At 40.5% G+C, this 60,948-nt stretch overlaps 1 long non-coding RNA gene across 1 annotated transcript; it reads right to left on the bottom strand.

Annotated features, from left to right (window-relative positions):
- Window positions 1-210: 210 nt before the first annotated feature.
- On the bottom strand, window positions 211-46,668 carry LOC111975286 (uncharacterized). The gene is made up of 6 exons (XR_011481146.1): window positions 46,469-46,668; window positions 42,759-43,142; window positions 42,352-42,512; window positions 39,237-42,025; window positions 34,984-35,052; window positions 211-292 (listed from the first exon to the last, which is right to left on the bottom strand). It is a non-coding gene; the product is annotated as an uncharacterized lncRNA (long non-coding RNA).
- Between the last annotated feature and the right edge of the window lie 14,280 nt (window positions 46,669-60,948).

Below are 60,948 nucleotides of genomic sequence, written 5' to 3'. Positions count from 1 at the left end.
GAAATGAGAGAGAACGAAAAACAAAGAGATGGAAACAGACAGAGCATTACAGAGACATAGTTGAAAGAGTAACAAGCTGCTCCACTGACTTGGAGTTGTTGATGGTCTCCAGGCTCGTGGCAGCCACGCTGGCAAGGGCATTCCTGTAGAGGGCCTCCAGGTCCAGCAGCCTGCGGTGGTCCTGGGTGTGGGTGGAGTGGCGCCGAGACAGTGGGGGCAGCAGTATTGTCCCCGAGAAACGCCGCCGCACTGCATAGCTGAGGTTGGCCGTGGGTAGAGAGTCCCTCAGACTCTGTGGAGGAAACAAAATACTATCAGAGGACAGGTATTCTGATCAATTATATAATCGTTTTAGAAAGGATTTTTGACATATTTCTATTGACATTTCTGTACGCAAGGGATATTATTTAGCTAAGTTTCAGGAAAAGCAATCACTTAGATTTTTTATTTTATTGTTGAGTAAAATATCAAGGGAATTTGGGAACTCTATGAACATCTACATCTGGCGGGAAAACTTGAGACAGAATTAATACCTTGTCCAGGATATCACAATGTTGTTGCATTTATGAGAAGCTAAAACTCATGAAAAGCTAAAATGTAATTTCTTTGGACCACAAAGTAATACAATTCTCAATGTAAGATCCACTGCAGCTAGGTTACAGCGTCCTGACAAATAGCATGACAACACTCAGACACTAAACAATGGATTCTCACAACAGGGCAATAACTGCAAGTGTTAAATGTATCAACTCAACTGGAACCAGTGAATGTAACAGGCCTCTGTGTATACATGTGGGACAACAAGGCTCAGAGAATGAGTTGATGTGATGTGTCAGACCATTTCAAAAGTGTGACATAAGTTCAACACAAAAAGCCTCACACATGAACACATCTTCACCCAATGCCAAAAACACAATTACCAGAGTGACAAAGTGGACTCAGCTCAATACATACATTTCCTAATTATTGAGTGCACTAACCCAAACCATGATTGACTGGTCTCCTTGTGTTCTAAGGAGTGAGAATTCAGAGACCGGACGAGTATTGATTCCTGCCTTGTTGTTAACACCTGAGGCCTGTATGGTAAACTGCCTTAAGCCTGGCATTCATCTAGTTTCCCATCAATGAAGGGTTTTAAAGTGAAGTCAAGCCATCTGTGTGAGTTTGTGGTGTACCCATTTAGATTTTTTTTGGGGGGGGGGGTTGTCCAAAAAGTTACATATTGCAGCTTTAAAGCGGTAATTCATATTTAATATGTGTTTGATGAGTTCGATACAATTCCATTTATTCCGTTCCAGCCAATACTATGAGCCCCTCCTCCCCAATTAAGGTACCACCAACCTCCTGTGCTAAACAGTGCACGGGTTAAATTGGCTGGTGTGAAGTAGCCTGCCAGAATATACTATTCCATTTCTACTGCGCCATCTGGATATATTTGTACCTGGTGTTATTTTGAGCCTGTGGTTGCAAAATACGAACATAAGGAGGGGAAATACATAGATATGTCTAATTCAGTATATTCTTGCTTTGAGAAGTTGAGATTGGTTGCAATTAAAATGAATAGAAATGAAAAACAGCACTTTCTTCTGAAACTCGTCAGCCTATTCTTCTTCTGAGAAATGAAGGCTATTCCATGCGAGAAATTGCCAAGAAACTGAAGATCTCGTACAACGCTGTGTACTACTCCCTTCACAAAACAGCTCAAACTGGCTCTAACCAGACTAGAAATAGGAATGGGAGGCCCTGGTGCACAACTGAGCAAGAGGACAAGTACATTAGTGTCTAGTTTGAGAAACAGACGCCTCACAAGTCCTCAACTGGCAGCTTCATGAAATAGGACCCGCAAAACACCAGTCTGAACGTCAACAGTGAAGAGGCGACTCTGGGATGCTGGCCTTCTAGGCAGAGTTCCTCTGTCCAGTGTCTGTGTTTTTTTGCCCATCTTAATATTTTCTTTTTATTGGCCAGTCTAAGATATGGCTTTTTCTTTGCAACACTGCAAAACTCTAAAACAAGTTTTAATGACTCCAACCTAAGTGTATGTAAACTTCCGACTTCAACTGTATATTTTTGTCTGCCCTACCATCCCATCCTCTTCCTTTTCCTACACACAATCAAGATCAAATGTTGTATTTCAAATAATTAATTTGTATTGCCTGCATTTCAGAACATACATCACGTCAGACAATTGTCCACAACGTACAAGAATATATAAAAAAATGTAAATGGCACCCCGAAACAAATCCATATTGTTTGTGTTATTTCATAAGATAATAATCAATCCTATCTTATGAAATCTTAAAATGGATGTATATTATTTCATGAACCCAACAGTCCAAACATCAGACTAAAGCCTCAGCTGGACTTGATGTTCACACTCAGATTGCAATCTGATAAAAACAAAGCATGAGAGCGTGTGACACTGTCGTAAGTGGTATTAACACAGATACAGTTGAAGTCGGAAGTTTACATACACTTAGGTTGGAGTCATTAAAACTTGTTTTTCCACTCCACAAATTTCTTGTTAAAAAACTATAGTTTTGGCAAGTCGGTTAGGACATCTACTTTGTGCATGACACAAGTAATTTTGCCAACAATTGTTTACAGACAGATTATTTCACTTATAATTCACTGTATCACAATTCCAGTGGGTCAGAAGTTTACATACACTAAATTGACTGTGCCTTTAAACAGCTTGTAAAATTCCAGATAATGATGTCATGGCTTTAGAAGCTTCTGATAGGCTAATTGACATCATTTGAGTCAATTGGAGGTGTACCTGTGGATGCATTTCAAGGCCTACCTTCAAACTCAGTGCCTCTTCAATTGACATCAAGGGAAAATCAAAAGAAATCAGCCAAGACCTAAGAAAAAAAATAGTAGACCTCCACAAGTCTGGTTCATCCTTGGGAGCAATTTCCAAACGCCTGAAGGTACCACGTTCGTCTGTACAAACAATAGTACGCAAGAATAAACACCATGGGACCATGGAGCCGTCATACCTCTCAGGAAGGAGACGCGTCCTGTCTACTAGAGATGAACGTACTTTGGTGTGTAAAGTGTCAATCAATCCCAAAACAACAGCAAAGGACCTTGTGAAGATGCTGGAGGAAACAGATACAAAAGTATCTATATCCACAGTAAAACTAGTCCTATACCGACATAACCTGAAAGGCCCCTCAGCAAGGAAGAAGCCACTGCTTCAAAACCAGGATAAAAAAGCCATACTACGGTTTGCAACTGTACATGGGGACAAAAGACCGTACTTTTTGGAGAAATGTCCTCTGGTCTGATGAAACAAAAATAGAACTGTTTGGCCATAAAAGGGGGATGCTTGCAAGCTGAAGAACACCTTCTCAACCAGGAAGCACGGAGTGGCAGCATCATGTTGTGGGGGTGTTTTGCTGCAGGAGGGACTGGTGCACTTCACAAAATAGATGGCATCATGAGGAAGGACAATGATGTGGATATATTGAAGCAACATCTCAAGACATGAGTCAGGAAGTTAAAGCTTGGTCGCAAATGGGTGTTCCAAATGGACAATACTTCCAAAGTTGTGGCAAAATGGCTTAAGGACAACAAAGTCAAGGTATTGGAGTGGCCATCACAAAGCCCTGACCTCAATACTATAGAACATTTGTGGACAGAACTGAAAAAGAGTGTGAGAGCAAGGAGGCCAACAAAGCTGACTCAGTTACACCAGCTCTGTCTGGAGGAATGGGCCAAAATTCTACTTATTGTGGGAAGCTTGTGGAAGGCTACCCGAAAGGTTTGACCCAAGTTAAACAATTTAATGGCAATGCTACCAAATACTAATTGAGTGTATGTAAACTTCTGACCTACTGGGAATGTGATGAAAGAAATAAAAGCTGAAATAAGTCATTCTCTCCACTATTATTCTGACATTTCACACTCTTAAAATAAAGTGGTGATCCTAACTGAACTAAAACAGGGAATATTTACTAGGATTAAATGTTAAGAATTGTGAAACTGAGTTTAAATGTATTTGGCGAAGGTGTATGTAAACTTCCGACTTCAACTGTATGTCTCTCAGACAGTGCCAGAGCACTGAACAAAAATATAGATGCAACATGTAAAGTGTTGGTCCCATGTTTCATGAGTCTAAATAAAATCTCAGAAATGTTCCATAGGCAAAGAAAATCCAGTGCCCCAAGCAATGTCCCTTGCTCCAATGCCTGTCCACTAATGACCGTAAACACCTGTGAGCAGTCCCCAAGAGCCAACATAAATGGATAGGGTTTCGGTCACCGCCATGTTGGTCCCAACCTGTCAGATAGAAATCATTCGACTTTAGAATGAGGACTTTTACAAATCATGGAGGCACACGGACAATGCCATCACACAATTTATTTTGTCTACTATTTAACCATTTACACATCAATATAAACACCCAATCCTAATGTGATGCCTACATTTTCCATTCATTTGGGGCTGAGGCTCATTTACACAATGTCTTAGAGTGTGCAGTTCACCGATTTTGGTATGCTGTTCCTGTCATTCAAGGTTTACAAATGCTATCATCTAATTTCTCCAACAATCTCCATATGCCTATCCACGATTTAAAAAAGTACAGGCTGCAAGTCAATTAAGAACTTTCTGGACTTTTGGAAGCTGGGTCAGAATTCATCCTGCCAATCTTGTAGACTGGTGTTGGGAGGACCATTGTCAAAAGTCTTAAAGCGGTGTCACCTTGTGTATCTGGAGAGAAGAATGTTTAGTGAATATTGTTTCAGACTAAAAACTAATGAGCATATGAGGTTCCACCAGCAGGGCTATTTCAAACTATACCTGCAATTCAAAGAGAAAATCTTGGGCCTGCTTCTCTCAGCTGGCGAAGCAAAGTTTTTTTTGTCCTTTAAGACCGCAATCCAGTTCTCAGTGAGTTTCCCCGAGCAGTCTYGGTTTAAAACGGAGAAGTCCTGAGCAATCTGTAGTAAAGCAGACAAACAATTTATTTTCCATTGCAGTTAGTCATTAACTTGGCTAACACCTAACTCTCTAAGTCCTCCTGACCTCAGTCTGGAATGGCTCTTTGATGTTGTCGGCACTATGCGTCAATAATGAAGGGAGCTGTGCTTTTACTGATTGGCTCTCCACTGTGTCTTTCTCACACAAACACCAACAGCCACACTCAGCCCCCTTCTATAACAATGGTTGGATTTTCAAATCCAAAACAATGAGAGATCTGAGAGATCTCAACCCGAGGAAAAAAAAAACATTTGAGAGAACCAATCAAACCCTGTTGCACAATGAATTTAATTTAGAATTAATTGAATAGTTTGTGCTCAATACACTGTCAAATGTGAGGGCAGCCCAGATGACCGAGTGAAGAACAACATCCGGCCGAAAACCAAGCAGCGGAATACTACCATTCGGTCTGGTCCTCTGAGCCATCTGGATTGCGATCTATTTCACGTACTCCGCAAATTCGATTGCCGGCCAGATGTTGTTCTTCACCCACTCGGTGAGCTGGGCTGCACTCTCACATTTGACAATGTTTTGAGCACAAAGTATTAAATTAATTATAAATTCCTTTTTAACAATCAGTTTTCAAAATACACAACATGTACCTAGCAAGATCTGGCTACTGCTCAAGCTTGGTGTGTCGCTTTGTGTGTCTACAGTCCTATGTATTCACATGTGTGTCCCGAGGACCTCCCCTTGTGTGTAAAAAGGTGGCGTTTACAGAATACTCACTGCTTGTTAGTCTTTCGTGTTCTGATTTAACTTCAGGCTATAGTCGAGTCGTCCAAAAGCAAGAGCGTTTCCTGTTCTATCTACTCCGTTGCAGAAGAGAAAGGGGGTACCTAGTCAGTTGTAAAACTGAATTCATTCATCCAAAATGTGTCTAATGCAATTAACCCAACCCCTCTAAATCAAAGAAGTGAGGGTAGGCTGCTTTAATTTGACATCCACGTCTTCGATGCCCGACCTCTGCATTTAAGTACAGAAATAAAAACATGTTAGAAACATCGCTAGCTAGTTATACTAACTTGGCTACATGAAATTTAAGATCAATTCTAACGTTAGCTAGCTAAAATAATTTGCACAACTAAAGCTGCCACTGTTAGAAACCATTGAAAACCAGTACAGTAATGCTAGCTAACTCAATCAATCACCATGCAAGCATGAGAAACCTGCCAAATAGCTTGGTTAAATTAACCCAGACAGAGAACAAGTCAAATCTAACGTAAACTCGTACATCGCCTTGGTCCGTACAATTGCCATTATTTTAGCGCCCCAAAAATGTAATATTTCCAGATCAACTGTAATGTCAATACCATTGTAAAGCACAATTTCTCCCCTTTCCAACATTATCAATTACATGACCTAAACGCTGCCCGTGTCTGCATAATTCAAGCAGGCAATGAGCCCCGTCGGGTCTTTTTAATTATGGCGGGTGGGGAAGCGAAACTAATGCGTGATAGTGAGAAGGAGAGATGTTGTGTGGGAAAATTGCTTTTTTTCACTCGATCTGTCCAACTTATCACCTTATCTCCTCTAAAATGTAAATAAAACACTATAAAGAGTTTATATAATGTGTCATTACATACCTATTTGAAGGTTTGTGTCGAATTTCAATCGGGTTTTTAGGGCGGTGCTAAAGTGATCTTAGAAGTAAACAGCGGCTTTGAGAATGATGATCGCATGCAATGATGACGCAAAAAATGACTAGGTATCCCCCCCTTACCCCCGTCACTGTCCATTTCTTGTTTTTAAACGACGAGAGAAGTGCTACACCTGGTGGAGAGAGATTGTAAGACAGAAATAGTTGCTTTATGCGTGCTGTACGTTACGACATGACACGTCACGATGTAACGGAGGGTCCGTTTTTTCAACTTTTCTCCAATACTATAGAGCCATTACCATGTCGATCAACGCTTGAATAGAAACCTAGTTCACACCCCCGATTTTGAAGTCAACACAGTCGCTACAGTCCCATTAGTTTTCTTTGTAGCCTCGTTTGAATGTTGCGGTTGCGCACATTTGTACGGAATGGGGTGAGTTTACGTTAGCTATGGTAACTTAGCTAGCCAGCCAACTAAGTTAGTTAACGTTAGTGAGTGAAACAGTATACGACACAGTCCAGAAGAAGTGTCAGACTTAGATAGCTAGCTAAGCTACAATTACAGATACTGATATAGTTAACTAGCTAGCCAAACGTCAATAAAAAAAGTACATTTAGCTATATTCCGTGACAACACGCTAGCTAGCTAGTAAGCTAACATCGCGAGCATGGTCGCGAGGCTAACATTAGCTAGCTAGTAAATGTTACCACAGCCAGCAATATTAGCACAGAAATTGGCTAGCTAGCGCTCAATCTAACATTAGCTAGCTAAATAATTATGACACGACAACCTAATTAACCTGAATGACCATCAAATTCATAATTCGTAACGTTTGTTACTTACTGTTTTCAGTCTGCCAGAACACCCTTAGGTTAGTCTAAATAACGTTAGTCGTTTTCCAGTCAGTCATTAAGTCGCAATAGAAGCTGGTGCCACCGGGCTGGTGGCGGGAGAATTAAGCTATTAGTAGGGTCAAATATCCATCATGCATTGTTTAGTGTAGTGGCTTTGCTGGGATGCATGTAAAAAAACAAAAATTGGTTAAATTTGCTCCACCAAGATTTACATGCTAAAATCGAAACATCCATAACTCAACCTTAATAACCCAGCACCAACCTTGCTGTTTTTACAGAAAACAACCCAACTATTGACCCAATGTCTGCAACCCAGTAATTGGATCATATAAGCAACCCAGCATTTTTTTGAGTGTTACTTAAATCTCAAAGCAATGCATGCAAGAAGCCTTGACCTGTCTGGTACACACACATTTCTCTGTTCTCAGTTTGATTGAAGGCCTCAATCTGTATTTTTGCCTTGTAACTGATTGCTTCTAGAACGAGAGAACAAACAACATAACCCTGCTAGTACTAGCAATAAAAAGGTTGAATTGTTAAAGAATCAATGTATGGTTTACATTTGAGAATACATGCCCTTTCTTACCTTATCAATCTTGAAGACAATACGCTCATTTATCACTCCAAAAAAGTGTTATGAGTGCACCACAAACATACTTCCAGGGTGTTGATGCATCCTCCTCCCAGCCTCTTCCAACACCACAGGTAGGGGAAGGGCATCCATCTGCAAAAGTAAAGTTTTGCTTTGACCTCATATCAACTCATATTGTTGCTACCTTAGCTGTTGTGCTAGCTAACATTCTATTGAAACATGACACTAGCATATTGACATGGATATTGGTATTCAGACTGCAATGTATCCACATAGAAACATATTTGTGTTAGGCAAATCAGTTTGGTAGCTACCTATCACATTAATTGTGCAAAAATATGATAGCTAACATTAGCTAGCTAAGCGCTAGCCAGTAAGTGGTGCCGACAGATTGAAATTTAGCTAAAAGAAATGTTAAAGTTTATTAGGAAGTTTAATTAATAAGTTAGACACTCACCAGACAACATTTGTAGGTAGCTACTGTAGCTAGATAGCTTGGTTTCCATTTTACAATAGATATTTCTAATCCCCCGGATTTGTCATCAATGGTTACGGGTCTTGGAACTTGTTGCCACAGGTTTGCCACAGATTCAAATTGAATCTTGAAAGAATTGTCTGCCAGGTTTGCTGCATACTCACCACTAGCATCAAACATTTGCAAATTTACAGTATGGCAACATTTTGTGGCACACTATTTAGTTTGCAGGAAATTTGCCACAAACTAGCAGGAAGGAATCAGTTGGATGACTGGTATGATGTAGATGTTGAGTGGCTTCACTGAAAGTATATTGTATGTTTCAAATATTCAATAAATTAAAAAATATATAATTAAAAAAATAAGCTTCAAGCTGTAAACGATACTTGCAATTTGGTTCAGGTTATCAGTCAACCTACCAGGGTATTTACAAACAGAAAAGGAACTAAATCATCCACGTGCATTGATCACATCTTTACTAATGCTGCATAAATCTGCTCTAGAGCAGTATCCAAACCCATTGAATGTAGGGATCATAATTCGGAAAGTATTCAGACCCCTTGACTTTTTCCACATTTTGTTAGGTTACAGCCTTATTCTAAAATTGATTAAATAGTTTTTTCCCCCTCATCAATTTACACACAATACACCATAATGACAAAGCAAAAACTGATTTAGACATTTTTGCTAATTTATAAAAGAAATATCACATTTAGTTAAGTATTCAGACCATTTACTCAGTACTTTGTTGAAGCACCTTTGGCAGCGATTACAGCCTCAAGTCTTCTTGTGTATGATGCTACAAACTTGGCACACCTGTATTTGGGGAGTTTCTCCCATTCTTCTCTACAGATCCTCTCAAGCTCTGTCAGGTTGGATGGGGAGTGTTGCTAAACAGTTATTTTCAGGTCTCTCCAGAGATGTTTGATCGGGTTCATGTCCAGGCTCTGGCTGGGCCACTCAAGGACATTCAGAGACTTGTCCCAAAGCCACTCCTGCGTTGTCTTGGCTGTGTGCTTAGGGTCATTGTCCTGTTGGAAGGTGAAACCTTGCCCCAGTCTGAGGTCCTGAGCGCTTAGAAGCAAGTTTTCATTAAGGATCTCTATACTTTGCTCTGTTTATCTTTGCCTTGATCCTGACTAGTCTTCCAGTCCCTGCCGCTGAAAAACATCCCCACAGCATGATGCTGCCACCACCATGCTTCACCGTAGGGATGGTGCCAGGTTTCCTCCAGACGTGACGCTTGGCATTCAGGCCAAAGAGTTCAATCTTGGTTTCATCAGACCAAAGAATCTTGTTTCTCATGGTCTGAGTGAGAGTCTTTAGGTGCCTTTTTGCAAACTCCAAGCGGGTTGTCATGTTTCTTTTACTGAAGAGTGGCTTCTGTCTGGCCACTACCATAAAGGCCTAATTGGTGGAGTGATGCAGAGATGGTTGTCCTTCTGGAAGGTTCTAACGTCTCCACTGAGGAACTCTAGAGCTCTGTCAGAGTGAGCATCGGGTTCTTGGTCACCTCCCTGAGCAAGGCCCTTCTTCCCCGATTACTCAGTTTTGGCTCTAGGAAGAGTCTTGGTGGTTCCTCTTGGGGACCTTCAATGGTGCAGATATTTTTTGGTACCCTTCCCCAGATCTCTGCCTCGACACAATCCTGTCTCGGAGCTCTATGGACAATTCCTTCGACCTCATGGCTTGGTTTTTGCTCTGACATGCACTGTCAACTGTGAGACCATACATAGACAGGTGTGTGCTTTTCCAAATAATGTACAATCAATTGAAACATGAGCAATGTTTTTGCGACTGCGCTTGAAGAAACTTTCAAAGTTCTTGAAAGTTTCCAGATTGACTGACCTTCATCTCTTAAAGTAATGATGGACTGTTTCTCTTTGCTTATTTGAGCTGTTCTTGCCGTAATATGGACTTGGTTATTTACCAAATAGAGCTATCTTCTGTATTCCACCCGTAGCAAATATATATTTGATTTTGTTCAATACTTTTTGGTTACTATATGAATCCGTATGTGTTATTTCATAGTTTTGAGGTCTTCACTATTGTTCTACAATGTAGAAAATAGTAAAAATAAAGAAAAACCCTTGAATGAGTAGGTATGTCCAAACTTTTGACTAGTACTGTACATAAAGAATTAAAGTAAAAAGCTCTGGCGTACCTGAAATGAAATTCTAGGTAAAAAAAGCTAACTCGGCTCCATTCTTCATTAGGGCAAATGGCAAGTCAATAACAAAACCCTCTGATATTGCCAACCACTTTAATACGTTTTTTTGTTGACAAGATTAGCAAATGTATGCATGACAAGCAAACAAACACTGAGCCTTCATATTCATGCATAATGGACCAAAAGAATGAAACACAAGCTCTGTAGTTTTGAGTTCTGCAAAGTGGGTGTGGAAGAGGTGAACAAAATTATTGCTATCCATAAATGACATGCCATCTGGTACCGACAACCTGGATGGTAAATTGCTCAGGTTGGCAGCGGGAAATATTGTGAGTCCTGTTTGGCACATCTTCAATTTAAGCCTAGAAGACGGTGAGACCCTCCCGCCTGAAGAGGCAAAGGTCATTCCGCTGCCCAAGAATAGCAGAGCACCATTTAATGGTTCAAACAGCTGACCAATCAGCCTGTTACCGGTGCTTAGCAAACTGTTGGAATTTTTTTGGGACCAAATATAAAGTTATTTTACAGAAAACAATCAAAACAGACTTTCAGCATCCTTACAGTATAGGGAAGGGCACTCAACATGCTCAGCACTGACACAAACGACTGATGATTGGCTGAAAGATATAGATAGTAAGAAGATTGGGGAGCTGTTTTGTTAGACTTCAGTGCAGCTTTCAAAACAATTGATCATAACCTATTGCTGATAAGGCATTGGTCTGCTTTCTTGACAGGTCCAAGCCCTAGTTTTGTCGCACATTTACTACTGCCTAGTTGTGTGGTTATGTGCGGCAAAGAGGGACATGGGTAAATTGCAGTTGGTCCAGAACAGAGCAGCACGTGTTGCATTTAGATGTACACGGAGGGCAAGTGACAGTCACATGCACGTCAATCTCTCCGGGCTCAAAGTTGAGGAGAGATTGACTGTATCACTATTGGTCTTCGTGCGAGGTGTTGAAGGTACCGAACTGTCTGTTCAAGCAGTTGGCACACAGTTCGGACACTCATCGGTACAACATAAGACATGCAATCAGAGGTCTCTCCACTCTCCCCACGTCCAGAACAGAGGCTGGGAAACGCACAGTATTAAATAGTCATGACTACCGCAGGTAACTCAAGCTGGCAATAAAACCAGATAAAATATATGATAAAAGAACACCTCACGGCACAAAGGGGACTGTGAAGACACATCCATTTTTATATATTTTGTATTGTAATTTGCCCTGTATTATTTATTGTATAATAAGGTGGGTGGCGCTCAACGTTGCCGGTCTACTAACTGCCGGCCCTGGCAACTATGATTACCATACCTGCTCCCCATCATTATGGACAACTGATCTTCATTTGATTATTCATGCGATTATTCCCCCTTTATTTAGCCCTCACTTGACACCAGTCATTAGGTAGTATTGTTTTCTCTCACGTTGAATACGCTTCTCATGTGTGTTCATCTGTTTCTTTTCATTATTAAACTCACCTTCTGCACCTGCTTCCTGACTCCCTGCGTATTACATTTACAACAACTAAAATACTACTTGCGAGTTCAGGGCAATAATAAGTACAAATAAACCATAAATAATATCTTATACGGTTCCCGTTGTAATCGACAGTACAGCTGCATACTTCAACTTTCGACTCTTAACAATACTGATGAGCAGTGGCTGGGTTGTTATAAGATCATGGTTGAGAGTAGAGGACACAAGATGCTTTACAGTATGCCATTCTGTCTGTTCTTGTTACAGTGAATGTTTTGGCTCTGATAGAGACAGTGAGACTTCCCTTAATGCGCCAGCCGTGGCTTTGTGACAGCAGAGAGACTTAAAACCATGCGGGCCTACTGGGAAGAGCTATGCACACATTGGCACCGAGGACTGACTTCTCCCATATGCCCTGTACAAACAATACACACACCCTCTTAAGAATACACAAGCACACACAGTGAATTCCGAAAGTATTCAGACCCCTTGACTTTTTCCACATTTTTTTACATTACAGCCTTATTCTAAAATGGATTAAATAAATACAAATTCTCAATCTACACACAATACCCCATGATGACTAAGTGAAAACAGGTTTTTAGAAATTGTTGCTAATTTATTCAAAAAATATATATATACCTTATTTACATAAATATTCAGACCCTTTGCTATGAGACTTGAAATTTAGCTCAGGTGCATCCTGTTTCCATTGATCATCCTTGAGATGTTTCTACAACTTGGATGGAGTCCACCTGTGGTAAATTCTGCAACATTGAAGGTCCCCAAGAACACAGTGGCCAACATCATTCTTAAATGAAAGAAGTTTGGAATCATCAAAACTCTTCGTCTGGGAGGTGACCACGGACTTGATGGTCACTGACAGAGCTCCAGAGTTCGTCTGTGGAGATGGGAGAACCTTCCAGAAGGAAAACCATCTCTGCAGCACTCCGCCAATCAGGCCTTCATGGTAGAGTGGCCAGACGGAAGCCACTCCTATGTAAAAAGCACTTGACAGTCCGCTTGGAGTTTGCCAAAAAGCACCTAAACGACTCTCAGACCATGACAAACAAGATTCTCTGGTCTAATGAAACCAAGATTGAACTCTTTGGTGTCACGTCTGGAGGAAACCTGGCACAATCCCTAAGGTGAAGCATGGTGGTGGTGGCAGCATCATGCTTTGGGGATATTATTCAGCGGCAGGGACTGAGACTAGTCAGGATCGAGGGAGAGATGAACAGAGCAAAGTACAGAGAGATCCTTGATGACAATCTGCTACAGAGAGCTCAGGACCTCAGACTGGGGTGAAGGATTCACCTTCCAACAGGACAACGACCTTAAGCAGACAGCCAACACAACGCAGGAGTGGCTTTGGGACAAGTCTCTGAATGTCCTTGAGTGGCCCAGCCAGAGCCCGACAGACATGGCAGCTCTGCTTCTAGCTCCTAAACAACTTTGCAGAATTTCATTTTTTTTGTGTTATTTCTTACATTATTAGCCCAGAACATATTACATGTATATTATAGTGGTAACTCACCAGTATTACGACCAGGAATACGACTTTCCGAATTGGATCCTTTGTTCACACCCCCCAGGGCAATTGAACTTCTCAGAGGCTGCTCCAAGACACCGCCGGCGGTGAACCGGTATACGGAGTGAACTTCTAGTCAGACTCAGGAGGCAGGCACACCATCCACCGCTTACGAATATATTACTCACTTAATGTTCCGTCTCTGGACAATACAGTAGACAAGCTCAGGGTGAGGATCTCCTTCCAGAGAGACATCGGAGACTGTAACATACCCTGTTTTATGGAATTGTCGTGTCTTTGGCATCATTAAACTGAAGACTGTTATTTTATCAAATCAATTCTCTAATTATTATTACGTGATTAAACTAATCATGTAAATGTAATTAACTAGGAAGTCGGGGCACCAAGGAAAATCTTCAGATTACAAAGTTATAACTTTCCTAATATAACTTTCAGATATTTTAATATCTGATCAATTCGTCTTCTAATTAATGAATTATTCTTTACCTCGCGTTAGTCTCATTCCAAACATTGTAAATTGTTGGTTATCTGCACGAACCCAGTCTTCACTATGAATCATCCATACATCAATTGTCTCAATAATTTAATTATTAACTAAATAATCACAGAAATGCACAAACAAACAAAGTAGATATGGTTACAAGGAAATGATAGGGGATGTGCCCTAGTGGGCTAAACCGGTATGGCGGCTTGGTAGACAAAGGGACTGAGAACGGCGCAAAAGACATTACACAGTTGATAATTATAACAATTGAAATGCTAATCCTTTGCACATGAACGCTCACTCATTCACACCTCCAATTGACTCAAATGATGCCAATTAGCCTATCAGAAGCTTCTAAAACCATGACATAATTTTCTGGAATTTTCCAAGCTGTTTAAAGGCACAGTCAACTTAGTGTATGTAAACTTCTGACCCACTGGAATTGTGGTACAGTGAATTATAAGTGAAATATTCTGTCTGTAAACAATTGTTAGAAAAAGTACTTGTGTCATGCACAAAGTAGATGTCCTAACCGACTTGTAAATGTCTGACCCACTGGGAATGTGATGAAAGAAATAAAAGCTCAAATAAATCATTCTCTCTAGTATTATTCTGACTTTTCACACTCTTAAAATAAAGTGGTGATCCTAACTGACCTAAGACAGGGAATTTTTACTAGGATTAAATGTCAGGAATTGTGAAAAACTGAGTTTAAATGTATTTGGCTAAGGTGTATGTAAACTTCCGACTTCAACTGTACATACATACGGAATCTCTGGTCACTTTAATAAATGTTTACATACTTCTTTACTCATTTCATATGTATATACTGTATTCTATTCTACTGTATTTTAGTCAATGCCACCCCCCGACATTGATCGTCCTAATATTTATTTATTTCTTAATTCCATTATTTTACTTTTAGATTTCTGTGTATTGTTGTGAATTGTTAGAGCTAGAAACACAAGCATTTCGCTACACCCGCAAACATCTGCTATATATGTGTATGTGGCCAATAAAAGTTGATTTGAACCCGATCGAACATCCCTGGAGAGGCTTGAAAATATATATGTGCAGCGACACTCCCCATCCAACCTGACAGAGCTTGAGAGTTTCTGCAGAGAAGAATGGGAGAAACCCCCAAATACAGGTGTGCCAAGCTTGTAGTGTCATACCCAAGAAGACTCGAGGCTGTAATTGAAAAAACTGTTTTTGCTTTGTCATTATGGGGTATTGTGTGTAGATGGATAAAAAAATGATAACTGTCATCAATTTTAGAATAATTTTAATGTAACAAAATGTGGAAAAAGTCAATTTGAATACTTTCCGAATGCACTGCATGTACAAGGACGCACACACACACTCAAACTCGCATACGCACAAACTTAAAATAGCTATGATGATTTAAGACAGAGAGAGACACAGTTTAAAATAAACCACCAAAAACACATTTAACATCAAAACCAAGCATTGCACACCTTAAAGCAAAGTAGTTGACTTTATTTGTTTCTCCCAGCTGCATTTCTGATGACTTGATATTACCATTGGGAGCATTAGAGTGTGAAACAGTCTTAATTAAGAAAATAAATATTGATTCTTAAAATCATCCCGTTACGAGAGATGAGATAACCAGTGTGCTCTAAATTATTTAACTACAGCAACAGGGAGGCTGATACGAACCATTTGCTTTTTGTAATGATTACCCCTCACCTGCATTTGCATCGACTCCTGCATCCGGAAGGTAAAAGACTTGAACTGGTAGCTATGGATTTAATGGCAAAATTTACATAAATCCTCATATAGCTATTTTAAGTGTGTGTGTGTGTGTGCGCGAGTGCATATGTGTCTCGCGCTCTCTTACAGCTCCACCTCCGGAGGAAATCAGCAGGAGGCCTCTTGACTAAATGCCCAAAGAGTTCTGTTCAATCAGTGGGTTTGTTTGTCTCAGTACCATTGTGTATGCATGTGTGTTTGTTTTTTGATTAGGGTTAAGGTTAAGGGTTAGGGCTGTTACGGTGACCGCATTACCGCCACACTGGTGGTCAGGAGTCATGACAGCAGTCAAATTCCATGTGACCGTTTAGTCATGCTGCTGATGGTCATTAGTAGCCTACCAAACTCGCTAACTGCCTGGTACTCAGCACTGTATTGTTCTCTAATCACTCTGACATCAATGCAAATGTAATCAAAAAGCTTATTCAAACACTTCATGAGAGCCCAAGAGCTCATGTTCTTTTCTATAGGCTATGCAATTGCATGAGAAAACAGAGTGATGGCTGCTATTAAAAAGAAGAGGATCCCATCAGCTTTCTATAGGCTAGGCCTACTATATTTATTTCTCAACTTTCCTAATATTAAGCACATTGCTTGTCTTTACAACAGGAGAATAGCCTACCTGGCTGACATGAAAATGAACCACGGGAAAGCGTCCTCCATTCACTATTTAACTGCATAGACGACATGTATTTTTTCCCCCCGTTTCGAGGTGCATGATAATGGTCCATTCTAAAAAATAAATAAAAATTCACACACATACAGTACCAGTCAAAAGTTTGGAGACACCGACTCATTCAAGGGTTTCTCTTTATTATTTTTTTTACTATTTTCTACATTGTAGAATAATAGCGAAGACAAAACTCTGAAACAACACATATGGAATCCGGTAGTAACCAGAGGTGTTAATTAAACAAATAAAAATAGCCACCCTTTGCCTTGACAGCTTTGCACACACTTGGTATTCTCAACCAACTTCACGAGGAATGCTTTTCCAACAGTCTTGAAGGAGTTCCCACATATGTTGGGCACTTGTTGGCTGCTTTTCCTTCACTCTGCGGTCCAACTCATCCCAAACCATCTCAATTGGGTTGTGGTCGGGTGATTGTGGAGGCCAGGTCATCTGATGCAGCACTCCATCACTCTCCTTCTTGGTCAAATAGCCCTTACACAGCCTGGAGGTGTGTTTTGGGTCATTGTCCTGTTGAAAAACAAATGATCGACCTAGTTTGCTTTTAGTGGGACTGACACCGTATCGCTGCAGAATTCTGTGGTAGCCATGCTGGTTAAGTGTGCCTTGAATTCTAAATAAATCACAGACAGTGTCAGCAGCAAAGCACCCCCACACCATCACACCTGCTCCTCCATGCTTCACGGTGGGAACCACACATGCAGAGATCATCCGTTCACCTACTCTGCGTCTCACAAAGACATGGTGCTTGGAAGCAAAAATATCACATTTGGACTCATCAGACTAAAGGATAGATTTCCACCGGTCTAATGTCAATTGCTGGTGTTTCTTGGCCCAAGCAATTCTCTTCTTATTGGTGTCCTTTAGTAGTGGTTTCTTTGCAGCAATTCGAACATGAAGGCCTGATTCACTCAGTCTCCTCTGAACAGTTGATGTTGAGATGTGTCTGTTACATGAACTCTGTGTGGCGGTCCTCATGAGAGCCAGTTTCATCATAGCGCTTGATAGTTTTTGTGACTGCACTTGAAGAAACTTTCAAACTTCTTGACATTTTCCAGATTGACTGCCCTTCATGTCTTAAAGTAATGATGGATTGTTGCTTCTCTTTGCTTATTTGAGCGGTTCTTGCAAAAATATGGACTTGGTCTTTTACCAAATAGGGCTATCAGCAAGATGGCGCCGACAGGCATGTGAGCTCTGCTTCAGCTCCTAAGGAACTTTGTGTCATCAAGGACATAAACCACCCGAGCCACGGCCTGTTCACCCCACTATCATCCAGAAGGTAGGGTCAGTACAGGTGCATCAAAGCTGGGACCGAGAGACTGAAAAACAGCTTCTATCTCAAGGCCATCAGACTGTTACAGTGGCAAGAAAAAGTATGTGAACCCTTTGAAATTACCTGGATTTCTGCATAAATTGGTCCTAAATTTTGATCTGATTTTCATCTAAGTCACAACAATAGACAAACACAGTCTGCTTAATCTAATAACACACAAACAATTATACGTTTTCATGTCTTTATTGAACACACCGTGTAAACATTCACAGTGTAGGGTGGAAAAAGTATATGAACCCTTGGATTTAATAACTGGTTGACCCTCTTTTGACAGTAATAACCTCAACCAAACGTTTTCTGTAGTTGCGGATCAGATCAGCACAATGGTCAGGAGGAATTTTGGACCATTCCTCTTTACAAAACTGTTTCAGTTCAGAAATATTATTGAGATGTCTGGTGTGAACCGCTCAAGGTCATGCCACAGCATCTCAATTGGGTTGAGGTCACGACTCTGACTGGGCCACTCCAGAAGGCGTATTGAGCCAACCAGTCTACTGTTGAAGCCATTCTGTTGTTGATTTACRACTGTGTTTTGGGTCGTTGTCTTGTTTCATCACCCAACTTCTGTTGAGCTTCAATTGGCAGACAGATAGCCTTACATTCTCCTGCAAAATGTCTTGATAAACATGGGAATTCATTTTTCAGTCGATGATAGCAAGCTGTCCAGGCTCTGAGGCAGCAAACCATGATGCTGCCTCTACCATACTTTACAGTTAGGATGAGGTTTTGATGTTGGTGTGCTGTGCCTTTTTTTTTCCACACATAGTGTTGCGTGTTCCTTCCAAACAACACAACTTTAGTGTAATCTGTCCACAGAATATTTTGCCAGTAGCGCTGTGGAACATCCAGGTGCTCTTTTGCGAACTTCAGACGTGCAGCAAATGTTTTTTTGGACAGCAGTTGCTGCATCCGTGGTGTCCTCCCATGAACACCATTCTTGTTTAGTGTTTTACGTATCGTAGACTCGTCAACAGATGTTAGCATTTTACAGAGATTTCTGTAAGTATTTAGCTGACACTCTAGGATTCTTAACCTCATTGAGCATTCTGCGCTGTGCTCTTGCAGTCATCTTTGCAGGACGGCCACTCCTAGGGAGAGTAGCAACAGAGCTGAACTTTCTCCATTTATAGACAATTTGTCTTACCGTGACCTGATGAAAATCAAGGTTTTTAGATATACATTTGTAACCCTTTCCAGCTTTACGGAAGGCAACAATTCTTAATATTTGGTCTTCTGTTCGAGGCATGGTTCACATCAGGCAATGCTTCATGTGAATAGCAAACTCACATTTTGTTTGTGTTTTTTATATTGCAGGGCAGCTTTTTGTATCACAACTAAAGTGGCCAAATATCTTCTTAAAATTCAGCACATCAATTCGCTTTACAACGGCATACATACGCAGCACGAGTTTCAAGTTTGGGGAAGATCATTTAAGATAAACATTCTGATCGATTGAGTCAGCCTTATCGCTTCTAAAATAGTTTTTGATGCTAGTGATTGTATTAATTTATGATCTATTGCATCCCACAACTGTCCCAGACTATGTTTGGGTATTTATTTCTTGCTCAGAATAGGTCAARTTTTGTAATATGGGGCACAGTAGATTGACATAGGCTAGTAGTGCTTTTGCTGTTCGTTTGGCCTACTCATCCTGTTGGCTGATGAAAAGTAAATGTGGACAGTTTTTTCAACATCTTCAATATGCGCCTCGGAATTTGATAAGGACGCGCAGTTGCATCCKCGATGTGTCAATCACGTGACTGGCATTGGCTAATAAGAATTGAGATATCTAAGAGAGCCATGTGAGTGAGAGGTACTTCTGAGCACGCAGCCGGGAAAAGGAAATGATCATTATTCTATTCAGCCCAAGGGCACAACGGCCACTGGCTGCAAAAAGCATGGATTTTTTTAGAGGGCATTACGGCCACACAAAGGGGATGCCACCGGGAAATTCGAGGCGTTATCAAGTTTGTCAAATTGTAAATAAGAGGCTGATGGTGTGTAGCCTGCGCAAAAAAGAAAGCAGAACTCATGCCTTTTATGCAACTTTCTTCAAATCATCATTTGAGTCGCATAATGCAGCCTTAGAATGTATTAAAAATCAAAACATATATCCCAACGTTTGATGGCAACTAATGTTGCATAAATAACTCTAAATTAAGGATATAGGAGGACCTGCTTCTTTGTTAATTGCTCAACACAGAATATCCGCATGTGCGCACTCCCTCAAATCGTTTMGAAAAAATATCCATTCTATTTTAGTCAGCTATGTTCAATTGTATTCTTCCTACTATAAAATAATGCCACGGAATTCTAAGCAAATTTTGTCTGCTAAATGAACTAGTGTAGCCCACAGCCATATGGCATAGCCAGATCAGYGCCTAACATAAGGACAACTCAGAGTATGCTTTTCTGTTCTTCTGAAATAGACTATATCATGTTTCTTTAGACCGGTCTAAAATAAATAATGGATTTATATTACATGGATTGAGACTTTTTTAAATGTAGATGTTCCAAAGGTCTAAATCAGTGGATTGTAGGATATGTGTGGAAACCTGGAGATGCTAAATGTATTCATGATAATTAATGGTCAACTACCGTGAGACGGACAGTTATTTTCTTGACAATCACCAGCTGACAAAATTTCATGACCGCCACAGCCCTAATTTGGGAAATAGGATTTTGATGGTGTGTGTGTGTGTGTGTGTGTGTGTGTGTGTGTCTCGCTCTCTCTTACAGCTCCACCTCCTGGGGAAATCAGCAGGAGGCCTCTTGACTAAATGTACAAAGAGAGTTCTGTTCAATCAGTGGGTTTGTTTGTCTCAGTACCATTGTGTGTGTATGTGTGTGTGTTGTTGGTTTTACTATCCTTGTGGGGACCAGAAGAGGGACATTTCGCCAGCCCCACAAGGAAAAAAGGCTTAGGGTTAGAATTAGGTGTTATGTTTAAGAGTTAGGGTTAGGATAAGGGGTTAGGGAAAATAGTGTTTTGATGGTATTTGTGTGTCTCCCTCACTCTTACAGCTCCACTTTCTGGAGAAATCAGCAGGAGGCCTCTTAACTAAATATCACAATCAAAATAACTGATTTTATAAGTAGGAATGAAAAACACGACTGATAATGAGAACATGAGCTGTGGCGTCAAGAGGTGGGCACATCAGTGTTAAATGTGAAATCACCATTATTTACGAGAATTCAACACACTAATTCACAGCTCTCATCCTCTCCAAATCTGAAATAAATAACTTTTCCCCATTTAATTATGCTAGCAACAGAATAATTACTTTTTCCTCGATGGAACATGGAGCTGAAAATATTTCGGTACAGAACACAATCCTCCGACACCTCAAAGTTGACATAACAGCCTTTGAGTCTAGTAAAATCACTTCACCCTGGACTACCAGAGGTTCAGAGCGCTGTGTGAGAGCATGCTTTGGGACAGCAGGGCAGAGCCCCATGTCAAGAATGAGGAATGCCCCAGACGTGCAGATAAGACTATGACGGAAGGGCCTTTCAAGTCTACCCACAATCACACACATACTTAAGCAAGACATTTGACAGAGATAGTAAAGCATTAATAAATGGACAAATTGCATCCAGTGACGCTATAAAGAGCAAGCAGTAGAATTGTCTGAGATTTATGCTTTGTGCTTATGGCCGAAGTTTATCGCACAAGGAGTCTTTCAGTAGGGCTGGCACAATTACCATATTACCATGTAACCGAAGGCTATGGGTGAAGATTGTCATGAAGATTGTCAGAAGTTGCAAACATGGGGAAAATAGTTTGTAGCCTAGGGTCTGGGAAAAATGTTGCCTTTATAAATACATTTCATGCAATTCTACACCTTTTTTTTTATTACCTCACAAATGATTGAAATGACAGGCAACAGTGCATGTTCAAACCCCTTAACTTTTTCCACATTTCATGATGTTACAGCCTTAAAATGGATTCAATAGTTTTTCCCCCTCATCAATCTACACACAATACCCCATAATAACAATGCAAAAACCGAAATATCACATTTATATAGTATTTAGACCCTTACTCAGTACTTTGTTGAAATACCTCTGGCAGCGATTACAGCCTCGAATCTTCTTGGGTATGATGCTACAAGCTTGTGTCATGACGTGCCCCTGAGGGGAAGATCAAAGCCCCCCCCCCCCCTTCTCTCTCTCTCCACAGTTTTATGATGGTCCTAAATACGCTGCTTCTGGGTCTATAGTATTGCGATTGGGATGTCTGACACAGAGAGAGACTTGGCCAAACTTTAACATCAAAAAAGGTTGAATGATGAAACAGTATTTCTGTATTTCCGGACAGTTCGAATGGTCGGTGAGAAATCAAGGAATGACCTTGCCGAATTTGTTTCATTTGGTGACCTCGTGAAAGACAGGAGACCCACATTACTGTATCTTTGTTTGTATACACTTCTCAATTATGGGGTTTGCATCGAAATGTTGTATAAAATAAATGATTAAGTATAAGAATACTTTTGGAAAGAAAATGTGATTTAAGTCTTCTAAATGAGAATTGTTTTTCATAGTAACTTATGGTCATTCAGTGGCCACACCCCCGTGAGCACAGACATTTACATCGGAGTCATGGAACGCCCCTTCTCTACTCCAGTATAAAACCCACTTTCGGCGAAAGATACATTAGACCAAAACATGCCGGGTTGCTGCCGGGGTGTGAAGTGGTTCTAGCTATGACCTGAATAATCAACCATTGAGACCAGAGAGCATGGAGCGGTAGCGACATGTTGAAATGGTTGGCAATTTAAATACAGACCAGAGGACACAAATGGTTAAGAAGAGAATCTCTACAACTGAAAACTACGCATTCAGTCTGCAGCTGTTGGAGTACTTTAGTCTGGTAAACACGACCGATCGAACGACCGAATGGTACTCTGAAAGATCCATTCTAAAAGAACATTTCACTATTGAACGACCATTAGTACGCCTGATGTATTCATTATAACAAGCTACGACTACGAAAGACTTTGATCGCTGGTGGACGAATCAGAGACTTTCTGTCGACTGACTATCCAGAAGACGGACCGGCGATCACAGAAAGGGACAAAGGCATACACTCGTAAATATGTAAATTGCAATTTCTTTTTGAACGAACGGCTGTTCATGTGCAAAAGGGTTAGCATTTCCATGAGCGTGGTTATCAACTGTATGTACGTGTACCCTCTGCCTTTCCTGCTCTTGAGCTGTCCCCACCCCTTTCCTTTGTCTACCAAGCCGTCATATCGGTTTCATCCACTAGGGACTTTTCTTTGTATCATGTTAGTGACCAATGTATGACCTATTGTGTGTATGTGTTTATGTAATTCTGTGTGTGATTATTTAGTTAGTTAAGCCAATTTGTATATCGCTGATTCATAATTTATGCTAGGGTCCGTGCCGATATCCAAGGGTTTGTGACATTAATAAGTGACTGTAATCGATAAGATATGAAAATATCTGAATAGAGTTAAATTCTGGAAATAGTAACTGCTTAAACATTGTTCCGTGGTGCCCAGACTTCCTAGTTAATTACTATTCCATGATTTGTTTAAATCACAGAATAATTACACAGAGAATTGATTTGATAATATAACAGTCTTCACATTTAATGACAGCCAACGTTACGACACTTGGCACACCTGTATTTGGGGAGTTTTCCCCATTCTTCTCTGCAGATCTTCTCCGTCAGGTTGGATGGGGAGCATAGCTGCACTGCTATTTTCAGGTCTCTCCATTGTCTCCAATACTCCTGCATTGTCTTGGCTGTGCGCTTAGGGTCATTGTCCTGTTGGAAGGTGAACCGTCGCCCCAGTCTGAGGTCCTGAGTGCTCTGGACCAGCTTTTCATCAAGGATCTCTTTGTACTTTGTTCATCTTTCCCTCGATTCCGACTAGTCTTCCAGTCCTTGCTGCTGAAAAACATCCCCACAGCATGATGCTGCCACCACCATGCTTCACCGTAGCGATGGTGCCAGGTTTCCTCCAGACGTGACGCTTGGCATTCAGGCCAAAGAGTTCAATATTGGTTTCATCAGACCAGAGAATCTTGTTTGTTATGGTCTGGGAGTTCTTCAGCAAACTCCAAGCGGGCTGTCAAGTGCCTTTTACTGAAGAGTGGCTTCCATTTGGCCACTACCATAAAGGCCTGATTGGTGGAGTGCTGCAGAGATGGTTGTCCTTCTGGAAAGTTCTCCCATCTCCACAGAGGAACTTTGAAGCCCTGTCAGAGTGACCTTCGGGTTCTTGGTCACCTCCCTGACCAAGGCCCTTCTCCCCCGATTGCTCAGTTTGGGCGGGCGGCCAGCTCTAGGAAAAGTCTTGGTGGTTCCAAACTTTTTCCATTTAAGAATGATGGAGGCCACTGTGTTCTTGGGGACCTTCAATGCTGCAGACATTTTTTGGAAACCTTCCCCAGATCTGTGCCTCGACACAATCCTGTCTCGGAGCTCTACGGACAATTCCTTTGACCTCACGGCTTGGTTTTTGCTCTGACATGCACTGTCAACTGTGGTACCTTATATAGACAGGTGTGTGCCTTTCCAAATCATGTCCAATCAATTGAATTTCCTACAGGTGGACTCCCAATGAAGTTGTAGAAACATCTCAAGGATGATCAACGGAAACAGGACTCACCTGAGCTCAATTTCGAGTCTCATTGCAAAGGGTCGGAATACTTATGTAAATAAGGCACTTTTTTTTTTTTTTTACAGTTTTCGCTTTGTCATTGAGTTATTGAGTGTGTAGATTGATTAGGATTTTATTTTATTTAATCCATTTTAAAATAAGGCTGTAATGTAACAAAATGTGTAAAAAGTCAAAGGGTCTGAATATTTTCTGAATGCACTGTAGTTTGACACTGACAAACTGAGAATCCGACATCAGTAAAAACAACCTTGCCTTGAATCCATCAATAGCCTAGGCCTACATGTGTGGAGACACACATATTGTACAATGAGGAGGTAGTTAGTCCAACAACAAAAAAAGCTTTCCAGTTTCACTGACTCACCCAATACTGCGCAGCTCACTCATAGGCGGTGGCCGACGCACTCGTGCCAAAAGCTTCTCTCTCTTGTTTAGAAGTTGATAGCCTACAGACAGATTAGTCTTTTCTTTTCAGCAGGATCCATTTGCTTTCCAACCTCTGTTTTCCCTTGATTGTATTTAAAAGAATACGAAAGGCCTGTTTTGGCTGCATGCAGTTCACTGACAGATTTGCCACACGTTCCCGACTGTAAGCATGCCTTGTGATTGGGCTACACACAATCCACAGATTACTTTTTATTTTATTTTAAAAATAGCCTATTGATCATCTGTGGACAAATTATAGGCCTACTCTTGGTGTCGTATTCTGAATTATGTAATTTATTTTTGAATAGACAGCAGTAATTCTAGAACTTTGGCAAAAATATCTAAATTTAATAAAATAAATTATGAAGAGGGGGAGAGAGATGAAAGAAAGAGAATGTCATTCTAGTTCTGTGAGAGATACAGGCTTGCTTCTCTCTCTCACCACTGCAATGGCCATGCATTGGTTTATATAGGCTARAATGTTGCGCAAACCATGAGGACCAACACGAATCAATTCTTAGAATATCAGGCACTATTTTCACATTATGTTTTTTAGGGAGGCAGCCAAGAGAATTACAGAGGAGTCAACTTGGATGAACTGGGATTGCTTTTATTAGGATTTCTACATTGCAAAATATTTTTCATGCCACGAGATGTGCCATATCCTGACAAATGGGTTCCGGAACAAAAACAGAGGTCAAATTAAGCACTGGTCATAACTGTTTAAAAAATATACATACACTGCCTTCAGAAAGAATTCACAACCCATGACTTATTCCACATTTTGTTGTGTTACAGCCTGAATTTAAAATTGATTACATTTAGAGTTTGTGTCACTGGGAAACACACAATACCCCATATTGTGAAAGTGGAATTATGTTTTTAGACATTTTTACAGATTTATTGAGATGTATTTATTGAGTCAATAAGTATTCAACCCCTTTGTTATGGCAAGCCTAAGTAAAAATGTTCTTAACAAGTCACATAATAGGCTCTAATTTCGGCTGGCGTATCGGCAGCACTTGCAATTTCGTCATGCAAAAACTGTCACACTGGCATTTTCCAGCAATATACCTGTCTTATATCAGCTCGCTTGCGCCCAGATAGGCAGGGTGGAAATATTTGAGGTGCTAAAGGTCCTAAAAACCTGATCCAAAGTGATCATTTCAGGCAGTGGTGATAGTGMGCTGGATAGTGATATTTAAGACCAACCAGTAACGCAGTTGGTTATGGCATGACTTCTGACAGCGGAAAGGCAGCCTATCCAGCCATGACGCACGCTGCCCATATGCACATTGAACAAGAGTAGCATAATGTGCTTTTGGTGCCTGTATACTTCGTAATTTTTTGTCTGCACAATGAAATTGCGAAGCCGATAAAGGGTTTGGCTACTGAGACCGCTTGCAAATACAGTGGGAGAACAAGTATTTGATACACTGCCGATTTTGCAGGTTTTCCTACTTACAAAGCATGGTCTGTAATTTTTATCATAGGTACACTTCAACTGTGAGAGACGGAATCTAAAACAAAAATCCAGAAAATCACATTGTATGATTAAGTATTTAATTTGCATTTTATTGCATGACATAAGTATTTGAATACATCAGAAAAGCAGAACTTAATATTTGGTACAGAAACCTTTGTTTGCAATTACAGATGTCATACGTTTCCTGTAGTTTTTGACCAGGTTTGCACACACTGCAGCAGGGATTTTGGCCCACTCCTCCATACAGACCTTCTCCAGATCCTTCAGGTTTCGGGGCTGTCGCTGGGCAATACGGACTTTAGCTCCCTCCAAAGATTTTCTATTGGGTTCAGGTCTGGAGACTGGCTAGGCCACTCCAGGACCTTGAGATACTTCTTACGGAGCCACTCCTAGTTGCCCTGGCTGTGTGGTTTCGGGTCGATGTCTGCTGGAAGACCCAGGCACGACCCATCTTCAATGCTCTTACTGAGGAAGGAGGTTGTTGGCCAAGATCTTGCGATACATATCCCCCTCAATACGGTGCAGTCGTCCTGTCCCCTTTGCAGAAAAGCATCCCAAAAGAATGATGTTTCCACCGCCATGCTTCACGTTGGGATGGTGTTCTTGGGGTTTTACTCATCCTTCTTCTTCCTCCAAACACGGCGAGTGGAGTTAAGACCAAAAAAGCTCTATTTTGTCTCATCAGAACCACATGATTTCTCCCATTCCTCCTCTGGATCATCCAGATGGTCATTGGCAAACTTCGGACGGGCCTGGACATGCGCTGGCTTGAGCAGGGGGACCTTGCGTGCGCTGCAGGATTTTAATCCATGACAGCGTAGTGTGTTACTAATGGTTTTCTTTGAGACTGTGGTCCCAGCTCTCTTCAGGTCATTGACCAGGTCCTGCCGTGTAGTTCTGGGCTGATCCCTCACTTTCCTCATGATCATTGATGCCCCACGTGGTGAGATCTTGCATGGAGCCCCAGACCGAGGGTGATTGAACTTCTTCCATTTTCTAATAATTGCGCCAACAGTTGTTGCCTTCTCACCAAGCTGCTTGCCTATTGTCCTGTAACCCATCCCAGCCTTGTGCAGGTCTACAATTTTATCCCTGATGTCCTTACACAGCGCTTTGGTCTTGGCCATTGTGGAGAGGTTGGAGTCTGTTTGATTGAGTGTGTGGACAGGTGTCTTTTATACTGGTAACGAGTTCAAACAGGTGCAGTTAATAATACAGGTAATGAGTGGAGAACAGGAGGGCTTCTTAAAGAAAAACGAACAGGTCGGTGAGAGCCGGAATTCTTACTGGTTGGTAGGTGATCAAATAATTATGTCATGCAATAGAATGCAAATTAATTACTTAAAAATCATACAATGTGATGATTTTAGATTCCGTCTCTCACAGTTGAAGTGTACCTATGCTAAAAATTACAGACCTCTATATGCTTTGTAAGTAGGAAAACCTGCAAAATCGGCAGTGTATCAAATACTTGTTCTCCCCACTGTACATCTGAAATCACCAAAGCTTTATTAAAATATCAAGTTTAAGAGGAGTAAAACAGTGAGCCGACATTCCCTTTTTAATCTATGCATTGCAGGCAGGCCCACATTAATTTAGCCATACAGGTCCTGTTTTGGTTGTGCGTACCCCCTCCATGATGTAGGCTACATGTCCATGCCCATCATGAAACAAGAGATGAGAACCTCGGTGAATACCAGTGAACCTCATATTTAGTTCTGTAACAACTGCTTGTTTTCCATTTCATACATTCAAAACCCAAGCCCTCCCTTAGGCCTACTATAACGAAGACTGGTTCAACAGCAATGACTGTCTTTTTTATCCTGGCAATTTTCTGACTATTTATTTGTTGTTGTTTAAAATGTTATTCCAACCCAATTTATTAGAATGATTCACCTTTCTGGTATTACGGTGACAACGTCCTTGGCGCGCTTGCAATGCAACTTCTGGAGATGGTTCCGATTATGTTCTTAAAACACAGGCCAATTTGGGAAGAGTATAACGGTGAGTGGACATTCTCCCTTTCTCTTTATATTGGATCTTTGTCCAGCTACTTTGACAAGTTTGGATGCGCATAAAACCCTCAATAGTCTGCATTGTTTTAATATTATATGCCCACAGGGAGAAATGATGGTGCCTGTAAGTGTGACATAGCCTATTTAAAACAAGTTGTTGTTTTGTTTAGTTTAGAATTTGATTAGAATTATTCATTCACTCTTTTTAGGCCTTATCAAATGTTTAATTTAATTTTGTTTATTGACAATGTCTGGCATGTCCATGCTGAGCCATAATGTAATTTACAGTAGGCCTAGCCCCTACCGTATATCAGTGTGAATGCTACTGAAGCCATGCAATTACTTAGAAAAATATGGACTGCAAATGGGTTCAAGTTAATGTATTTAGCAAAGATAGGTCTACATTTTATTATTTCGTTTCTGGAAGCCATTTAACAAACTATAACGGACTAACATTAGATTTGGAGTTGATTACAAGGCAATACATAGGTTTGTTAAAATAGAGCCCAATAAGTTGCATGGACTCACTCTGTGTGCAATAGTGTTTAACATTATTTTGAATGACTACCTCATCTCTGTACCCAACACATTCAGTTATCTGTAAGGTCCCTCAGTTGACCAGTGAATTTCAAACACAGATTCAACCACAAAAGACCAGGGAGGTTTTTCAATGCCTCTCAAAGAAGATCACCAATTGATAGATGGGTAAACATTTAAAAAAGCAGACAAAGAATATCCCTTTCAGCATGGTGAAGTGATTAATTACACTTTGGATGGTGTATCAGTACACCCAGTCACTACAAAGATAGACGTCCTTCCTAACTCAGTTGCCGGAGAGGAAGGAAACCACTCAGGGATTTCACCATGAGGCCAATGGTGACTTTAAAACAGTTAGAGTTTAATGGCTGTGATAGGAGAACTGAGAATGGATCAACAACATCGTATTTACTCCATGGTACTAACCTAAATGACAAGAGTGAAAAGAAGGAAGCCTGTACAGAATAAAACATATTCCAAAATATGCATCCTGTTTGAAATAAGTCACTAAATTAAAAACGGAAATAAATGTGGCTAAGAAATTAACTTTATGTCCTGAATACAAAGTGTTATGTTTGGGGCAAATCTAACAAAACACATCACTGAGTACCACTCTTCATATTTTCAAGCATGGTGGTGGCTGCATCATGCTATGGGTACTGTATGCTTGTCATTGGCAAGGACTAGGGAGTGTTTTTAGGATTAAAAGAAAGAATAGAGCTAAGCACAGGCAAAACCACAGTAACCTAAAACACAACGGCAAATTTACACTGGAGTTGCCTAGTTAATGTTTTGACTTAAATTGTCTTGGAAATCTATGGCAAGACTTGAAAATGGCTGTCTAGCAAGGATTAACATCCAACTTGACAGAGCTTTAGAACATGGAAAATAATGTGCACATTTTGTACAATCCAGGTGTACAAAGCTCTTATAGACTTACCCAGAAAGACAGAGCTGTAATCACTGCCAAAGGTGATTCTAACATGTATTGACTCAGGGGTGAGAATACTTATGTAAATTTGATATTTCTGCATTCCATTTTCAATAAACGGTTCCCTTTATCATTATGGGGTATTATGTGTATATGGTTGAGAGAAAAAAACAATTTAATCTATTTTGAATTCAGGCTGTAACACAACAAAATTTGGAATAAGTCAAGGGGTATGAATACTTTCTGAAGGCAGAGTCTTCACATCTGCTGATTTAAAATTACATTAAAATAAATTTTTAAAAAAATCAGGAGATTTACGCCGGTTTCCTCTAACTTTTTAGCTGGGCTTTGCTCCTTTCATATTTATTTTGAAACCGGCCTCAGTCCTCTGAATACCTAACCCTGGGATAGTTTCCTTTTTCATCTGGATTACAATTACACACATTTTAATGCCAGACACACCAGAAAGGCTTTCCAAGAGGTGTTGAGTGTTCGTGAGTGGTCCTGTCTAAGCCCTGACTTAAATTTGCTTGAAAAATCGGAGATAAAGTTTGAATACTGCTGTCCATCAGTTTCCCAACCACATTTACTGCACTTCAGCAATTATGACAAAAACAATTGTATATGTTTTAAAAATTTTTTTACCTTTATTTAACTAGGAAAGTCAATTAAGAACCAATTCTTATTTACAATGACGGCATATACCGGCCAACCCGGACGACGCAGTGCCAATTGTGCGCCGCCCTATGGGACTCCCAATCAAGTCCGGTTGTGATACACATCCCAGAGTTAATACTTGTTGGAAGCACCTTTTGCAAGCCATTAGAGCGGTGAATCAATTTGAATAAGATTCTACAAACTTTGCAAACTCTTAGGGCCACATGTGGCCACAATGACGTATGTTTGGAGGAAAAAGGTGCAGGCTTGCAACCCGAAAAAACCATCCCAACCGTGAAGCACGGGGGTGGCAGCATCATGTTTGTGGGGGTGCTTTGCGGCAGGAGGGACTGGTGCACCTCACAAAATAGATGGCATCATGAGGCAGGAAAATTATGTGGAGAAAATGATGTGGATATATTGAAGCAACATCTCAAGACATCAGTCAGGAAGTTAAAGCTTGGTTGCAAATGGGTCTTCCAAATGGACAATGATCCCAAGCATACTTCCATAGATGTGGCAAAATGGCTTAAGGACAACAAAGTCAAGGTATTGGAGTGGCCATCACAAAACCCTGACCTCAATCCCGTAGAACATTTGTGGAAAGAACTGAAAAAGTGTGTGCGAGCAAGGAGGCCTACAAACCTGACTCAGTTACACCAGCTTTGTCAGGATGAATGGGCCAAAATTCACCCAAATTATTGTGGGAAGCTTGTGGAGGCTACCCGAAACATTTGACCCAAGTTAAACAATTTAAAGGCAATGCTACCAAATACTAATGTAGTGTATGTGAACTTCTGACCCGACTGGGAATGTGATGAAAGAAAATAAAAGCTGAAATAAATCATTCTCTACTATTATTCTGACGATTTCACACTCTTAAAATAAAGTGGTGATCCTAACTGACCTAAAACAGGGAATTTTTACTAAAATTAAATGTCAGGAATTGTGAAAAACTGAGTTTAGATGTATTTGGCGAAGGTGTATGTAAACTTCTGTAAGTATTCAGACCATTTGCTATGAGACTTGAAATTGAGCTTAGCTGCATCCCGTTTCCATTGATCATCCTCGAGATGTTTCTACAACTTGGATGGAGTCCACCTGRGGTAAATTCAATTGGTTGGACATGATTTGGAAAGGCACACACAGGTCTATAGAAAAGGTCCCACAGTTGACAGTGCATGACAAAACAAAAACCAAGTCATGAGGTCGGGAAGGGTACCAAAAAAATTACCGCAGCATTGACAAACTAAGCAATCGGGGGAAAGGGCCTTGGTCAGGGAAGTGACCAATAACCGGATGGTCATTCTGACAGAGCTCCAGAGTTCCTCTGAGGAGATGGGAGAACCTTCAACAAGGACCACCATCTCTGCAGCACTCCACCAATCAGGTGGAGTACAGTGGCCAGACAGAAGCCACCCCTCAGTAAAAGGCACATGACAGCCAGCGCGCTTGGAGTTTGCCAAAAAGCACCTTTGGGACTCTGACCATGAGAAACAAGATTCTCTGGTCTGATGAAACCAAGATCGAACTCTTTGCCCTGAATGCCAAGCGTCACGTCAGGTGAGAGCCTCAGATCCACAAAGTCCCTTCCACCAGGTGGCTGATGAGATATGTTGGCACGACTGCCATATTGTTTTTCCATCTCAAAGCCCTTGCTTGGAAGTGTACTTCACCAGACTGCCAAGAACATTGCGCTCATCCAGGTCAAGGTAGTGAGACACGGTAGTGATGACACCAAAGGCCTTGTTGATCTCTGCACCAGACAGGATGCTCTTGCCAGCATATTTGGGGTCCAACATGTACCCTGTGGCATGTATGGGCTTCAGGCAGAAGTCTTCACGCTTTTTGATGTATTTCAGAACTGCAGTTTCCCCTGCTTGGAGCATACAGTGAAGTGGGCAGGGCAGTATGGATTTCTTCATCTTACATCTGCAAGCAGAGTCTGAACATCAGACGGGATGGCATTGTCTCCCTAAATCTGTGCATGGCTACTGCTATATGTATCAGGAGTTTTAGGCTGCTTACCATGCTCTCCAAATACATAATCTAGGAGGATCCTCTTGATGGGGTTGTCCATATCAGCAGACTGTGATATGGCCATTTCTTGGAGAGACTCCTTCCCTCCAGGAGACTGTCAAACATGACAACACACCCAATGTGTGTTGCTGGCAGCTTCAATGTGGTGTTCTGATTCTTCTCACTTTGCTTGGTGAGGTAGATTGCTGCTTTAACTTGATGACCCTTCACATACCTAAACCATTTCCTTGGCTCTCTTGTAGAGTGTATCCATTGTTTTCAGTGCCATGATGTCCTTGAGGAGCAGATTCAATGCATGAGCCAGCACAGCCAACGGTGGACCTGGGTGGGACTCCTCCACTTTAGACCAAGCAGTCTTCATGTTCTCAGTATTGTCTGTCACCAGTGCAAATACTTCTGAGGTCCAAGGTCATTGGCGACTGCCTTCAGCTCATCTGCAATGTAGAGGCCGGTGTGTCTGTTGTCCCTTGTGTCTGTGATCTTGTAGAATACTGGTTGAGGGGTGGAGATTATGTAGTTAATTATTCCTTTGCCCACGAACATTCAACCACCCATCAGAGATGATTGCAATACAGTCTGCTTTCTCATGATTGCTTGACCTTCACTTGAACTCTGTTGAACTCTGAATAGCAAATGAGTAGATAAAGCATGTCTGGTTGGAGTGGTGTATGCTGGGCGAAGAACATTCAATATCTCTTCCAATACACATTGCCTATAAGCATCAGAGATGAAGCAGTTGCCATACACAGCTCGAGCAAGACATTCATCAGCATTTCTCTGACTACGTTCCCCCATGGAGTCAAAAAAACTTCTGATTCCAGGAGCCATGAGCTGTTGCTATCGATAAGGTGTCTGATTCATCATTTTCACCTCAAATAGAAGTAGAGGGACTTTTGTCAGAGGTTGCTTGTTGTGAGCGCTGAGGGAACTTTATGCACTTGACCAGATGATTCTGCATATTTGTTGAAATCTTCACATATGATTTGGCACAGTATTTGCAAATGTACAAAGCTTTTCCTTTTACATTAGCTGCAGTGAAACGTCTCCACACATCAGATAGTGCCCGTAGCATTTTCCTGTAAAGATTAGAACAAGAATTAGTAAAAATAAATAAATACAATTCAATGTACAGATAAATAGATAAGCAGTAAGATTAAACAACTCCTTTGAAAGATAAATGTTTTTAAATTAAATGGAAACAAGTACATTTACACTTCTCAGCAGGCTGAAGCAAGCTAAAACCCACATGGTAGCAAAAACTAACAAGTTACAAATTATTTAAACATGCTTTGCTGTAGGCTACTATTTACTAAATAACAAAAAAATCATGTATGTCATATACAATATAATCAACCAGTATTGTAATCAAAACTTACCAGAAAGCATGTAGTCCTTGGCTCAGACAGTGTAGTAGTGTGGGCTCAATAGCATCTCATTAGTGTGCAAGATCTTGAGACTCAGCTGTACATGTGATGGAAGAATGCACTTTGCATGCAATTGAATTGGGGATAGTTTAACCAAAATATGCCACAAGACCTAGAATTGCCTTATGTGTATCCCACAAAAAAAGGTTCACTGTTATTAGCTTACTTTTTTAAATGAATTTAAGCAAAATTCCCAGGCTTAACTTCCCATGGAAAATTTCCGGAACAATTCCGTAAATTTACCGGAAAGTTTCAGACCCTTTGCAACACTAGTCATACCCAAGAAGAATCAAGGCTGTAATCGCTGCCTAGTGTGCTTCAACAAAGTACTGAGTAAAGGGTCTAAATACTTATGTAAATGTGATATTTCCTTTTTTTGCTTTATCATTATTGGGTATTGTGTATAGATTGATGAGGGGAAAAAACTATTTAATCCATTTTAGAATAAGGCTATAACATTACAAAAAAATGTAAAAGTCAAAGGGTCTGAATCATTTCTGAATGCACTGTAACCCATTTGGGTAAACCACTAGGGCAACTTATGAAGCCCAACATGGCAACCACGTGGGGCAAATGTGGATACTGAGGACAAAACCGTGTGGTTCCCTGTTGGGTTTCCCTCATGGGGCCCGTGAAACAGCCCTCCATTAATCATATAGGCCCCACATGGGTTAGCTGGGTTATTTTGGTGAGTTGGTCATTTGGCTGACCAATAAGCATCCTCCAAAATTCTATGACCGTCACAGCCATACTCTTGGGGCGATAAGGTAAGGAAGTGGTTGGGGTGTGGTGTGAGGGAACACAGCTTTGAATCTTAATTACCTCAGCCAACAGCCGAGACATTGACACAGAAGCTCTGGGACGCCTTCACCKGGTGTGGCAAGACCGCAGCTGAGGGAGGCAAACAGAGAGTTGGGTTGAGTTACCTTGTCATCACTTTTCTACCCTCATTTTTTCAGATCTTACTTACACAGCTGAAGAAAATACATATTTTACCAGTGCCGAATAAATCATTATTCCACAAGAACCTCAACATAGCTCATGATGAGCTACTCTGTTCACAATGGATTCTAGGGAATAAGTACACTCGTGAGTAGTGGGCCTATTTCTCACTGGGGGCCTTTTTCTCCAAGAAAAAGTGGTTAATGAACCAGAACGGACAGTTATTACATACATCTGTGTCACTTCAGTGAGGCTCATAATATAGTTAAGTGCAGAGCAAATTCTCTTTAAATGCATGATTTGTTTTTCAATGTGTTTCCATAGCAGTGAATGATAATATTGCCTATGATTCATGATACGCATTGATTTGATTGCTCCTTSGGAATGTGAGTTAATACATCATACTGTGAATCCCAAACATCAAAACAAATCCCAAAACATCTAGGCCTATCTGTCTATAAAATAAAGTGCATAATACTGAATTCTCTCTGTTATTAACCGTGTGCTCTTTTAACAACTGTCATAAAAATACACACAGGACCTCTTTTGAAGTTCTCTGCATAGTGAGGCACACTACGGTTTCATAGCAGTAATGCTTGTTGAATCCTAAGAGGGCTAACTTTAGCATGTAAATTATAAAACCTTTGGAAGGTGATAAGAACAGAAAAACATGCCCAATGTCTTGAATTATAAGCAGGACAAGCATTCACACTCTTTGGATACTGTATGACTCCTAAAGATAGATTCAAATGTTTGTTAAATTAAGTTAACTTAGCCAAGCCAATTCCATTTATTAATAAGGTTTAAAGTCAAATAGAATTAGCCTTAAGAAAAAGACACATGTGTATCAAAGTTTGGGCTGAGAAAGATACAGTGATAAGAGAAGATAAGCACAACACCCTAAGATTGGCACTGAAATGACCATGATCAAATCAAATCTTATTGGTCACATGCGCTGAATAGAACAGGTGTAGACCTTAGTGAAATACTTACTTACGAGCACCTAACCAACAATGCAGTTAAAAAAAAGTAATAAATGAATAAGAAATAAAAGTAACAAGTAATTAAAGAGCAGCAGTAAAATAACAATAGCGAGACTTTACACAAGGGGGGGTACCAGTACAGAGTCAATGTGCGGGGGCACCGGTTTGTTGAGGTGATTTAGGTAATATGTACATGTAGGTAGGGTTATTAAAGTGATGATAACAACAGAGTAGCAGCGGTGTGAAAGAGGGGGGGGTCTGGGTAGCCATTTGATTAGATGTTCAGGAGTCCTATGGCTTGCGGGTAGAAGCTGTTTAGAAGCATCTTGGACCTAAACAGTGCCCTCTGTACTATCCCACCGTAAGTAACCCAAGTTACGTAAAATACAGTTTTGTCATACCATGCATTTATATTGTGGTTTATTTTCCCACATTACATATCTGTATCTAATTAAAGCCTGCTGTTGTGATTGACATCAATTTCCAAGTAGTATATGCAAACTGAATCTGACGTATCCAATGATGGTGAAACCAAATAAATGTTTATCTTCATTATACAGCTTGCCACACAGGCTGCCAAACTACAAACACTGCATATTTGGGCATCAGTTTTGTAAATATTTTCTAAGCGTCAGTCAAGCTCAGATTGCATATTTTGTTCCATGACAATTGGAAAAATCTGTTGAAAAGCAGTAGTACCCCATCTACAGGACACAAAAAGTAATCTTTATCAGAAGACTACCATACACTGTGCATTCTAGTTACTGCCCCTCATATCATTAAGTACTGCGTATAGGCTACTACTGTAAAAATAATCTACTTTATTTGTAAAGCGCTTGTCAACATAGTGCTCAAAGATCCAAATAATAAGCTGCCATCTAAGCTGTTAAAGGTTTCCCCATTCAAAAGGTACTACAATAACATACAGACAGTATACGGACCAGACACAGGGATTATGTCTGTGAAACAGTAAATTGTTGTTAACTACGTATGTATGTGACCCCATGTGAAATGTTTGTACAGGATGCGAAGGGACACATTTTTGTCATAGCACAGACCATGCTGTCCCACACTGCTTACCCATGACTGACTGTGCAGAAGAGCTACTATGAACGTCTGAATGGGATACAGATTTACAATTGTTAGCTTCGCTTCTTGGCACTGCATGCAAACTCCAGCAGGGGCTGAGGACCTTCTATTTATACTCAATCAGCAGTAAGTTTGATAGCGTGAGTGAGTGCAAGAGAGTGTGTGAGAGAGGGACAGAGAGATAAATTAGTTGAACAGGAAGAGGGGAAGATAAAGAGAGGAGGGCAAGATTGTATAAATATTTTCTGGGAAATTCATTCCAAATTCATATGGTAATGTAGGACTTCCAAACAGCCATTAAGTGCTGTTCATAAAAACGTCTGAATGTTCAGTATCAGTACACAATGTAAACAGTCTTCTTTGCCAAATATAATAATCATGCTTGCACAATCTAAAGTCTCTGAACTTCTTAGCAAAATCTGTAAATTGGAATAGCCTGAACAATAATGTGGCCCAAGTTACAATGAAGGAACAGATACGAAAGGACATTCAGAAAAACTCTTCAGAAGTTTCCTGAACAACTAGTTTCGAAATGTGTTAATTTCACTAGCTACAATTAATATATGATCAGTTACACTGATGCCTAATTCATTTATAGCTAGGCCTACACACCTACATAAATAATAGAACAAGATTACCTAGAAATAAAAATACAATTATTGGACCAATAGATAGGTCTATATTACAACCCTATTAAAATACCAAGAGAATATTGATAAACAAGTTTGGGGAGTATTCTGATTACAAGAAAATTACCAGCAAAAATATTGTAATCAGATTACAGATACTTTTGACAAACTAGATGATTATGTTTAAATTCAGAAAGAAAAACACATTATGACACCTTTCAGTTCTCTCAATGATATTCAATTAGACACTGAAAAAAGGCACAAGTTTAAGTATGTTCCACCTGAGCATGTCTGACCACAAGTCAGGGACCACTATGATGACACACCAAATGTGTTTGATGGATCCTTTGTCTTCTTCTAATGCCTTAAGAATAAATTAATCCACAAGTTACTGAAAGTAATCCGATTACGTTACTGAGTTTGGGTAATCCAACATTTACTTCACTGATTACCAGTGGCGTAAAGTACTTAAGTAAACATACTTTAAAGTACTACTTAAGTAGTTTTTGGGGTATCTGTACTTTACTATTTATATTGTTGACAACTTTCACTTTTACTCCACTACATCCCTGAAGAAAATAATGTACTTTTTACTCCAAACATTTTCTCTGCCACCCAAAAGTACTTGTTACAATTTGAATGCTTAGCAGGACAGAAATTGTGAAATTCACACACTTATCAAGGTAACATCCCTGGTCATCCCTAATGCCTCTGATCTGCCTGACTCAATAAACACAAATGCCTAATTTGTAAATTATGTCTGAGTGTTGGAGTGTGCCCCAAGCCATCCATAAATAAATCAAAACAAGACAATTGTGCCATCGGGTTTGCTTAATTTAAGGAATATGAAATGATCATACTTTTACTTTTTATACTTCAGTATTTTTTAGCAATTACATTTTCTTTTGATACTTAAGTATATTTAAAACCAAATACTTTTAGACATTTACTCAAGTAGTATTTTACTGGGTGAATTTCACTTTTACTTGAGTCATTTTCTATTAAGGTATCTTTACTTTTACTAAAGTATGACATTTGGGGACTTTTTCCACAACGGATTACAATTTTGGACAGGTAACTAGTAACAAATGGATTGCGTTCAGAAAGTAACCTTCCCAACCCTGTATAAACAACTGGATAAAGACAAGACACAAGTGACACACCTGCCAGAATTGAGTAAGGCACGTAGGCTAAACTTTAAGATTTCCAGTTAGTGGAAGACACATTTTGAATTAAGAGTTTAAGAGAGCCATTATTAAGTTATCCCCCCTGCATTGTAGGCTATAGCCAATTACAATCAAAACATACTTTATTTAATTCCTTGACAAATGTAATCACACATTTCACTGCCTGTTTTCGAAATGTAGTGTTCCTTTTTAATAGTCTCCTGCCGTCAACATGTAACGTTATTTGAAAAGTTTCACTTTCTTACCTTTGGACGACTTTAGTATTTCAGATAAGAATGACACCACAACTGCAGGTTATGAAGGAAAATGTAGTTCTGTTTCTTCATTGAAGTTCGTTGTCTTTATCACCGTACATTTTTTTTATTCCTTTTTAGACTTGAAACTGTCCGTGCTGCTTTCGTTGCGAATGGCGTTCAGTCACATGCCAGGAAATGTTTGTGGCTGTAAACAATGTTCGTTTGCAACTAAGCAGGACACGCAGTGTTATGGGAGACTGGTAGCTGAACAGTGAGCAGCTAAATAGTTTTTTCGCTCCAACTTCACAGTCTTGTCAATGACAACAAGCCTGGAGTTTATTGAGAAAGTGACCTATTATTGTCAATTTTCCCGGTTGTTGTCATAGCATTACTTTAGGTACACAGGTAAACAAACAAGTCAAAAAGTTGTGCTATTGACTAGCTGTTTGTGGGTCACTTAAAAAAAATGTGTCTTAGAATAACAATTATATAACCCTACCCCTAATCATAATGAATGGTAATAGAATAAGTTATTTACAAGCTGAATTAAAAAGCATGTCTTTATGGAATATATATATATAACATCTGGAGAACAGAAAACATAATTCAATGATTTATTTAATTCAAACCATACAAACATTAGGCCTATTGGTTACTGAGTATTTTCAAGAAGCAGAGAATTTGGAGCAGCTTTATTTCTAGCGATACCGGACACTGGCTGCATTCACACAGGGGCGTATTTATTGTAGAAACCGTTGACCATTTAAAACCAAACAGTGCAAAGGGAAGGAAACGAATACCCGAATTTTCCAATAGAAACTATCGTTTGCGTGTTTTGTTTGGAGTAAACGGTTTCTGTTGCGAAAGGTTTTGCAACAGAATCGGCATGTTTACACACACCCCAGGCAGCCCTTTCGCCTTGATCACGCCGATAGTGTTCTTTCGCCAATTAGTACCCAGTGTCATCTGGCTATGTGGTCAACAACAGTTCAACATTCACCTTCTACTACCATTTCTGTCAAGCAGTCTTCTCATACAGTTACGCGTACGTTCGATAAATCCAAGATATGAGCCACACAGAACGCACTGCAACTGCCTCTGCAACGCAATGCTGCAAGGCAAACGCAGCGTTCCGTTAGAAATGAACTACTTCTGGTGCCCCAAAACGTAGGGTCACAGTCGGTGTGTTTGAAGCGTTTGCCAGGACGTTGAATTGTATTGAATGCGCGTTTGAATTAGGAAAGTTTACTCTCACGACCTCTACAAACTAGATTGGTGAATATAATTATATTTTAAAATACTTTACCGGTTGTCCATGCGGGTGGTCTTTTTGCAGGTAGGACTGTGAGACATCCACAGTAAAGTATAATTAAATAAACGTTTCAAWGCGCTGGTGTAGCGTTACGTATTCTATAATCACTTGAAGCATGCCACAAGATGCAAATACATGCATGATACTTGCCAAGCTCATGCACGCGTTTACATAATTCGGTGCATGCTTCAGGTGATAGAAATCGGAACGCACTACCAGTGCTTTGGTAAATTTATTGGATTATACTTTCATGTGGATATATTGTCTCGCATTCCTAAGGTCAAAAGAACCAACAGCGGTAACAACAGGTAGAGTATGGGTTCCCAAACCCCATTTTGTAAATATATATATATTTTTTTTAAGTGATGTAATCAACAGCCAATGTTTACTTTTTTAATTGGAGCTATGACAGTCTATTACAAATCAGTTGGACAGTACTTTTGACATTATTCAAATCTGAAGGAAGTATGGTTTGAAGTGACTGAAATGCTTTAAAAAGGTATTGGGAAGTTCAGAAGATCATCGGGCAATATGTTCTTCACTCATTGATGCTCTTTTTCCCCCAGTCTGATTTAGTGCATGGTCTTGTRAACTATGTTCTAATGAGTCCTGCTTGTGGCCATTGTAGAGGGAAAGAGAAGACATATAGGTAAGAGTCTTATCTTTCAGTGATGGGTGATAATATTTTGTAACTTAAACGGTTCAAAAGAGCCACATTTGTAGGAAGAAAACAGAAACCGCTCTGTTTATTAGAAACGCATCTAGTGGCTACCGGAGGTTACTGACATAACCATGGTTCTATGTATCAAGCCCAWTTTTTTTTTWAATTGAGTTTCTCTCAGGACCTCATTTTCTAATCTGGCCGTGACCCCTAGTTTGAGTATATTTAAATGTTGTTTTATTTAACATGCTGGCTTGTAGAGGTTGTGAGAGGAAACTTTCCTTATCCAAACACACATTTCTGCCCGACGTAGAATTCCAGATAACCCAATTCTGTACATTTGCCAATAATTGGGCTTTTGACCAATCAGATCAGATCTTTTTGCAATAATTGGACAAAAGATCAGAATTGGGCTGCCTGTGTAAACACAGCCATTGTCTGTGTATCTTCTACATTATGGTTCTTGACACATCCATCCATCTGTGAATGAATAGTACTTCACCTTGGGCCAATGATTGACTTTAGTATGCTGCTGACCAACCTCAGAGTAGATATTCCGTACTACATCACAGGGTTGCTTTTAGCCCTATGGCTATACTGATTTCTTTCAAACATATGTCACTTTCCAGCAGCCAGACAAAACAAAGAAAAACAGGAAAAACATGATGGTGGATGACATGTTATAAACGACACCATCTGAACCCAAACGAAAGACTGATTTACAATCTATCAGTTCTGGGTCAATGGCTTTGTCTTATGATGTGTTATCTTTCAGAATTGTTTTGTTGGATAACGGGCAAACGGAGACTCTTCATTCATCTTGCCCTGAAAATAGGAATAAAAAGGAGTTAGAATTCATTTGGATTCAAAGATTTCTACCTTTTGAACACATTGTATGAGAGAGAAAAATGACTAGGAGCACAACATATAGAAAAGGAAACCATCTTTGCATAGAATTAATAGTCAATTTAATTTATCTGATAAATTCTCCTAATTCTCATGTGTTAAAATCCGTTTTGGTTTGGTTTCCTGTGCGTTACACAGCATTTCTTCTATATCACTTCCATATCTGAATGTCCTGTACATTCAACAGAAAGCTCTTTTGCATGCAATATCTGTCGTATGCTATCCTCACAGAAAAATCTACTCACCATTGGCACATCTTCGAGCCTCTCAAACTTTGAACCTCTGGAAGTAATGAACTTTGTAATCCCAACAGCCAGTAGAAGACCCAGACAGATGCAAAATATGCATAGGACTGCTACAAGACCCGGACTCCTTGATAAGTCATGGCTCCCATCACTTTGTAAAGCTAAAGAATAAATAACAGTGAAAAAGTATAGTTACGCAAATACATGAATCAGTTGTCTTAAAAGTCGTCAACTGAATTGATTAATTCTGTGGCATTTACAAAACATGAAAAATGCTGTTCTCTTGAAAACTGAATTATAATAGAAACTAGGTGCCCAGTGGTAACAGCTTTACCGCCAAGACTCACTGTCTGCAGGGATTCATTTGATGAATTCAATAATAAATTATTTGAATCTGAAACACACACCTGTGCTTGAGCTCATGTTCCCTGTGGTAAAATCGGAGTTTGGTGACAAAGTTGACGAGAAGTTTGAGGATGTGGAGTCATGAGAAGTTGTTCCAGTTAGTGTCTGATTTGTAGAAGTGTCAGCTGTAAAACCTGTAGAGGTGGTGCTGCCATTGGATGGTTGTGATGGAGTCAGTGTCTGAGAGGATTGGGAAGGCTCAGTTGTCGGTGATYATTCCAATGGGACTCCAGTGTTACCAGTAGGAGCTGAATCGGGTGTTTCACTGACTATGGGACTTGTTCTACTGGCTTTTGAGGCAGGGACCACTGTGGTGGTGACAGACAATGTTGGGGTAGTCTTGGTGATAGCCTTCGATGAAGACGAGGTTGGGGCTCCAGTGGACACTGCATTAAAGGAGTGTTATTATTGGATCTTTTCACATTTACAAACTAGGCATGCATACATATATTTATCATATTTAGTTTTGCTCTGTAACTGGGTCATCCCTGATAACAAATCTGTATCGGAGTTCAATGTTTTGAGAATTTTTTTGTTGTTAAACACATTGAGACAAAACCTGGTATGCATTCGGGTAGTCTCTCGTGATAGACTGTTACTGGCCAGCGCACAAGCAACATTTGGTTCTGCACTTGGTGCTGAGATTAGCATTTGAGTAGCACAATTGGGTCGATCTGGGGTGTCAAAAAGAAATGTAATGTGGAAAAGTCTAGCTCCCTTCTGATTTTCTAATGAAGAACAACACTTCACATTTGCATATAATGAAAGTAATATCCCCGTCATTTGCATTGAAGAAGAGACGGAGATATCGAGGACGTAGGTCGGGGGTGCCTTGTAAGGATCCGACGGCGAGTGAGTAATCCGACTCTACCATCAGTCCTATTAGCCAAGTGCAATCATTGGATAATAAAATGGATGAGGTCCGATCAAGACTATCCTACCAACGGGACATTAAATACTGTAATATCTTATGTTTCACTGAGTCATGGCTGAACGACAACATGTATAACATACAGCTGGCTAGGTATACGGTGCATCGGCAAGATAGAACAGCTGCCTCCAGTAAGACAAAGGGTGGCGGTCTGTGTCTATTTGTAAATAACAGGTGTTCCATGAAATCTAGTATTAAGGAGCTCTCAAGGTTTTGCTCGCCTGAGGTAGAGTATCTCATGATAAGCTGTAGACCACACTATTTACCAAGGAATTTTTCAGCAATATTTTTCGTAGCTGTCTATTTACCACCACAAACCGATGCTGGCAATAAGACTGCACTCAACAAGCTGTATAAGTAAACAAGAAAATGCTCATCCAAAGGCGGCACTCCTAGTGGCCCGGGGACTTTGATGCAGGGAAACTTAAATCTGTTTTACCTCATTTCTACCAGCATGTTACATGTGCAACCAGAGGGGAAAAAAACTCTAGACCACCTTTATTCCACTCACAGAGAAGCGACAAAGCTCTCCCTCGCCCTCCATTTGGCAAATCTGACCATAACTCTATCCTCCTGATTCCTGCTTACAAGCGAAAACTAAATTACTATGGCATTGAGGAGTACACCACATCAGTCACTGGCTTCTTCAATAAGTGCATCGGTGACATCGTCCCCACAGTGACCTTATGTACTTACCCCAACCAGAAGCCATGGATTACAGGCAACATCCGCACGGAGCTAAAGGGTAGAGCTGCCGCTTTCAAGGAGCAGGACTCTAACCCGGACGCTTATAAGAAATTTCGTTATGTCCTCCGACGAACCATCAAACAGGCAAAACGTCAATACAAGACTAAGATCGAATTGTACTACACCGGCTCCGACGCTCGTCGGATGTGGCARGGCTTGCAAACTATTACGGACTACAAAGGGAAGCACAGCCGCGAGCTGCCCAGTGACACAAGCCTACCAGACAAGCGAAATTACTTCTATGCTCACTTCAAGGCAAGCAACACTGAAGCATGCATGAGAGCATCAGCTGTTCCAGACGACTGTGTGATCACACTTTCCGTAGCCAATGTGAGTAAGACCTTTAAACAGGTCGACATTCACAAGGCTGCAGGGCCAGACATATTACCAGGACGTGTACTCCGAGCATGCGCTGACCAACTTGCAAGTGTCTTCACTGACATTTTCAACCTGTCCCTGACCGAGTCTGTAATACCAACATGTTTCAAGCAGACCACCATAGTACCTGTGCCCAAGAACACCAAGGTAACCTGCCTAAATTACTATTGACCCATAGCACTCACGTCTGTAGGCTGGTCATGGATCACATCACCACCATTATCCCAGAAACCCTAGACTCACTCGAATTTGCATACCGCCCCAACAGATCGACAGATAATGCAATCTCTATTGCCCTCCACACTGCCCTTTCCTACCTGGACCAAAGGAACACCTATGTGAGAATGCTATTCATTGACTACAGCTCAGCGTTCAACACCATAGTGCCCTCAAAGCTCGTCACTAAGCTAAGGATCCTGAGACTAAACACCTCCCTCTGCAACTAGATCCTGGACTTCCTGACGGGCCGCCCCCCAGGTGGTAAGGGAAGGTAACAACACATCTGCCACGCTGATCRTRAACACGGGGCCCCTCAGGGGTGCATGCTCAGTCCACTCATGTACTTCCTGTTCACCCATGACTGCATGGCCAAGCACAACTCCAACACCATCATTAAGTTTGCAGAAGACACAACAGTGGTAGGCCTGATTACCGACAATGATGAGACAGATTTTAGGGAGGACGTCAGAGACCTGTGGTGCCAGGATAACAACCTCTCTCTCAACATGATCAAGACAAAGGAGATGATTGTGGACTACAGGAAAAGGAGGACCGAGCATGCACCCATTCTCATCGACGGGGCAGTAGTGGAGCAGGTTGAGAGCTTCAAGTTCCTTGGTGTCCACATCACCAACGAACTATCATGGTCAAAACACACCAAGACAGTCGTGAAGAGGGCYCAACAATGCCTATTCCCCCTCAGGAGACCCCCCCACCCCCATTTTTACGCTGCTGCTACTCTCTGTATATTGTCTATGCATAGTCACTTTACCTCTTCCTACGTGTACATATTTCCTCAATTATCTTGACTAGCCTGTGCCCCTGCAACCTTGACTCTGTACCCGGTACCCCCTGTATATAGCCTCGCTACTGTTATTTTATTGTTCCTCTTTAATTATTTATTTTTCAATTTTTGTATTGTTTTTTACTTCAGTTTATTTTAGTAAATACTTTAACACTTATTTTTCTTAACTGCATTGTTGGTTAAGGGCTTGTAAGTAAGCAAAAAATACTTAGTGATTGCCAAAGTTCTGGAGCAGGACTTTAACAGACAACCATCGATTCAACTCATCCCAAACTCATATTTGCTTGGACACACACCACTGGCCCTTTAGTTTTTGCTGCAACTTTCTTCATTAGTGACCTAATGTTCTATGGCGTAAGAAAATCCATTGATTAAATCCAGATATTTTATATAATACTTTTTTGCTGCTTGTATGTGCAATATACAGAAATAAATCTATATCACTTGACTTGAAACCACAATGTCCTGTATTGTGTGAAACACATATTTCCTGGTCATGGTTGTTTTATGGTGTGACCATAACCTCCCTGTTTTGCATAATTTTGCAGGCACAATGAGCTCTCCATACAGTTTAGGTCAATTATTCTCAAAGGGAATAGGTTTTACGAAGAAAATTTTAAATATTGACTTACCTAGAGTGACGGCTACCAAAACAAAAGATAGAAATATAGTGACACTCATTGCTCCCGCCATGTTTCCCTAGAGGTATAGACGTGATAGTCAACTTGACAGCATGCCCACATTAATACATCCTTGAAAGCAGGATGTTGGTGAATGGCCAGGAAGGTCTGCATCTTTTATTCAGTGCATATTCAATGCCTGGAGCTGGCGAGTCACTGTTTGTTTGAACAAGTATGTTTGCTCAATAATGAAATGGTCTGCTGAAGCTAACCACCCTTAGAGCTGAGGGAGTTGAATGGCAGCCTACAGTCGAGGCATTAAAGTGGGATACATTTTTCCACAAAACAATTCATATCCATCAAACACCCATTCACAGGATAACTTTCTTAATGCATATTTAGTTCCGTCACCTATTATTTAATATCTACTGTTTAAAAAAATGTAAAGCCACTTGATTTCCTAAAAATAGAAGTAAAACACACAAAAATAAAGCAGCATTGCATTGTCTGAGAAGATAATCACAGTTAAACTTGAGGACCCTTGAAACATAATTTGCTGTCCCTTCTTACTGATTACATTTATTCTGCCCATCCCACAACAGTGTACGTAGATTAGTAGAACATTGACAAAAGTAAATGATTGAGTAATCAGAGAAACTACTTGCATAGGATTTCACAGGCTTCTCGGGTCCTTCCTGTTGGAAATATACTGGTTTAGTGGATAAGGAAGTTGAACGTTGTCTTAGGATTCTTAGTCAACAGGCGGAGGAATTCCTCACTACACAAGGGTGTTTATGGATTAAATGTTATAATACTGAATCTATAACCCCTGGTTATAGTCTGTGCCACATCGACCCTTTGATCCCTTTCATACAAATTCATATGTAGAAGTGCAATGTATTATGAAGTACGACGACTTCACATATATTTTTTCAATTATGTATTTTCTTCCAAAAATAACAGTACATGTTATTCATGTTTCAAAAGTTAATTACAGCATTTAACTTGAACTTTTTCCATGTGCCTACGCTAATACAAGATCATCAAATTATATGTGTTATGGARGGACTGTGCATAATCTATAGTTTCCATTCTTCAACACATTTGCCATAAATGACCAACTGTAATAAATACATCACATTCCTCCTTTAACTTTTGATTCTGTAAATCCTTTTCAGCGTCGATTTTAGCATGTAAATCTTGGGGGGGGGGAAAAGAGAAGTGGAATGCATGCCAGCAAACCACTACACTACACAACACAACATGAATTGCACAATAACGGTGACAAACGGTGCCCACAAACTGTTAGGGCCTACATAAAGCTGTCCCAACAGCAGAGTCCCAACATCTTACCACTGCTACACCTGGCTATCAGCGGAGCCTTGTCTGGCAGCGAAACAGTTCATTCAGCCGCATTTACTGCCTTTAAAAAAACAGCTGATATTGTTGACTTGCTTAAACAAATGTGGTTTTTAATGGCAATTGAGATGTACAAACTATGGCATAAGGAGACGATAAGAGGCAATCCGTAATTTCGATTTAAGACATTAATGAGCGTTCTAGGACGGATGTAGTCTATATGACTATTTGTTTAGCAGTTTTGAAATGTACAGCGACAGAACTCAGAACATGGGCCGTTCTTACAGTGTTCTCCCTGTACACCAAGTCAGAACCGTAGGATAAATAAATGGGGCATATAAGCAGACAATGAAAGCTCTTACATTATTCGATGATTACATTTCTCTAAAACAGGTTATAGGCTACATGTGCTCCACCAAGTCAGAACAATAGGTGAAATTAAGAGGGGTAAATATATCAAATTATTAGAGTGAGGCACATGGGCTACTAACATCTTACTGCACAACATACACTTTCTTAGCTACAGTATACATATCTCCCTGGCATATTAAATCAGTTGTTTTGAGCACGACACAAATCATGCTTCATTGACAGCATGGCCAATGTTGATTGTTTATCATTTTAATCTTGGAAAAGAGCCCCTTAATCCCAGATTTTGGACCACACAGCCACTATCACTGATTCCTTCCAAACCACTGATTGTTGAATTTGCGATTTCCAAATTGTTGTGTAATATCCAATGGCCGATGAGCACTGATATGTTTTATCTATACTTTCTCTTCATTATTTCTCTTCATATGACAAGGATTAAKAAGGATTTGCCAGTAGATTGTCGACTTGATTCATGATGATGACTGCTAGCTAAGATTTTGAAAGTATGATGTTGACATGATCAGTCCAATCAAAGCTACTGAAGAAATAACGTGATTTGACGTCATTTTATCTGTGGCCAATGACCTTGAGCCTTCTTGGATGGGCACTTCTAATGTAACTCTATGGCAGCACCCAAGGGGCTAGAATTTTTTAGGTCTAACCTAAGACTTGTTGGTGACGTAGTGTCCCCATGAGCGACAGAACACTGAGCCAATCACGGCGCAGTGCTCTGTATTTTCTGTTGGCTTGCCCCAACACCACAGAAAGCACTGAGCTAGGCTGAAACAACTGCATTTTGGCACTGCCTTACTCAAGAAAACAAAAAAGAGACCATGTTGTATTCTTTATTAACTCAACGATATATATATATATATATTACATTTATATTGTTTGCAAACTGATATGTGAAACATATTAATGCCAAAATAACATGCAAATCAGGCAAGCCAAAAATGTGGGGCTTAAAACAGCTGGGGCTCTGAAAGGCGGGTCAAGGGCAAGATTGGTATCTTAACCAGTAGGATACCATTATGTGAATATTACACCAGAAAAGTTCTGCAATACATAAAAATGCACATATAATCATATACACATTTAAATTATACACCCTGCAGTGTGCAAGAGACAACTGTTCCAAGAATGAAACATTGATCTTCAACTCTTTGGAGTTGAGTATTGAGTTCAGTACTAGGGCAATCAGACCTCACCAATCAGCCTATAGTTAGACATAACAAACAAACGGTTACAATCAGACCCTAGGATTCCAAATGTCACAATCTCAGTCAAATCAACCCTCTATATTCTCTGTCATCAGATACAATATAACATATAAGGTGGTATCATTTGTAATGTAGTGAACTTTATGCCATAATCCAGTCCGTGTATTTGTACTGTGGGATTCCAGTTCCATGTTTTACAGCAGCCAGACGGTGGGAGGGATATGATATGTGAACTATATAATGCCAGCATACTTCTAAGTAAAGTTAAACTAAAGTATACGAACGCCCCGACCTCAGTTCTTATAAACATAAGCAATCTAAATAACCGGATGTTACATAATTAAACAACAAACACATTCTACACATCATACAAGACTGTAGTACTTAGCTTATAGAACTCCCAGAACTTGTCTTTGAAATCCTGTGTGCCTTTGGATAGACTGCGTCCCTCCATTACTCCCATGCCTGCAATCAGCAAAGGGGACGGATTGGTGCATTTACTGTGTAAAAGTCTGGGATGTCTACTAAAAGACTTAACAGTACATAGTAAGTATAACAATGGAACACATACAGATGACATCCTATCACCATAGTATGCCATTTGTCATAAAGCCAAGGTAACCTTTGACTGAATCTTTAATGTCTAGTTTTGACGTACACAAACCCTTTTCTTACCTCACTAGTGTCTTGATGGAATTGAACTTTGACTCCACACACACACTTAAGGTAAACATGCACAAGGCGTTTTCACATTCAGTGCCAGGTTTCCCGATAGCGATGGAACTTATGCTTATGAGTGTTTTAAGGAGTCATCTTCCCTACAATGGCCGAAGATGTAACATGCGTTTCCCAAAACACCAGTCTCTAAGCTTTCTCAATTCCAATCTTACCTTAACATTATAATTATTTCACAATAATAACATCAGCTCCTAGAGAGATTCCTTACAAAACAGTTTACCAGAAGTTGTTTCTGGTGAACATGAGTTCCAAGACCAGTAACAGTTGATGACCAATCATGGGGATTAGAAAAATGGAAACCACGCTATCTAGCTAGCTACCTACAAAAGTTGTCCGGTGAGTGTCTAACTTATTAATTAAACATGCTAATAAACTTGAACATTGTATTAGCTAAATAATGCCTAGTTAGCAATGTCATGTTTTATGAGAGAGTGAAACATTTTGTTGATACCAATTTCAATCTGTCAGTGCCACTGACTGGCTAGCGCTTAGCTAGCTAATGTTAGCAATCATATTTTTGCACAACACCCTTGAAATATATTTGCGGTGTACTCCCTCATAACACTTTTTTTTGAGTGATAAATTAGTTTATCGTCTTCAACATTGATGAGGTAAGCAAATGCATGTATAATTCTTATAAATGTAGCCCATACATTAATTCTTGTTAACAATTAGATCTTTCATGTATTTAAACTAGTAGCTAGCACATTTTGATCATGTGTTGTTCCTTCCTTCCTCCATCTCTTTTTAGAATCAAATCAGTTACAAGGCAAACATACAGATTGAGGCCTCCAATCTAACTGAGGACAAAGAAATATGTATGCATGGATTTAAAATGTAAGTTTAATAAAAAAAATGCTTGGTTGTTTGGATGACCCAATTGCTGGGTTGCAAGAATTGGGTCAATAGTTTGGTTGTTTTCTGTAAAAACAGCAAGGTTGGGTTGTTGGTGCTGGGTTATTAAGGTTGTGTTATGGATATTTAACCCAGCCAATGGGTTAATTCTCCCGCCACCAGCGCGTGAAGTCCACCAGAATGTGAGCAAGTGTGAAGATGTGGCAACTTTCTATTTTTGTATTTATTTTTTAATAATCCATCTATCACCCCCCCTCTTTGGAGGACACATGTTTTTTTATTTTTTTTACAGCTTTTCTGCTACATATACATACATTTTACATATACATTTTGCATACACATTTTACATACATGGTACTTTTATATACAGCAATCACATAACAATAATACATTACTGAACATAAGCTCCTTCATCTCACCCCTCAGCCACTCTCAGCCCATTCCACCCATCACCACAGACCACCCTCGCTTGGTTTCCATGTGCCATATATTTTTCAATTGTGCTGTAATGTTTTACATACATACATACATTTTGAACCTTCCAAATCGTATAGTAGCCATAGATGAAAGATGAAAACCTTTCCTATGAGTATTATTTATTGACTGACTATTGCTTTCCAAATCGCACAACACTGCTAATCAAATCAAATCAAATTTTATTTGTCACATACACATGGTTAGCAGATGTTAATGCGAGCGTAGCGAAATGCTTGTGCTTCTAGTTCTGACAATGCAGTAATAACCAACGAGTAATCTAACCTAACAATTCCACAACTACTACCTTATACACACAAGTGTAAAGGGATAAAGAATATGTACATAAAGATATAGAGAGTGATGGTTGGTACAGAACGGCATAGGCAAGATGCAGTAGATGGTATAGAGTACGTTATATACATATGAGATGAGTAATGTAGGGTATTAAACATAAAGTGGCATAGTTTAAGTGGTAGTGGATACATGTATCATAAAGATGGCAAGATGCACTAGAGTGATATAGAGACAGTATACACATATGAGATGGGTAATGTAGGTATGTAAACATTTTATTAGTGGCATTGTTAAAGTGGCTAGTGATACATTTTTACATATTCCATCAATTCCATTATTTTAAAGTGGCTGGAGTTGAGTCAGTATGTTGGCAGCGGCCACTCAATGTTAGTGGTGGCTGTTTAACAGTCTGATGGCCTTGAGATAGAAGCTGTTTTTCAGTCTCTCGGTCCCTGCTTTTGATCACCTGTACTGACCGTCGCGCCTTCTGGAGAGATAGCGGGGTGAACAGGCAGTGGCTTGTGGTTGTTGTCCCTTGATTGATTCTTTATGGCCTTCCTGCTGGTACATCGGTGGGTAGGTGTCCCTGGAAGGGCAGTAGTCTTGCCCCTGGTGATCGCGTTTCGCAACCTCCACTACCCTCTGGAGAGCCTTACGGTTAGAATGGCGGATCAGCTTGCCCCGTACCCAGCGGTGATTACAGCCCGACACCGGACTGCTCTCCGATCGTGATGCATCCTGTTAGAAGTTGTGACTGCTTTTGGTGACAGCGGAATTTCTCAGCCTCCTTGAGCTTGAAGAGGCTGCTGCGCCCTTTCTTCACACCGCTGTCTGTGTGGAGTGGACCAACTTCAGTATTGGTCCGTGATGTGGAATTTCGTTTTTTTCTTGTTACACCGAGGAACTTAAACTTTCCACCTTCTCCACTACCTGACCCGTCGATAGTGGGATAGGGGGTGCTCCCTCTGCTGTTGGTCTGGAAGTCCACATCATCTCCTTTGTTTGTTGACGTGAGTGTAGGTCTATTTTCCGGACACCACCTCCGAGGGCCCCACCTCCTCGCCTAGTAGGCCGTGCTCAGTCGTTGTTGGTTGATACAAAGCCTACCACTGTTAGTGTCTATCGCAAACTTATAATGTTGATTGAGTTTAGCTTGCCATGCCATGCAGTGGGTTAAACAGGGAGTAACAGAGTGGTAGCAGCACCCCTGTGGGCCCCGTGTTGAGGATCAGCGGGGTGTGAGATTTGTTACCCCTACCACCTGGGGGGCGGCCCGTCAGGAATCCAGGACCTCTAGTGCACAGGCGGGTGTGAGACCCAGGTATAGCTTCTTAGGAGGAGTTTGGAGGATAACTATGGTGTGAAATCGTCTGAGCCTGTAATCGAATGAACGCATCTCACCATGGGTATCCTTCTTGTCAGATGGGATAGGGCAGGTGCAGGTGGTTGCGATTGCGTCGTCTGTGGACCTTTATGGTCGGTAAGCACAATTTGAGAGTGGGGTCTAGGTGTCCGGTAGGTGAACGGTGATATAAGGGTCCTTGACGTAGTTCTCTAAAGCACTCATTGATGATCGGAAGTGAGTGCTACGGGCGGTTAGTCGTTTTAGGTCACGTTCCTTAGCTTCTTGGGGAACAGGAACAAGGGTGGCCCTCTGAAGCATGGTGGGAACAGCGAACTGGATAAGGATTGATTGAATAATTCCGTAAACACACCCAGCAGCTGTCGCGGCATTGCTCTGAGGACCGCGGGCTGGGAATGCGCGTTGGGCTGCAGCCTTGCGAGGGTTAACACGTTTAAATGTTTTACTCACCTCGGCTGCAGTGAAGTAGAGCCCGCATGTTTTGGTAGCGGGCCGTGTCAGTGGCACTGTATTGTCCTCAAAGCGAGCAAAAAAGTTATTTAGTCCGTCTGGGAGCAAGACATCCTGGTCTGCGACGGGGCTGGTTTTCTTTTTGTAATCCGTGATTGACTGTAGACCCTGCCACATACRTCTTGTGTCTGAGCTGTTGAATTGCGACTCTACTTTGTCTCTATACTGGCATTTAGCTTGTTTGATTGCCTTGCGGAGGGAATAGCTACACTGTTTGTATTCGGTCATGTTTCCGGTCACCTTGCCCTGGTTGAAAGCAGTGGTTCGCGCTTTCAGTTTCACGCGAATGCTGCCGTCAATTCACGATTTCTGGTTTGGGAATGTTTTAATCGTTGCTGTGGGTATTACGTCGCAGATGCACTTTCTAATGAACTCGCTCACCGAATCAGCGTATTCGTCAATGTTGTTGTTGGARGCAATGCGGAACATATCCCAATCCACGTGATCGAAGCAGTCTTGAAGCGTGGAATCAGATTGGTCGGACCAGCGTTGAACAGACCTGAGCGCMGGAGCTTCTTGTTTTAGTTTCTGTTTGWAGGCTGGAAGCAACAAAATGGAGTCGTGGTCAGCTTTTCCGAAAGGAGGGCGGGGGAGGGCCTTATATGCGTCGCGGAAGTTAGAATAACAATGATCCAGGGTTTTACCAGCCCTGGCAGCACAATCGATATGCTGATAGAATTTAGGGAGTTTTGTTTTCAGATTAGCCTTGTTAAAATCCCCAGCTACGATGAATGCAGCCTCAGGGTGTGTGCTATTTGTAAGGTTCATTTTAAGTGAATGTTGTGATGTTTTATCCATTCCTGAACCTGTGACCAGAAACAAGCTACATAGAGGCAATACCCTAATAAATTATGTAGTGATTCTGTCTCTTCATAGCAAAATCTACAGAGCTGAGATTGTTGTATGTAGCATTCTGTTGGTGGCAAGAATTTTGTATAATAATTTCAATTGAAAAACTCGAAGTGTTGAATCAAGTGTTGTTTTTTTGTATCAGTTCATAAAACCATGTGCCATGGAATCGGTACATCATTTATTTTGCAATCTGTATGGCGCAGCTGTCAACACTTTTGTCCTCAAATGAAACTGGTATATTTTTCTATTTATGCCAATTATTTTCAGACAATTTGTATCTTTAAAAAATGGCAGACAAACAAGTTCCCTACCTTCTTCCTCTTCCACTTGCCTCCTCCATTTTTGTGGTAATGCTGCAATCAGTTGGTTATAAGTTTGGATTTAGCAGACGTTCCCATTTATTTCCGTTAGCTGCATGTTCTATTCATAATATCATTAATAAATATACAATTTTTTTTTGAAATCCAGAAAGAATGCTTTTTTTATTAATCAGTATATTTGCGCTTAACCATAATATTTGTTATGTATTTTCTGGAGGGGAAAAAATGATTTGTAACCAGCTTTGTATGGCTTGTTTAAAAAAGGGTGATAATTTAAACAAAATGTAAGTTTCAATTCATCAGAAATGGGAAGTTGTAATCTGTATAAAGGAAAAAAGGCAATTTTTGAACAAAGGATGTGTCACACCCTGATCTGTTTCACCTATCTTGTGCTTGTCTCCATCCCCCACCAGGTTTCTCCAATTTGTTCCCACTATCCCTTGTGTATTTATACCGGTGGTTTCCGGTTGTCTGTGCCAGTTTGTCTTGTCAAGCATACCAGCGTGTTTTTCTGTACTCCTGTTTTCTAGTCCTTCCGGTTCCGACCTTTTCTGCCTGCCCTGACCCCGCCTGCCGTCCTGTACCTATCCGACTCTGACCTGGTTTACGAACTTATGCCTGTCCTCGACCTGCCTCTTGTCTATTAATGAATATCAGAGACTCAAATCATCTGCCCTTTGTGTCTGCATTTGGGTCTCGTCCTGTGTCATTCATTATAGGATGAGCCTTTCTTATAATCTACTGGAGAACCATTTTGGGTTTAAGTATAACTTATGTATGAGTGAAGCTTTTAGTGAGAAGTTTAAAGCTTTAACATTTATTAATTGTAGCCCCCCCAAACTGATATACATTATATACAGTTGAAGTCGGAAATTTACATACACCTTAGCCAAATACATTTGAACTCAGTTTTTCACAATTCCTGACATTTAATCCTAGTCAAAATTCCCCGATTTAGGTCAGTTAGGATCACCACTTTATTTTAAGAATGTGAAATGTCAGAATAATAGGAGAGAGAATGATTTATTTCAGCTTTTATTTCTTCCATCACATTCCCAGTGGGTCAGAAGTTTACATACACTCTCAATTAGTATTTGGTATCATTGCCTTTAAATTGTTTAATTGGCTCATTCCTCCTGACAGAGCTGGTGTAACTGAGTCAGGTTTGTAGGCCTCCTTGCTCGCACACACTTTTTCAGTTCTGCCTACAAATTTTCTATAGGATTGAGGTCAGGGCTTTGTGATGGCTACTCCAATACCTTGACTTTGTTGTCCTTAAGCCATTTTGCCACAACTTTGGAAGTATGCTTGGGGTCATTGTCCATTTGGAAGACCCATTTGCGACCAAGCTTTAACTTCCTGACTGATGTCTTGAGATGTTGCTTCAATATATCCACATAATTTTAATTCCTCATGATGCCATCTATTTTGTGAAGTGCACCAGTCCCTCCTGCAGCAAAACACCCCCAAACATAACGATGGTCATTATGGCCCAACAGTTCTGTTTTTGTTTCATCAGACCGGAGGACATTTCTCCAAAAAGTACGATCTTTGTCCCCATGTGCAGTTGCAAACTGTAGTCAGGCTTTTTTATGGCGGTTTTGGAGCAGTGGCTTCTTCCTTGCTGAGCGGCCTTTCGGGTTATGTCGATATAGGACTCGTTACTGTGGATATAGATATTTTTGTGCCTGTTTCCTCCAGCATCTTCACAAGGTCCTTTGCTGCTGTTCTGGGATTGATTTGCACTTTTTGCACCAAAGTACGTTCATCTCTAGGAGACAGAACGCATCTCCTTCCTGAGCGGTATGACGGCTGCGTGGTCCCATGGTGTTTATACTTGCGTACTATTGTTTGTACAGATGAACGTGGTACCTTCAGGCGTTTGGAAATTGCTCCCAAGAATGAACCAGACTTGTGGAGGTCTACAATTTTGTTTCTGAGGTCTTGGCTGATTTCATTTGATTTTCCCATGATGTCAAGCAAAGAGGCACTGGGTTTGAAGGTAGGCCTGCACAAAATAGATGTCCTAACCGACTTGCCAAAACTATAGTTTGTTAACAAGAAATTTGTGGAGTGATTCTAAAACGAGTTTTAATGACTTCAACCTAAGTGTATGTAAACTTCTGACTTCAACTGTAAATAGGCATGTTTCATTTTGTCTGGCTTAGCATTCCAAATAAAATGAAACCTTTTTTTCTCATATGATTTAAAAAAGTAAATGTGATGTTTCCATAAATAAACAAGTATTTACCTCTCCATGGTTGCAGAATCTTGTCTATTTTTGCAAACTTTCTATTGAAATTGATTGTGGTAAGTTCATTTAATTTTTTGAGCTATGCATACTAAGTATGTCTACTTCACCATCCGCCCATTTTATTGGTAAACTACAAGGTAGTGTAAACAATGTCTTTTAATGATCCAATACGTAATATGGTACACTTGTCATAATTGGGTTTTAGTCCAGAGAGGCTAGAAAAGTGATCAAGATGTTCAATAAGAATGCGCAGGGATCCAGATTACAGACCTTAGATCCAACAAGAACATCTAACGGTTAGAAATCCAGGGGATAAAAACAAAAGTGTCAATTTATGCTGATGACTCAAGTTTTTTCTTATTTAATAGCTAGCATTTGATTGGCCATAATAAATAGATATGGAGACAGACAGCCTTGTTTGACTCCTCTTAAAAGCTCAATACGTTCTGAGAAGTAACCATTATTTACTATTTTACACCTGGGGTTGCTGTACATAACTTTAACCCATTGTATCAGAGATTCACCCAAATTAAAGTAATCCAGGCATTTATATAGAAATTAGAGTCGTACTTTATCAAACACCTTTTCAAAATCTGCTATGAAGTCCAGGCCTGGTATCTTTTGATGTTAAATAATGTTCCATTTTTTTCAAGTAATTGTTGTATATTATCTACAATATATCTTCCATGTAAAACAATATCTAGTAAAACCTTTTTATATTTTATGTGCTATGCATTTCGTCAGGATTTCCGCATCACAACATTGAAGTGTAAGAAGCCTTAAATGGATTAGATCTGTATACCTACCACCAGGCTCCTGTTTTAGTAGTATTTAAATCAGACCTTCTTGTTGAGTACCTGAAAGTCTACCACTTTTATAGGAGTAATTAAAACATGCTAATAATGGATCTTTGAGTACATCAAAGGTCTGATATACCTCTACTGGTATACCATCGAGCCCTGGTGTTTTTCCAGACTGAAAAGATTGAATTGCCTCAAAGTTCCTCCTCTGTAAATTGGCCTTCACACAGATCGTTCTGTAAATGTGTTAATTTTACATGTATTATTAGGAAGGAATCCATACAGTTAACATCCTTCAGTGGAAATGAAGGAGACTGAAAATAAAACATACATACTTCAACTATTTCGCATCCTCTTTCAAAATATAATTTGATGAATCATGGATGACTCCATCATTTGTAAGGAGTTTATGTAAATTATTTTTGGCAGCATTTCTATGTTGAAGATTCAAGAAATATTGTGAATTTTTCACAATTTTCCATCAAATTCGCTTTATTTTTGTAATAAATTACACTTCATCGTTCTTGAATAAGTATCTCCAATTCATTTTGTATTTCTTCTAACCTATTTTGTGCCTCTATAGTATGTGGCAATTTGCAAGTCTTCTAGTTATAGTGCGACTGAGTGGAAAATGGATGATGTTATTTCGAAGGACTAAGGCTGTTTTGGCTAACTGAAAACTGTGAAAACGGTAAATAACAAACATTCCGAATTAAACATTTGATGGTCATGCAGGTTAAATAGGTTGTCCTATCATAATTAGGTAGCTAGCTAATGTTAGCTTGAGCGTTAGCTAATGACCGTTAGCTAGCTAGCCCTTTTCTGTGCTAATATCTCTGGCTGTGGTAACGTTAGAGGCCAGTGTTGTTGCGGAATATTGCTAAATGTATTGTAATGAAACAGTCAGGGAGCAGGTCTCGAACCCTCGACCTTCTAGCCCGAAGTCCGGCGCGCTATCGACTGTGCCGCAAAAGCATGCTCGTGCGGCAGAGTCGATTTCCGCGCTTATAAACCCAGGGTCGTTACACTACTCCCTCCTTTCAAAGAGCGCGTCCTCGCGCTAGCTTGCGACTCTACGTCTTACAGGAACGCGCTCACCGGCCAAGCACACGCACTGTCGTGGATGCGAGGTCCGATCACTTCTGACACCAGTGTAATGAAACAGTCAGGGAGCAGGTCTCGAACCCTCGACCTTCTAGCCCGAAGTCCGGCGCGCTATCGACTGTGCCGCAAAAGCATGCTCGTGCGGCAGAGTCGATTTCCGCGCTTATAAACCCAGGGTCGTTACACTATGTTTTTTTGGTAGCTAACTATGCCAGTGTCTATTTGTAGGTAGCTAGAGTCAAATAGTTAGCTACCTTAGCTAGCTATTGTAAGTCTGACATTTCTTCTGGACTGTCTCGGACACTGTTTCACTCGTAATTTAGTTAACGTTAGCTAAATTAGCTTGCTAGCTAAATTAGCATAGTTAGAGATTACATAATCTCCATCTGGGTTAATTTAACCAAGCTATTCTGCAGCCTTATCTCATGCTTGCATGGTGATTGATTGAGTTAGCTAGCGTTACTGTACTGGTTTTCAATGGTTTCTAACAGTGAAGTTTAGTCGGACTTGAGAAGTTGAGGAGGATGGATGCCAATTCTGTTAGCAGGCTAACGTTTACCTTAAATGTGATGTTAGAAACAGCTATCTAGCTGTACTAACTGGGCTACATTTCTTAATTTATGTACTTAAATGAGTGGAACCTGGCCTTTTGATTCCATAGTTTGAGGGTAAGAAAAACAGAGAAATTCCTTTTTGAGAGTGGGGACAGAGTTTTGGGGGGAAAAAAAACAGATTTTCATTGACCCGGTATAAAACAGCATCTACGTCTTCCACATTGTCAACGATAAACAATAGTGCAACCCTAATGGAAACTTGAAGACTTTAACTTCACCATAGCATCTTCGAACCATGCAGCCAATTTGGGACTAGATACATTACATGCACAGCTACCATAGATAGTCTGGCCTTCATTTTACCATACTTGCTTTTTTGGTCATTTGCACAGATATTCTGTCACAGTGACCAACCTGACACACATCACAGGCTGGGAGCAGCTCATGGGCACTTAGGGGTTGTTGTGGTTTGTTCCTTGTCAGTCATTGGCTTATTGGTTAAATCAGCAATCAGACAATATCTTTAAGTAAATCAATCAAACCTTTATTAATACAATTGCAGACAGAAGTTGACAACGGAAACATAGCACGCATGTTTCCGAGTAAGTTCTGCAAAATAAAATGGGTCCAAGTTGCTTTAATATGCTTGCAGTCAACCCCTAGGGATGTAACTTCCTACGTCAACACCTTCTACTCATGAGACCAAGCCCATGCATATACAGTTATACAAACTTGCAGGAGAGAACAATAGTTGTAGCTGGTTACCCTCTGGCTGCTGGATCACTCCCTGCAGATTTCCCCGCAGGCAGCTAGAGGTTTGAACCGATAACCCGCCAGTTATTGGTCTCCCTTTCTAACCTCAAAGCTACTGCCGCCACTATTACTTTTGCTCTTTCCTCACTCCTTTGCTCAACCTTTCTTATCAGCCCTTCCCTCCTCAAAGTATGTAGTTTATTGTGGAAATATGGGTGAAACTATCCCTTAAAATCTCCCCCCTAGCGGTTAAGTGTAGCGGTTAAAGTTAGCAAGGTGGAAAAATCAGCTGTTCTGCCCTTGAGAAAAGCAGTTAACCCCCAACAACTGCTCCACAGATGCCGGAAGACGTGGATGTCGATAAAGGCAGCCCTCCACTCCTCTGATTCAAAGGGGTTGGGTTAAATGTGGAAGACACATTTTGGTTGAATGCATTCAGTTGTGCAACTGACTAGGATCCCCTTTCTATTTTGCAGCGGATGAGATAGACCAGGATACGCTATTGCTTTTGGATGACTCCATTATAGCCTGATTCATAGTGCTGGGTAGTATACCGGGGCGGCAGGTAGCCTAGTGGTTAGAGCGTTGGACTAGTAACCGAAAGTTTGCAAGATCGAATCCCTGAGCTGACAAGGTAAAAATCTGTCGTTCTGCCACTGAACAAGGC

This window comes from Salvelinus sp. IW2-2015, linkage group LG16, assembly GCF_002910315.2.
Source record: "Salvelinus sp. IW2-2015 linkage group LG16, ASM291031v2, whole genome shotgun sequence".
NCBI lineage: Eukaryota > Metazoa > Chordata > Actinopteri > Salmoniformes > Salmonidae > Salvelinus > Salvelinus sp. IW2-2015.
The sequence above is the reverse complement of the archived record's forward strand: the minus strand, read 5'-3'. Positions and strand labels throughout refer to the sequence as shown.